The 72,089-nt window shown below is 38.3% G+C and overlaps 2 protein-coding genes across 3 annotated transcripts in view; both read right to left on the minus strand.

The window, feature by feature from the left end:
• LOC133594607 (uncharacterized) overlaps positions 1-17,060 on the minus strand; it is a 21,733-nt gene extending 4,673 nt beyond the window's left edge. The window contains exons 1-3 of one of the 2 annotated variants that reach the window (XM_061947445.2): positions 16,420-17,060; positions 16,092-16,349; positions 6,411-6,674 (exon numbers count right to left, since the gene is read on the minus strand). In XM_061947445.2, the coding sequence (XP_061803429.1) occupies positions 6,411-6,674; positions 16,092-16,349; positions 16,420-16,474 (577 nt within the window). In that variant the 5' untranslated portion in view covers positions 16,475-17,060. Of the gene's footprint in view, positions 1-6,410; positions 6,675-16,091 lie in introns of both variants that reach the window. The other variant, XM_061947436.2, reaches the window with a different exon arrangement.
• Positions 17,061-27,573: 10,513 nt separating this feature from the next.
• Positions 27,574-56,633, minus strand: LOC133594571 (cell adhesion molecule CEACAM1-like). Its single transcript, XM_061947392.1, has 6 exons — positions 56,450-56,633; positions 50,734-51,069; positions 43,871-44,149; positions 42,550-42,816; positions 42,032-42,304; positions 27,574-28,100 (listed from the first exon to the last, which is right to left on the minus strand). Coding segments are annotated over exons 1-6 (1,212 nt in total). The 5' UTR covers positions 56,505-56,633; the 3' UTR covers positions 27,574-28,098.
• Positions 56,634-72,089: the final 15,456 nt, after the last annotated feature.

The following is a 72,089-nucleotide window of genomic DNA, read 5'->3' on the forward strand; positions in this document are numbered from 1 at the left end:
CGCTAATGTTAGCATGTTAGCAAGCTAAGGTTTGCTTGTGTCACATACCAAGTTATATGACTCGAAGGCGTATGGCTGGGGAAGTAGAGTAAAAGTGTAAAATGAGCTTAAAAAGCTAGCACTTTAATGTTAGCATGCTAACAGTTTGCAAGTGTCACATACCAAGTTATATGACTGTAGGGTGGACGGTAGCAAAATTAGCTCAAAAAGGTAGCATGCTAATATAAACATGCTAACGGTTAGCATGTGTCACATACTAAATGATATGACTGTAAGGAATTGTACACATACTGGAAACTAGATGAGGCAATTCCTGAATGTGAATGCTCCAATGCTGAAGTTGAACTGAAATCCTGGAATTTTTTTTTAATTGTTGAAGTAGAGCACACAATTCCCAAACTGGGTGAATATTTTGAAGTTGGAACAGACTGAATCAGATGAAAAATGTGGGAATTGTGGAACTTTGATGAATGTCCCATTGATTTCAATGGGAATTTCCAAAAATGTTGGAATTTCAGGAAAAGCTGGATTTTTGGGGATTGTAAAATTGTAAAAAAACAAAACTTGAATGGTCTAAATGAGTTGAAATGGTTGGTGTTGGAATTTTTCAAATCGGTCGAGAAATGTTGAAGTAGTGACATGTTGAATTGAGAAATGGTATTACGGAATTCCTGGAATTTCCAGTTCAAAAAAACAACTTTGTTTTTTGTCCTGATTGTGAGGAATGTTTTGACGGTGGAACGGTTGAAATGTGTTGAAAAATGTGGAAGGAGTAGTCGCTAGAAAAAAGGGTGGAAATAGGGCTTTGGAAAACCAGGAATTCTGGAAAATCCTGGAATTGTTTTAAACTTGGAATAAAGGTAGTTTAAATTTCCAAGATGGTGAAATGTGTTGAGGTTGGAACAGTTTGAATCAGATGAAAAATGTGGGAATTGTGGAACTTTTAAGACTGTCCCATTGAATTTCCAAAAAATTTGGGAATTTTGGGAAAAGTGGGATTTTTTTTTTTTAAATGGTAAGAAAAACTTAAACGGTCTGAATGAGTTGAAATGGTTGGTGTTGGAATTTTTCAAATAGGACGAGAAATGTTGAAGTAGTAACACGTTGAATTGAGAAATGGTATTATGGAATTCCTGGAATTTCAGGAAAACCGGGAATTTTTCCACTTAACAAAAAAACCTTAGTTTTTTGTCCTGATTAAGAGGAATGTTTTGACGGTTGAAATGTGTTGAAAAATGTGGAAGGAGGAGTCGCCAGAAAAAAGGGTGGAAATAGGGCTTTGGAGAAGCAGGAATTCTGGAAAATCCTGGAATTCTTTTGAACTTGGAATAAAGATAGTTGAAATTTCCAAGATGGTGGAATGTGTTGAAGTTGGAACGGTTTGAATCAGATGAAAAATGTGGGAATTGTGGAACTTTGAAAAATGTCTCACTGATTTCAATGGGAATTTCCCAAAAATTTGGGAATTTCGGGATTTTTAAAAAACATTTTTTAAATGGTAAGAAAACATTTTACGGTCAGAATGAGTTGAAGGTTGGTGTTGGAATTTTTCAAATCGGTCGAGAAATGTTAAAGTAATAACACGTTCAATTGAGAAATGGTATTACGGAATTCCTGGAATTTCAGGAAAACCGGGAATTTTCCCACTTAAAAAAAACCCTTAGTTTTTTGTCCCGATTAAGAGGAATGTTTTGACGGTTGAAAAATGTGGAAGGAGTAGCCGCCAGAAAAAAGGGTGGAAATAGGGCTTTGGAAAACCAGGAATTCTGGGAAATCCTGGAATTCTTTTGAACTTGGAATAAAGATAGTTGAAATTTCCAAGATGGTGGAATGTGTTGAAGTTGGAACAGTTTGAATCAGATGAAAAATGTGGGAATTGTGGAACTTTGAAGACGGTTTCATTGATTTCAATGGGAATTTCCGCAAAATTTGGGAATTTCTGGAAAAGCGGGAATTTTTTTTGGGAAAATGGTAAGAAAATCTTGAACGGTCGGAATGAGTTGAAATGGTTGGTGTTGGAATTTTTCAAATCGGTCGTGAAATGTTGAAGTAGTAACACGTTGAATTGAGAAATGGTATTACGGAATTCCTGGAATTTCAGGAAAACCGGGAATTTTTCCACTTAGAAAAAACCCTTAGTTTTTTTGTCCTGATTAAGAGGAATGTTTTGACGGTTGAAATGTGTTGAAAAATGTGGAAGGAGTAGTCGCCACAAAAAAGGGTGGAAATAGGGCTTTGTAAAACCAGGAATTCTGGAAAATCCTGGAATTCCTTTGAACTTGGAATAAAAGAAGTTTAAATTTCCAAGATGGTGGAATGTGTTGAAGTTGGAACGGTTTGAATCAGATGAAAAATGTGGGAATTGTGAAACTTTGAAAAATGTCTCACTGATTTCAATGGGAATTTCCAAAAAATTTAGGAATTTCGGGATTTAAAAAAAACATTTTTTAAATGGGAAGAAAACATTTTACGGTCAGAATGAGTTGAAGGTTGGTGTTGGAATTTTTCAAATCGGTCGAGAAATGTTAAAGTAGTAACACGTTCAATTGAGAAATGGTATTACGGAATTCCTAGAATTTCAGGAAAACCGGGAATTTTTCCACTTAAAAAAAACCCTTAGTTTTTTGTCCCGATTAAGAGGAATGTTTTGACGGTTGAAAAATGTGGAAGGAGTAGCCGCCAGAAAAAAGGGTGGAAATAGGGCTTTGGAAAACCAGGAATTCTGGGAAATCCTGGAATTCTTTTGAACTTGGAATAAAGATAGTTGAAATTTCCAAGATGGTGGAATGTGTTGAAGTAGGAACAGTTTGAATCAGATGAAAAATGTGGGAATTGTGGAACTTTGAAGACGATTTCATTGATTTCAATAGGAATTTCCGCAAAATTTGGGAATTTCTGGAAAAGCGGGAATTTTTTTTTTGAAAATGGTAAGAAAAACTTGAACGGTCGGAATGAGTTGAAATGGTTGGTGTTGAAATTTTTCAAATCGGTCGAGAAATGTTGAAGTAGTAACACGTTGAATTGAGAAATGGTATTACGGAATTCCTGGAATTTCAGGAAAACCGGGAATTTTTCCACTTAGAAAAAACCCTTAGTTTTTTTGTCCTGATTAAGAGGAATGTTTTGACGGTTGAAATGTGTTGAAAAATGTGGAAGGAGTAGTCGCCACAAAAAAGGGTGGAAATAGGGCTTTGTAAAACCAGGAATTCTGGAAAATCCTGGAATTCCTTTGAACTTGGAATAAAAGAAGTTTAAATTTCCAAGATGGTGGAATGTGTTGAAGTTGGAACGGTTTGAATCAGATGAAAAATGTGGGAATTGTGGAACTTTGAAAAATGTCTCACTGATTTCAATGGGAATTTCCCAAAAATTTGGGAATTTCGGGATTTTTAAAAAACATTTTTTAAATGGTAAGAAAAAATTTTACGGTCAGAATGAGTTGAAGGTTGGTGTTGGAATTTTTCAAATCGGTCGAGAAATGTTAAAGTAGTAACACGTTCAATTGAGAAATGGTATTACGGAATTCCTGGAATTTCAGGAAAACCGGGAATTTTTCCACTTAAAAAAAACCCTTAGTTTTTTGTCCCGATTAAGAGGAATGTTTTGACGGTTGAAAAATGTGGAAGGAGTAGCCGCCAGAAAAAAGTGTGGAAATAGGGCTTTGGAGAAGCAGGAATTCTGGAAAATCCTGGAATTCTTTTGAACTTGGAATAAAGATAGTTTAAATTTCCAAGATGGTGGAATGTGTTGAAGTAGGAACAGTTTGAATCAGATGAAAAAGGTGGGAATTGTGGAACTTTAAAGACTGTCCCATTGATTTCAATGGGAATTTCCCCCAAAAATTGGGAATTTCGGGAGAAGCGGGATTTTTTTTTTTTTTTTTAAATGGTGAGAAAAACTTGAACGGTCGGAATGAGTTGAAATGGTTGGTGTTGGAATTTTTCAAATCGGTCGAGAAATGTTGAAGTAGTAACACGTTAAATTGAGAAATGGTATTACGGAATTCCTGGAATTTCAGGAAAACCGGGAATTTTTCCAATGAAACAAAAACCTTAGTTATTTGTCCTGATTAAGAGGTGTTAAGAAATGTGTTGAAAAATGTGGAAGGAGTAGTCGCCAAAAAAAAAGGGTGGAAATAGGGCTTTGGAGAAGCAGGAATTCTGGAAAATCCTGGAATTCTTTTGAACTTGGAATAAAGATAGTTGAAATTTCCAAGATGGTGGAATGTGTTGAAGTTGGAACAGTTTGAATCAGATGAAAAATGTGGGAATTGTGGAACTTTGAAGACTGCTTCATTGATTTCAATGGGAATTTCCGCAAAATTTGGGAATTTCTGGAAAAGCGGGATTTTTTTTTTTGAAAATGGTAAGAAAATCTTGAACGGTCGGAATGAGTTGAAATGGTTGGTGTTGGAATTTTTCAAATCGGCCGAGAAATGTTGAAGTAGTAACACGTTGAATTGAGAAATGGTATTACGGAATTCCTGGAATTTCGGGAAAACCTGGAATTTTTCCACTTAGAAAAAACCCTTAGTTTTTTTGTCCTGATTAAGAGGAATGTTTTGACGGTTGAAATGTGTTGAAAAATGTGGAAGGAGTAGTCGCCACAAAAAAGGGTGGAAATAGGGCTTTGTAAAACCAGGAATTCTGGAAAATCCTAGAATTCCTTTGAACTTGGAATAAAAGAAGTTTAAATTTCCAAGATGGTGGAATGTGTTGAAGTTGGAACGGTTTGAATGTGGGAATTGTGGAACTTTGAAAAATGTCTCACTGATTTCAATGGGAATTTCCAAAAAATTTGGGAATTTCGGGATTTTTAAAAAACATTTTTTAAATGGTAAGAAAAAAATTTACGGTCAGAATGAGTTGAAGGTTGGTGTTGGAATTTTTCAAATCGGTCGAGAAATGTTGAAGTAGTAACACGTTCAATTGAGAAATGGTATTACGGAATTCCTGGAATTTCAGGAAAACCGGGAATTTTTCCACTTTAAAAAAAACCCTTAGTTTTTTGTCCCGATTAAGAGGAATGTTTTGACGGTTGAAAAATGTGGAAGGAGTAGCCGCCAGAAAAAAGGGTGGAAATAGGGCTTTGGAAAACCAGGAATTCTGGGAAATCCTGGAATTCTTTTGAACTTGGAATAAAGATAGTTGAAATTTCCAAGATGGTGGAATGTGTTGAAGTAGGAACAGTTTGAATCAGATGAAAAAGGTGGGAATTGTGGAACTTTAAAGACTGTCCCATTGATTTCAATGGGAATTTCCCCCAAAAATTGGGAATTTCGGGAGAAGCGGGATTTTTTTTTTTTTTTTTAAATGGTGAGAAAAACTTGAACGGTCGGAATGAGTTGAAATGGTTGGTGTTGGAATTTTTCAAATCGGTCGAGAAATGTTGAAGTAGTAACACGTTCAATTGAGAAATGGTATTACGGAATTCCTGGAATTTCAGGAAAACCGGGAATTTTTCCAATGAAACAAAAACCTTATTTATTTGTCCTGATTAAGAGGTGTTAAGAAATGTGTTGAAAAATGTGGAAGGAGTAGTCGCCAAAAAAAAAGTGTGGAAATAGGGCTTTGGAGAAGCAGGAATTCTGGAAAATCCTGGAATTCTTTTGAACTTGGAATAAAGGTAGTTTAAATGTCCAAGATGGTGGAATGTGTTGAAGTAGGAACAGTTTGAATCAGATGAAAAATGTGGGAATTGTGGAACTTTGAAGACTGCTTCATTGATTGAAAATTTGGGAATTGTGGAACTTTAAAGACTGTCCCATTGATTTCAATGGGAATTTCCCCCAAAAATTGGAAATTTCTGGAAAAGCGGGTATTTTTTTTGGAAAATGGTAAGAAAAACTTGAACGGTTGGAATGAGTTGAAATGGTTGGTGAAATTTCAACTCGGTCGAGAAATGTTGAAGTAGTAACACGTTGAATTGAGAAATGGTATTACGGAATTCCTGGAATTTCGGGAAATTTTCCAGTTCAAAAAACAACTTCATTTTTTTGTCCTAATTGAGAGGAATGTTTTGACGGTTGGAATGTGTTGAAAAATGTGGAAGGAGTAGTCGCCAGAAAAAAGGGTGGAAATAGGGCTTTTGGAAAACCAGGAATTCTGGAAAATCCTGGTATTTTTTTGAACTTGGAAAAAAGATAGTTTAAATTTCCACAATGGTGGAATATGTTGAAGGTGGAATGGTTTGAATCGGTTGAAAAATGTGGAAATGGTGGAACTTTCAAAAACGGCCAATTAATTTTGAATGGGAAAAATGTCCCGGAAAACCTGGAATTCTGGGAAATCTGGGAATTTTTGGAATTTGTCAAGGGAAAGCCCGCAATCCATTTGTGTGAATGCTTTGGAGCATTCACACAATGATGGTCATTATTGTTTTAAACAGCTCCTACAACCTCATTTACTTACAGTTTAGCAGGTAACCCAGACTGAGAACTCGAGTCTGGGTCAGGGCTTTGTCACACTGGTAGAAACCGCCATCAGATAGCAGCAGTGAGTCAAAATGAAGCACATTCTCCCCTGAAGCCACCCTCTGGCCGTCCTTGTACCAGGTGACCATGTTCTCCTCAGGCAAGGTGGGAGATGAACGTGCAGCAACATGGCAAAGCAGATCCAGAGGACTCTCCAGAGATGGGACGGCACCGGGTGGGCTGATTTGTACCGACACTGGATCTGGAAATTCACATTATTAGCGCCAAGCAAAAATAAACGTCGTATTGTCATCAATGATTTAAATAAATATATTTGACTCTTAAAATGGCTTTAATGTACATATTTTGTAGACAATTTATTTAACATTATTTTGTAGATAAAAAAGATAAATAAAGTTGAAAAGTGAAAGTACCAATGATTGTCACACACACACAAGGTGTGGCGAAATTATTCTTTGCATTTGACCCATCACCCTTGATCACCCCCTGGGAGGTGAGGGGAGCAGTGAGCAGCAGCGATGGCCACGCCCGGGAATCATTTTTGGTGATTTAACCCCCAATTCCAACCCTTGATGCAAATAAATAAATAACTACAGTATAATAAAAAAAACAAGTAAAATAAACACTGGATTCTAGTTCAGATTTGAATATATAACTAATATATTTTTTTTTGTATCACTTTATTTTTTTTTAATTTTCTGAAATAAACTAAAAATCTAATTTTAAACAAAACTAATATATATTTTGCTTTTCTTTTATTGTATTTAATTTTTTAACATCTTTGGAAATATTGATTTAAAAATACAATCAAAATATAAACACAAAACATGTAACATTTTTAAACATTATTAAAATATGTTGTAAATTTAGCCTACCTTTTTTGGTACATCTAAAAAAAATAATAAATGCAAATAGAATACATAAAACATATCTAATATACAATTCTATTTTATTTAAATTTAAATGTTTCCTCATCTAATAGATAAAACATGCATAAGGAGCATAAAATATCTATAATGAAATAAAATAAAATAATTTGAGCACGTAAATATATTATTTGCATTTATTCCATTACATTTTTGTCCATATTTTGAATACATACAAGAGTAAAAATATAAACACAAAACATATACATTTTTTAAACATTATTAAAATATGTTGTAAATTTATCCTACCTTTTTTGGTACATCTAAAAAAATAATAAATGCAAATAGAATACATAAAACATATCTAATATACAATTCTATTTTATTTAAATTTAAATTTTTCCTCATCTAATAGATAAAACATGCATAAGGAGTATAAAATATCTATAATGAAATCAAATAAAAATAATTTGAGCACATAAATATATTATTTGCATTTATTCCATTACATTTTTGTCCATATTTTGAATACATAGAAGAGTAAAAATATAAACACAAAACATGTACATTTTTTAAACATTATTAAAATATGTTGTAAATTTATACTACCTTTTTTGGTACATCTAAAAAAATATTAAATGCAAATAGAATACATAAAACATATCTAATATACAATTCTATTTTATTTAAATTTAAATTTTTCCTCATCTAATAGATAAAACATGCATAAGGAGTATAAAATATCTATAATGAAATAAAATAAAATAATTTGAGCACATAAATATATTATTTGCATTTATTCCATTATATTTTTGTCCATATTTTGAATACATAGAAGAGTAAAAATATAAACACAAAACATGTAACATTTTTAAACATTATTAAAATATGTTGTAAATTTATACTACCTTTTTTGGTACATCTAAAAATAATAATAAATGCAAATAGAATACATAAAACATATCTAATATACAATTCTATTTTATTTAAATTTAAATTTTTTCTCATCTAATAGATAAAACATGCATAAGGAGTATAAAATATCTATAATGAAATAAAATAAAATAATTTGAGCACATAAATATATTATTTGCATTTATTCCATTACATTTTTGTCCATATTTTGAATACATAGAAGAGTAAAAATATAAACACAAAACATGTACATTTTTTAAACATTATTAAAATATGTTGTAAATTTATCCTACCTTTTTTTGGTACATCTAAAAAAATAATAAATGCAAATAGAATACATAAAACATATCTAATATACAATTCTATTTTATTTAAATTTAAATTGTTTCTCATCTAATAGATAAAACATGCATAAGGAGTATAAAATATCTATAATGAAATAAAATAAAATAATTTGAGCACATAAAAATATTATTTGCATTTATTCCATTACATTTTTGTACATATTTTGAATACATAGAAGAGTAAAAATATAAACACAAAACATGTACATTTTTTAAACATTATTAAAATATGTTGTACATTTATACTACCTTTTTTGGTACATCTAAAAAAAATAATAAATGCAAATAGAATACATAAAACATATCTAATATACAATTCTATTTTATTTAAATTTAAATTTTTTCTCATCTAATAGATAAAACATGCATAAGGAGTATAAAATATCTATAATGAAATAAAATAAAATAATTTGAGCACATAAATATATTATTTGCATTTATTCCATTACATTTTTGTCCATATTTTGAATACATAGAAGAGTAAAAATATAAACACAAAACATGTACATTTTTTAAACATTATTAAAATATGTTGTAAATTTATACTACCTTTTTTGGTACATCTAAAAAAATAATAAATGCAAATAGAATACATAAAACATATCTAATATACAATTCTATTTTATTTAAATTTAAATGTTTCCTCATCTAATAGATAAAACATGCATAAGGAGTATAAAATATCTATAATGAAATCAAATTAAATAATTTGAGCACATAAACATATTATTTGCATTTATTCCATTACATTTTTGTCCATATTTTGAATACATAGAAGAGTAAAAATATAAACACAAAACATGTACATTTTTTAAACATTATTAAAATATGTTGTAAATTTATACTACCTTTTTTGGTACATCTAAAAAAATATTAAATGCAAATAGAATACATAAAACATATCTAATATACAATTCTATTTTATTTAAATTTAAATGTTTCCTCATCTAATAGATAAAACATGCATAAGGAGTATAAAATATCTATAATGAAATAAAATTAAATAATTTGAGCACATAAACATATTATTTGCATTTATTCCATTACATTTTTGTACATATTTTGAATACATAGAAGAGTAAAAATATAAACACAAAACATGTACATTTTTTTAACATTATTAAAATATGTTGTAAATTTATACTACCTTTTTTGGTACATCTAAAAAAATATTAAATGCAAATAGAATACATAAAACATATCTAATATACAATTCTATTTTATTTAAATTTAAATTTTTTCTCATCTAATAGATAAAACATGCATAAGGAGTATAAAATATCTATAATGAAATAAAATTAAATAATTTGAGCACATAAACATATTATATGCATTTATTCCATTACATTTTTGTACATATTTTGAATACATAGAAGAGTAAAAATATAAACACAAAACATGTACATTTTTTTAACATTATTAAAATATGTTGTAAATTTATACTACCTTTTTTGGTACATCTAAAAAAATATTAAATGCAAATAGAATACATAAAACATATCTAATATACAATTCTATTTTATTTAAATTTAAATTTTTTCTCATCTAATAGATAAAACATGCATAAGGAGTATAAAATATCTATAATGAAATAAAATTAAATAATTTGAGCACATAAACATATTATTTGCATTTATTCCATTACATTTTTGTCCATATTTTGAATACATCGAAGAGTAAAAATATAAACACAAAACATGTACATTTTTTAAACATTATTAAAATATGTTGTAAATTTATACTACCTTTTTTGGTACATCTAAAAAAATATTAAATGCAAATAGAATACATAAAACATATCTAATATACAATCCTATTCTATTTAAATTTAAATTTTTCCTCATCTAATAGATAAAACATGCATAAGGAGTATAAAATATCTATAATGAAATAAAATAAAATAATTTGAGCACATAAAAATATTATTTGCATTTATTCCATTACATTTTTGTCCATATTTTGAATACATCGAAGAGTAAAAATATTAACACAAAACATGTACATTTTTTAAACATTATTAAAATATGTTGTAAATTTATCCTACCTTTTTTGGTACATCTAAAAAAATAATAAATGCAAATAGAATACATAAAACATCTAATATACAATTCTATTTTATTTAAATTTAAATGTTTCCTCATCTAATAGATAAAACATGCATAAGGAGTATAAAATATCTATAATGAAATAAAATTAAATAATTTGAGCACATAAACATATTATTTGCATTTATTCCATTACATTTTTGTCCATATTTTGAATACATAGAAGAGTAAAAATATAAACACAAAACATGTAAATTTTTTAAACATTATTAAAATATGTTGTAAATTTATACTACCTTTTTTGGTACATCTAAAAAAATAATAAATGCAAATAGAATACATAAAACATATCTAATATACAATTCTATTTTATTTAAATAAAAAAAAAAATCTCATCTAATAGATAAAACATGCATAAGGAGTATAAAATATCTATAATGAAATCAAATCAAATAATTTGAGCACATAAATATATTATTTGCATTTATTCCATTACATTTTTGTCCATATTTTGAATACATAGAAGAGTAAAAATATAAACACAAAACATGTACATTTTTTAAACATTATTAAAATATGTTGTAAATTTATACTACCTTTTTCGGTACATCTAAAAAAATATTAAATGCAAATAGAATACATAAAACATATCTAATATACAATCCTATTTTATTTAAATTTAAATTTTTCCTCATCTAATAGATAAAACATGCATAAGGAGTATAAAATATCTATAATGAAATCAAATTAAATAATTTGAGCACATAAACATATTATTTGCATTTATTCCATTACATTTTTGTCCATATTTTGAATACATAGAAGAGTAAAAATATAAACACAAAACATGTACATTTTTTAAACATTATTAAAATATGTTGTAAATTTATACTACCTTTTTTGGTACATCTAAAAAAATATTAAATGCAAATAGAATACATAAAACATATCTAATATACAATTCTATTTTATTTAAATTTAAATGTTTCCTCATCTAATAGATAAAACATGCATAAGGAGTATAAAATATCTATAATGAAATCAAATTAAATAATTTGAGCACATAAACATATTATTTGCATTTATTCCATTACATTTTTGTACATATTTTGAATACATAGAAGAGTAAAAATATAAACACAAAACATGTACATTTTTTAAACATTATTAAAATATGTTGTAAATTTATACTACCTTTTTTGGTACATCTAAAAAAATATTAAATGCAAATAGAATACATAAAACATATCTAATATACAATTCTATTTTATTTAAATTTAAATTTTTCCTCATCTAATAGATAAAACATGCATAAGGAGTATAAAATATCTATAATGAAATAAAATTAAATAATTTGAGCACATAAACATATTATTTGCATTTATTCCATTACATTTTTGTCCATATTTTGAATACATAGAAGAGTAAAAATATAAACACAAAACATGTACATTTTTTAAACATTATTAAAATATGTTGTAAATTTATACTACCTTTTTTGGTACATCTGAAAAAATATTAAATGCAAATAGAATACATAAAACATATCTAATATACAATTCTATTTTATTTAAATTTAAATTGTTTCTCATCTAATAGATAAAACATGCATAAGGAGTATAAAATATCTATAATGAAATAAAATAAAATAATTTGAGCACATAAATATATTATTTGCATTTATTCCATTACATTTTTGTCCATATTTTGAATACATCGAAGAGTAAAAATATAAACACAAAACATGTACATTTTTTAAACATTATTAAAATATGTTGTAAATTTATACTACCTTTTTTGGTACATCTAAAAAAATATTAAATGCAAATAGAATACATAAAACATATCTAATATACAATTCTATTTTATTTAAATTTAAATGTTTCCTCATCTAATAGATAAAACATGCATAAGGAGTATAAAATATCTATAATGAAATAAAATAAAATAATTTGAGCACATAAAAATATTATTTGCATTTATTCCATTACATTTTTGTCCATATTTTGAATACATAGAAGAGTAAAAATATAAACACAAAACATGTACATTTTTTAAACATTATTAAAATATGTTGTAAATTCATACTACCTTTTTTGGTACATCTAAAAAAATATTAAATGCAAATAGAATACATAAAACATATCTAATATACAATTCTATTTTATTTAAATTTAAATTTTTTCTCATCTAATAGATAAAACATGCATAAGGAGTATAAAATATCTATAATGAAATAAAATAAAATAATTTGAGCACATAAAAATATTATTTGCATTTATTCCATTACATTTTTGTCCATATTTTGAATATATAGAAGAGTAAAAATATAAACACAAAACATGTACATTTTTTTAAACATTATTAAAATATGTTGTAAATTTATACTACCTTTTTTGGTACATCTAAAAAAATATTAAATGCAAATAGAATACATAAAACATATCTAATATACAATTCTATTTTATTTAAATTTAAATTTTTCCTCATCTAATAGATAAAACATGCATAAGGAGTATAACATATCTATAATGAAATAAAATAAAATAATTTGAGCACATAAATATATTATTTGCATTTATTCCATTACATTTTTGTCCATATTTTGAATACATAGAAGAGTAAAAATATAATCACAAAACATGTACATTTTTTAAACATTATTAAAATATGTTGTAAATTTATACTACCTTTTTTGGTACATCTAAAAAAATAATAAATGCAAATAGAATACATAAAACATATCTAATATACAATTCTATTTTATTTAAATTTAAATTTTTTCTCATCTAATAGATAAAACATGCATAAGGAGTATAAAATATCTATAATGAAATAAAATAAAATAATTTGAGCACATAAACATATTATTTGCATTTATTCCATTACATTTTTGTCCATATTTTGAATACATACAAGAGTAAAAATAAATGAATACAAACAAATATTAACGATCAAATAAAGTAAACTTTTAGCATTAACTTTCAAAAGGGGACCCATTGCCTCCCTGCTTGGCACTCAGCATCAAGGGTTGGAATTGGGGGTTAAATCACCAAAACTGATTCCCGGGCGCGGCCGCCGCTGCTGCTCACTGCTCCCCTCACCTCCCAGGGGGTGATCAAGGGTGATGGGTCAAATGCAGAGAATAATGTCGAGTGTGTGGGTGACAATAATTGGTATTTTAACTTTAAAGATCATTGTATTTTTTTTTTATTTTACAATTTTTTAATAATACAATTAGTTCAGCGAAACATGACTTAATAAGACGTTTTTTTGTTTTTTTTGGATATTTTTTAAATAAATATTTAGATAGAGTTAAAATGTGAAAATATATTTTGTGTGTATATTGTAACTATATTTCATTGTAATTATATTACAGAAATAATTATTGGGTTAGGGTTAGGGTTAGGGTTAGGGTTAGAGGGTTAGGGTTAGGGTTAGGGTTAGGGTTAGGGTTAGGGTTAGGGTTAGGGGTAACCCTAACCCTAACCCTCTAACCCTAACCCTAACCCTAACCCTAACCCTAACCCAATAATTATTTCTGTACATTGAGATGTTCAAAGAATTGCATTCAAATCAGTTAAAGTACATGACAAAAAACATCAAGGCATTAGGGTTAGGGTTAGGGTTAGGGGTAACCCTAACCCTAACCCTCTAACCCTAACCCTAACCCTAACCCTAACCCAATAATTATTTCTGTACATTGAGATGTTCAAAGAATTGCATTCAAATCAGTTAAAGTACATGACAAAAAACATCAAGGCATTAGGGTTAGGGTTAGGGTTAGGGTTAGAGGGTTAGGGTTAGGGTTAGGGTTAGGGGTAAACCTAACCCTAACCCCCTAACCCTAACCCTAACCCTAACCCTAACCCTAACCCAATAATTATTTCTGTACATTGAGATGTTCAAAGAATTGCATTCAAATCAGTTAAAGTACATGACAAAAAACATCAAGGCATTAGGGTTAGGGTTAGGGTTAGGGTTAGGGTTAGGGTTAGGGGTAACCCTAACCCTAACCCTCTAACCCTAACCCTAACCCTAACCCTAACCCTAACCCTAACCCTAACCCTAACCCAATAATTATTTCTGTCCATTGAGATGTTCAAAGAATTGCATTCAAATCAGTTAAAGTACATGACAAAAAACATCAAGGCATTAGGGTTAGGGTTAGGGTTAGGGTTAGAGGGTTAGGGTTAGGGTTTGGGTTAGGGGTAAACCTAACCCTAACCCCCTAACCCTAACCCTAACCCTAACCCTAACCCTAACCCTAACCCAATAATTATTTCTGTCCATTGAGATGTTCAAAGAATTGCATTCAAATCAGTTAAAGTACATGACAAAAAACATCAAGGCATTAGGGTTAGGGTTAGGGTTAGGGTTAGAGGGTTAGGGTTAGGGTTAGGGTTAGGGGTAAACCTAACCCTAACCCCCTAACCCTAACCCTAACCCTAACCCAATAATTATTTCTGTCCATTGAGATGTTCAAAGAATTGCATTCAAATCAGTTAAAGTACATGACAAAAAACATCAAGGCATTAGGGTTAGGGTTAGGGTTAGGGTTAGAGGGTTAGGGTTAGGGTTTGGGTTAGGGGTAAACCTAACCCTAACCCCCTAACCCTAACCCTAACCCTAACCCTAACCCAATAATTATTTCTGTACATTGAGATGTTCAAAGAATTGCATTCAAATCAGTTAAAGTACATGACAAAAAACATCAAGGCATTAGGGTTAGGGTTAGGGTTAGGGTTAGAGGGTTAGGGTTAGGGTTAGGGTTAGGGGTAAACCTAACCCTAACCCCCTAACCCTAACCCTAACCCAATAATTATTTCTGTACATTGAGATGTTCAAAGAATTGCATTCAAATCAGTTAAAGTACATGACAAAAAACATCAAGGCATTAGGGTTAGGGTTAGGGTTAGGGTTAGGGTTAGGGTTAGGGGTAACCCTAACCCTAACCCTCTAACCCTAACCCTAACCCTAACCCTAACCCTAACCCTAACCCAATAATTATTTCTGTCCATTGAGATGTTCAAAGAATTGCATTCAAATCAGTTAAAGTACATGACAAAAAACATCAAGGCATTAGGGTTAGGGTTAGGGTTAGGGTTAGAGGGTTAGGGTTAGGGTTTGGGTTAGGGGTAAACCTAACCCTAACCCCCTAACCCTAACCCTAACCCTAACCCTAACCCTAACCCTAACCCAATAATTATTTCTGTACATTGAGATGTTCAAAGAATTGCATTCAAATCAGTTAAAGTACATGAAAAAAAACATCAAGGCATTAGGGTTAGGGTTAGGGTTAGGGGTAACGCTAACCCTAACCCTAACCCTAACCCTAACCCTAACCCTAACCCTAACCCTAACCCTAACCCTAACCCCAATGCCTTGATGTTTTTTGCCATGTACTTTAACTGATTTGAATGCAATTCTTTGAACATCTCAATGTATTAAAGACAAGGCGGCATCACCAACCTTGTACAATACTTACTTCTAATGTCCACAATGGAGGTCACGGTGCTGGAGGCCCCTGTTTTGTGACTGAGAACGGTGCACTGCAGGTCCACCGAGTAGTCCCGTCCATCCGGCGCCCAGACGAGCGTGCTCCCGTTGACCCTTCGACCCTTGAAGGACCAAGAGTAGGAGCAGTTTTGAAAGCAGTTAGACGAGCAGGTGAACGTGTTGCTGGACCCAGCTGTCACTCGACCAGGCCAGGTTATCTGCATGCTGAAGGCGAGCCCCGCTGCACCTGCACGAGACCGTAGTGATGAAGATGATGTCATCATATCCATCAATATGACATACTGTGTCTCTCTTACCATTCAGTGCCACCAGCATAACAATGCAAATCTTCCTCTTCCAGTCTGCACTCATCGTGTTGTTGTGTGTCTTGACTTTGAGCACATTGTGTCCTTTATTTCCCAAGCCAACCTATTCATGTTCTTGGCCACGCCTTAATTTCACAAGAGGTTAGGACCTTGGGCAATATAATGCACATTACAAGTGGAATTTACCGCCAGCTGTGACGGGAAACCTCGTCATTTGGTGTGTTGTAATAGCTGTAGTAAAAGGATGTCCGGGCCCCGAAACACCAGAGGGCGCTGTTTCTCACATATGGGTTGTTTCAGTAAATTAAAAACCACTTGTTATATGTGTTTATTGTAGAAATCAGTGACACTAAGCCCATAAGGGACATCTACTACATTTATGGTCCGTCTACCCATAGACATCTTATAAGTAGACGCAGCAACAATTTTGAACAATTTCCCTTGTGGATCATTAAAGTTTGTCTAAGTCTAAGTCCAGAGGTGGGTAGAGTAGCCAGACATTGTACTCAAGTAAGAGTACTGTTACTTTAGAGATTTATTACTCAAGTAAAAGTAAGGAGTAGTCACCCAAATATTTACTTGAGTAAAAGTAAAAAGTATGTTGTGAAAAAACTACTCAAGTACTGAGTAACTGATGAGTAACGTACACACACACACATATATATACATATATATATATACACATATACATATATATATATATACATACATACATATACATTGATATATACAGTATATAATTTATATGTATTTATTTTGCTGTTTTTGTTTACATGTTAAAGATGTTTTAATGAATATACATGCATGTTTAACACATATAGATTCCTTTCTTTCATGAAGACAAGAATATAAGTTGGTGTATTACCTGATTCTGATGACTTGCATTGATTGGAATCAGACAGTAGTGATGATAACGTCCACGTTTTCAAATGGAGGAGAAAAAAAGTTCCTCCTTTCTGTCTAATACCACATGAAAGTGGTTGGTTTTTGGCATCTTATTTGTCCAGCTTCCATATTCGTTTTTATACACTTTACAAGAAATATATTGGCGTCAAACTCCTTAGCTTGCTAGCTTGTTTGCGCTGGCTTTCGGAGACTCTTGTTTTGAAAGCGCAGGCGCGATGGAGCGGCACTTTTATTGTGAAGACAGGAACTGTGCAGTCAGTCTTTAGGCTTTTGACGGGATGTACGGTTGAAATATATCTTTTTTCCTTCACACTTTTGATTGATTGATTGGAACTTTTATTAGTAGATTGCACAGTACAGTACATATTCCGTACAATTGACCACTAAATGGTAACACCCCAATAAGTTTTTCAACTTCTTTAAGTCAGGTCATGTGACCACCTGGCTCTGTTTGATTGGTCCAACGTCACCAGTGACTGCATCTGATTGGTAGAACGAAGTGAAACGTCACCAGTAAGGCAGGCACTTTGAAGGTCTGTCTGACAGACCAAAACAAACAAAGCGTGCATTAACAGATCGATAAAAATTAGTAGCGAGTAGCGAGCTGAATGTAGATAAAAGTAGCGGAGTAAAAGTAGCGTTCCTTCTCTATAAATATACTTAAGTAAAAGTAAAAGTAAGTTGCATTAAAACTACTCTTAGAAGTACAATTTATCCCAAAAGTTACTCAAGTAGATGTAACAGAGTAAATGTAGCGCGTTAATACCCACCTCTGTCTAAGTCTAAATCTAACACTGCTGACACGGGAGAAATTTGGCCACCATCTTGAAGTGGTGATGAGGAGCCGGCGAGCAGCCTTAACTGACAGTTGACAGGTAGAAAACAAAGACTGTTAAAAATAGGAATCGGGGGATTACTTTTCACAAGTAAGATTTAACATTAACATTGTATTTTGTGAAAATAATATTACCACAGAGTTGAGAAGGAGCAAAGATCTTCATTAGTACTGAAACTGTAGCCGCTAGCAAACAAGAGTATGACCACAATAGAATTGCTTGTCAATGAAATTAATTACATTTAAAGGGGAACATTATCACAATTTCAGAATGGTTAAAACCATTAAAAATCAGTTCCCAGTGGCTTATTATATTTTTCTAAGTTTTTTTCAAAATTTTACTATCCCTAAAAAAAGCTTCAAAGTGCCTGATTTTAACCATCGTTACAAACACCCGTCCATTTTCCTGTGACGTCACATAGTGAAAGCCAACACAAACAAACATGGCGGAAAGAACAGCAAGCTATAGCGACATTAGCTCGGATTCAGACTCGGATTTCAGCGGCTTAAGCGATTCAACAGATTACGCATGTATTGAAACGGACGGTTGTAGTGTGGAGGCAGGTAGCGAAAACCAAATTGAAGAAGAAACTGAAGCTATTGAGCCATATCGGTTTGAACCGTATGCAAGCGGAACCGACGAAAAACGACACGACAGCCAGCGACACGGGAGAAAGCGAGGACGAATTCGGCGATCGCCTTCTAACCAACGATTGGTATGTGTTTGTTTGGCATTAAAGGAAACTAGCAACTATGAACTAGGTTTACAGCATATGAAATACATTTGGCAACAACATGCACTTTGAGAGTGCAGACAGCCCAATTTTCATCAATTAATATATTCTGTAGACATACCCTCATCCGCGCTCTTTTCCTGAAAGCTGATCTGTCCAGTTTTGGAGTTGATGTCAGCAGGCCAGGGAAGCTAGGGTCGATAGCTCGCTCGTCCGCGGGAACAAACTGCCGCCATTGCTTGCCGTGCTACCGAGGTCCTTTGTCCCTGAATTGCTCACACACTCCGGCAGATTCAATGGGGGTCTGGCGGCAGATTTCTTTGACTTTATGGTTGGAAATGCATCTGCTTTGAGTGTCGCAGGATATCCACACATTCTTGCCATCTCTGTCGTAGCATAGCTTTCGTGGGTAAAGTGTGCGGAACAAACGTCCAGTTTCTTGCCACTTTGGCATCTTTGGGCCACTGGTGCAACTTGAATCCGTCCCTGTTGGTGTTGTTACACCCTCCGATAACACACCGACAAGGCATGATGTCTCCAAGGTACGGAAAACAGTAGAAAAAAACGGAAAATAACAGAGCTGATTTGACTCGGTGTTTGAGAAAATGGCGGATTGCTTCCGAGAGCGAATATTAGAAAGGCGTTTAATTCGCCAAAATTCACCCATTTAGAGTTCGGAAATCGGTTAAAAAAAATATGGTCTTTTTTCTGCAACATCGAGGTATATATTGACGCTTACATAGGTCTGGTGATAATGTTCCCCTTTAAAAATGTCATACTTGAATAACAATATTCTGAATCCAGTGAAACAGATTGGTGGTTTTAGCTGATATAAAGACTTTCAGGTGTTTATATACAGGTAAAAGCCAGTAAATTAGAATATTTTGAAAAACTTGATTTATTTCAGTAATTGCATTCAAAAGGTGTAACTTGTACATTATATTTATTCATTGCACACAGACTGATGCATTCAAATGTTTATTTCATTTAATTTTGATGATTTGAAGTGGCGGGCTTCACGGTGGCAGAGGGGTTAGTGCATCTGCCTCACAATACCAAGGTCCTGAGTAGTCTTGGGTTCAATCCCGGGCTCGGGATCTTTCTGTGTGGAGTTTGCATGTTCTCCCCGTGACTGCGTGGGTTCCCTCCGGGTACTCCGGCTTCCTCCCACCTCCAAAGACATGCACCTGGGGATAAGTTGATTGGCAACACTAAATGGTCCCTAGTGTGTGGATGTGAGTGTGAATGTTGTCTGTCTATCTGTGTTGGCCCTGTGATGAGGTGGCGACTTGTCCAGGGTGTACCCCGCCTTCCGCCCGATTGTAGCTGAGATAGGCTCCAGCGCCCCCCGCGACCCCAAAAGGGAATAAGCGGTAGAAAATGGATGGATGGATGGATTTGAAGTGGCAACAAATGAAAATCCAAAATTCCGTGTGTCACAAAATTAGAATATTACTTAAGGCTAATACAAAAAAGGGATTTTTAGAAATGTTGGCCAACTGAAAAGTATGAAAATGAAAAATATGAGCATGTACAATACTCAATACTTGGTTGGAGCTCCTTTTGCCTCAATTACTGCGTTAATGCGGCGTGGCATGGAGTCGATGAGTTTCTGGCACTGCTCAGGTGTTATGAGAGCCCAGGTTGCTCTGATAGTGGCCTTCAACTCTTCTGCGTTTTTGGGTCTGGCATTCTGCATCTTCCTTTTCACAATACCCCACAGATTTTCTATGGGGCTAAGGTCAGGGGAGTTGGCGGGCCAATTTAGAACAGAAATACCATGGTCCGTAAACCAGGCACGGGTAGATTTTGCGCTGTGTGCAGGCGCCAAGTCCTGTTGGAACTTGAAATCTCCATCTCCATAGAGCAGGTCAGCAGCAGGAAGCATGAAGTGCTCTAAAACTTGCTGGTAGATGGCTGCGTTGACCCTGGATCTCAGGAAACAGAGTGGACCGACACCAGCAGATGACATGGCACCCCAAACCATCACCCAACCATGCAAATTTTGCATTTCCTTTGGAAATCGAGGTCCCAGAGTCTGGAGGAAGACAGGAGAGGCACAGGATCCACGTTGCCTGAAGTCTAGTGTAAAGTTTCCACCATCAGTGATGGTTTGCTCATATTTTTCATTTTCATACTTTTCAGTTGGCCAACATTTCTAAAAATCCCTTTTTTGTATTAGCCTTAAGTAATATTCTAATTTTGTGACACACGGAATTTTGGATTTTCATTTGTTGCCACTTCAAATCATCAAAATTAAATGAAATAAACATTTGAATGCATCAGTCTGTGTGCAATGAATAAATATAATGTACAAGTTACACCTTTTGAATGCAATTACTGAAATAAATCAAGTTTTTCAAAATATTCTAATTTACTGGCTTTTACCTGTATGTTTATGTTTAAGTATTTGGCAGACGCTTTTATCCAAAGCGACATACATAAAAAATACATATAAAACAATCACTGTAAACATGATCATTTAAGGGAAGAATGTAATACAAAATATCAATACAAAGTGTCAAGACAGAATAAACTATCTGCTGCTGCGGCAACAGAGATACAGTCTATAGGTCCCTAATGTATTCATACAGTTTATGTAGGATATACGCATGTATATATAAACTAATCATATGGTCAGAGCCATTTACTCTTTCTGTCCGTCACTAAAGGGGTTGGCTCAAGGCCAAGTGCCAGTCTACTTAGGGCGGGGCTGGGATCTTGCTCAGGTGTTGCTGAGTAGAGACGCAACAGTTTTTGACTGTGCCAGGCTATGATTTGTTTGCTCCCGTTTATTTTCCGTTTTTGTTACAAAGTGAGTTTTGGTTTACGTGACTGTATGTTAATAAATATTTGTGTTAAACATGGACACAATTCTGGACATCAGTTATTAGCCAGCTGCACACGTCTGAACTATCAATCAATCAATGTTTATTTATATAGCCCTAAATCACAAGTGTCTCAAAGGGCTGCACAAGCCACAACGACATCCTCGGTACAGAGCCCACATAAGGGCAAGGAAAAACTCACCCCATTGGGACATCGATGTGAATGACTATGAGAAACTTTGGAGAGGACCGCATATGTGGGTAACCCCCGCCCTCTAGGGGAGACCGAATGCAATGGATGTCGAGTGGGTCTGACATAATATTGTGAGAGTCCAGTCCATAGCGGATCCAACATAATAGTAAGAGTCTATTATAACTAGCTTCAGTTATATTCGGCAACCAGTAGCAGAAAGAGTATAGGACTTTACCGCTACATTATGTATAGTGGATAGTATCTCCGCCTGTCACGCGGAAGACCAGGGTTTGATTCCCTGACGGGGAGCCATAAAGTTTGATCATATTACGCCTATACTGGCTCACCTGCACTGGCTTCCTGTGCACTTAAGATGCGACTTTAAGGTTTTACTACTTACGTATAAAATACTACACGGTCTAGCTCCAGCCTATCTTGCCGATTGTATTGTACCATATGTCCCGGCAAGAAATCTGCGTTCAAAGAACTCTGGCTTATTAGTGATTCCCAGAGCCCAAAAAAAGTCTGCGGGCTATAGAGCGTTTTCTATTGGGGCTCCAGTACTATGGAATGCCCTCCCAGTAACAGTTAGAGATGCTACCTCGGTAGAAGCATTTAAGTCCCATCTTAAAACTCATTTGTATACTCTAGCCTTTGAATCATACTTGCCAACCTTGAGACCTCCGATTTCAGGACGTGGGGGCGTGTTCGGGGGTGGGCGGGGGCGTGGTTAAGAGGGGAGGAGTATATTGACAGCTAGAATTCACCAAGTCAAGTATTTCATACATATTACATACAGTGGGGCAAAAAAGTATTTAGTCAGCCACCAATTGTGCAAGTTCTCCCACTTAAAATGATGACAGAGGTCTGTAATTTTCATCATAGGTACACTTCAACTGTGAGAGACAGAATGTGAAAAAAAATCCAGGAATTCACATTGTAGGATTTTTTAAGAATTTATTTGTAAATTATGGTGGAAAATAAGTATTTGGTCAATAACAAAAATTCAACTCAATGCTTTGTAATATAACCTTTGTTGGCAATAACAGAGGTCAAACGATTACTATAGGTCTTTACCAGGTTTGCACACACAGTAGCTGGTATTTTGGCCCATTCCTCCATGCAGATCTTCTCGAGAGCAGTGATGTTTTGGGGCTGTTGCCGAGCAACACAGACTTTCAACTCCCTCCACAGATTGTCTATGGGGTTGAGGTCTGGAGACTGGCTAGGCCACTCCAGGACTTTCAAATGCTTCTTACAGAGCCACTCCTTCGTTGCCCGGGCGGTGTGTTTGGGATCATTGTCATGCTGGAAGACCCAGCCACCTTTCATCTTCAAAGCTCTCACTGATGGAAGGAGGTTTTGGCTCAAAATCTCACGATACATGGCCCCATTCATTCTTTCCTTAACACGGATCAGTCGGCCTGTCCCCTTAGCAGAAAAACAGCCCCAAAGCATGATGTTTCCACCCCCATGCTTCACAGTAGGTATGGTGTTCTTGGGATGCAACTCAGTATTCTTCTTCCTCCAAACAGGACGAGTTGAGTTTATACCAAAAAGTTCTATTTTGGTTTCATCTGACCACATGACATTCTCCCAATCATCCATGTGCTCTCTGGCAAACTTCAGACGGGCCTGGACATGCACTGGCTTAAGCAGGGGGACACGTCTGACACTGCAGGATTTGATTCCCTGTCGGCGTAGTGTGTTACTGATGGTAACCTTTGTTACTTTGGTCCCAGCTCTCTGCAGGTCATTCACCAGGTCCCCCCGTGTGGTTCTGGGATTTTTGCTCACCGTTCTCATGATCATTTTGACCCCACGGGATGAGATCTTGCGTGGAGCCCCAGATCGAGGGAGATTATCAGTGGTCTTGTATGTCTTCCATTTTCTGATAATTGCTCCCACAGTTGATTTTTTCACACCAAGCTGCTTGCCTATTGTAGATTCACTCTTCACAGTCTGGTGCAGGTCTACAATTATTTTCCTGGTGTCCTTCGACAGCTCTTTGGTCTTGGCCATAGTGGAGTTTGGAGTCTGACTGTTTGAGGTTGTGGACAGGTGTCTTTTATACAGATAACCAGTTCAAACAGGTTTATTAATTAATACAGGTAACGAGTGGGGGACAGAAGAGCTTCTTAAAGAAAAAGTTACAGGTCTGTGAGAGCCAGAGATCTTCCTTGTTTGAAGTGACCAAATACTTATTTTCCACCATAATTTACAAATAAATTCTTTAAAATTCCTAGAATGTGAATTCCTGTATTTTTTTTTCACATTCTGTCTCTCACAGTTGAAGTGTACCTATGATGAAAATTACAGACCTCTGTCATCATTTTAAGTGGGAGAACTTGCACAATCGGTGGCTGACTAAATACTTTTTTGCCCCACTGTTTATATATATATATATATATATATATATATATATATATATATATATATATATATATATTTATATATATATATATATATATATATATGTATGTAGATATCTACATCCTGAAAATATGCAAACAAAACTGTGTTTAGATAATTGATACTTCAAACTTGCATAAATAAATATTAAGGAATATAACATAACTTGGCTTCTGAGAGTTTCAAAATGTAATGAATAAAATGCTAAAGTTGTTGATAAACAAGCAATTATTTTAATAATTAAATATGGTCATTTTAAATGAATTATTATGATAATTTAAAATCAATTATTTGAAACATGTTTATTTTAGTGTATAATTCTATGGCTGGATGTAATAAGGAGTCACGAAAAAATACAAATAAAAATACAATTAATTTTGATGTTTTTAGCAAAATATAGTAAAAATGCATTTTTTTATTTTTTTAAATTAATAAATATATTTATTTTTAGGTAAAATAAACATAATAATACAATTTATCTCTAGTCTGGATGATTTAGTTCTTGTCACCCTGTTGTCCTCCCGTCACGAAAAAAGGCTGTCCTCACTCAGGTCCGCATGGAGCTGGAGGGGGCGTGGCTTCCAGCTCCGGCTGAAAATCGGGAGATTTTCGGGAGAATATTTGTCCCGGGAGTTTTTCGGGTGAGGCGCTGAATTTCGGGAGTCTCCCGGAAAATTCGGGAGGGTTGGCAAGTATGCTTTGAATAGCCCCCCTTTTTTAGACCAGTTGATCTGCCGTTTCTTTTCTTTTCTCCTCTGCTCCCCCCTATCCCTTGTGGAGGGGGAGATACACAGGTCCGGTGGCCATGGATGGGGTGCTGGCTGTCCGGGGTCAGGACCCGGGGTGGACCGCTGGCCTGTGTATCGGTTGGGAACATCTCTGCGCTGCTGGGATGGTTTCCTGCTGACCCCACTGTGGATTGGACTCTTACTGTTATGTTGGATCCACTATGGACTGGACTCTCACAATATTATGTCAGACCCACTCGACATCCATTGCATTCGGTCTCCTCTAGAGGGGCGGGGGGGTTACCCACATATGCGGTCCTCTCCAAGGTTTCTCATAGTCATTCACATCGACGTCCCACTGGGGTGAGTTTTTCCTTGCCCTTATGTGGGCTTTGTACCGAGGATGTCGTTGTGGAATGTGCAGCCCTTTGAGACACTTGTGATTTAGGGCTATATAAATAAACATTGATTGATTGATTGATAATGTAGCCCCTGACTGCACGTCACTGTATTATAGATATTGCTTTGATTAAAAAACAAAAACAAAAAAAACCGCACTGGCTCTGTCAGACATTGCCTAATATGTTGCTGTAACTTCAGATTTCCTTCCGGCTGGGAAAAAAACTACTACCGTAATCTAGAGAACACTGAACAAATTAAGCCATAAACAGACGTTTCCTGCATTGTAAATGATGACACAATTTACAACCTGTGTACAGCAACAAGAAGAGGAACTAATTAAAGTGAAAATAATTTGTTTCTATCTAGAAAAAAATATTCCCAAATAAAAAAAAAAAAAAAACCTTTTCAGGGTCAAACTTTCGCCATCGTAGAACATTTAAATTATTTTAGGTAGCATTTCATTAAATTTTAACTGCCATAAAATTAAGTAAACCACTGACTACATTAATTAATTAATTTTAAAATATTATTAATGACTTGTCTACAAAGACATATTGTTCTGAGTAGCAAGGGTTAGGTTACATTTATATGGTTTTGGGGCGGCATCACATTTTCCTACCGTTTTATGGAGGCATCACAGAGGGGAAAAAAAGGCATACAAGAAGCAAAACACTCGCGGAATAAATTATTTTGATACTCATTGAGCTGAAATCTTATTAGATTTGCAAAAGTGCTGATTTGGCGTATTATGTAAGGCTGAAACGACGCGTCGACGTCATCGGTTACGTAAATACGTCGACGCCGTTTTTGTGCGTCGGCGCGTCGCATATTTACGTCACACTACTGTCATGGCGGAGCGCAAAGCAGACGATGCGAGCGAGGGGAAAAAAGCACGCCAAAAGTCGTCAAAAGTGTGGGAGTATTTCAATAAACGGCCTAATAATGTTGTATGCACACTGTGTCGAGCGGAAATGGCCTATCATAGCAGCACAACGGCTATGAACGAACATTTGAAAAGAAAACCCCCGACAGCGTTCTTGCCATCACCATCAACAAGTCAATCGTCCGCGTGCGTATACGTTGTCATTATTACACAAAAACATGAATGTGTCATTTGTATCTGCGTTGTAAATTCATAAACTAAAGCACCGTTTGCTCTGAGAGGCGCGTTTGGCGTGCCTGTTCAGTGTTTACAAAGACGCGCTCCTCTTTAACGCTGTGGAGAGGCGGCGGCGGCGAGCGAGCGGCGAGGCGGGGCGCGCCGGGAGCGACGCCGCAAGAGACAGTGGACGACGAGCGAGCGAGGAAGAGGAGCTGAAAAGCGAGGAAAGAAAGAGAAAAGAGTTGGAAGAGAAAAGACTTTGTGTAAAATTAAAAGATTGTAAACCTGGCAAAGCCGTCTGGCGTTCAGTCTGTCGGTCCTGAAAGAACCCCACGGCACAAGACGTGTCACAAACGCTAACGTTAATTAGTTGTGCAAATACCTTTTACAACATTAACAGTTACATATACTATGTACAAACCAACAATTAACTTTCACTTTAATCATACTATCATTGTTGTGTTATTAAGCAAAATAAGCAATACTTTTACTTTTGTTGAAATGTTTACACTGTACACTTTTTTGTATTGGATGTTTAGCTTTATTTTTGCACATTTTAGCAAATAAGCAATACTTTTACTTTTGTTGAAATGTTTACACTTGTTACAGAATATTTCCGTTTTGCACTTTTTTGTATTGGATGTTTATCTTTATTTTTGCACATTTTAAAGCAAAATAAGCAATACTTTTACTTTTTAAATGCTTATACTATTCCAGAATATTAAGATTTGCACTGGATGTTTACTTTTATATTTGCACATTAAAAAGCAAATAAGCTACTTTTAATTTTGTTAAATGTTAACAGTTTTAAATGTTTACATTGTTACAGAATATTTTGTCATGTTGTTGTCAATGTTGACTGAGTGGCCATACTTTTTTTTTTGTAAATAAAAGCCATGCCTTTTGAAAAAACTGGACTACATTTATTTTGTTCCTCTTCATTTTAAATAAAAAAAATAATCGGTAAAAGGAAAAATAATCTATAGATTAATCGAAAAAAAATAATCTATAGATTAACCGATTAAGCGAAAAAAATAATCTATAGATTAATCGATAGAAAAATAATCGTTAGCTGCAGCCCTCGTATTATGTAAACATGGTTAAACCTTCTTGTGTGATTGTTGAGGCATAATTATCCTAAACAAATTGTTTTTTTTAAATTGTCCTACTACGTTAGAAGGTGTGCACAAATCATGTGAGTCCGCCACAATCAAAAAGACGAATGATTAACTAATGCTGATGTTGACTATGCAAACACAAGCCTTTAGCGCGCCATTAAGGTACTACACGTTCACTGTTGACCAGTTTGAGCACGATTGAACCCGATGTTAGATTTGGATTTCTTCATTCGTATCAAATGGCTGAGGAGCTCGCCTCTTTCTCCGCTGCATGTGGATGTCGTAGGTAGGAAGGGAGGACGCCGCAGGAGTCTTGTTGTTCACTCAGATCTCTGCGTATTCTGAAGTGTCGTTCTGGTATACAAACTGGGCCGTCCCGCAGTCCTCCTTTGTCATGTTCACATAGACCATCTCCTGCCCCACAAATAGAAAGGATTAATAAATAAATAGCTATGGACTTGGACGACTCGTGCTGTAACTAGACAACCACAAAGCTCTGCTGGCTGCACACTTCCTTCCTTGTTCAAAGTCCAACATACCACCGGCAAAGAGACTAGACACTATCAGTCATTAAACAAGGTTGCAAAGTGCTGAATTGTGTATTAAATCTTCTTGCAACCTTACAATTCCTCTCATTTGTTTAAATAGCTGTGAAAATCACCATCATTTATTTGTTGCTGTAGAAATGCAGTATTTTCCATATAATCAAGGAGTTACACACACGTTTTAAAAAGGTGTTTGTCCATCAATTTGTTAGTTAGCAAGCTACTTCCTGGTTCCTGAAGGATGATGATGTGAAAGTAGATACCTGCCAACTTTTGAAATCAGAAAAACCTAGTAGCCAGGGTCCAAGGGCCGCAGGCCCCGGTAGGTCCAGGACAAAGTCCTGGTGGTGGGTTCAGTGGGGCTTCGCCCCCCGACGCAAAATGATTATTAGCATTCAGACAGGTTAAAATGTTGCTAAAACCATCACTTTTCTATCAGTCACAGTGACTTTTCAAAACAAAAATATTACAGCAAAAATCATATGGGTTGATTGACATGTTTATTCTGTAAGCTAACTTCAATAGTTTGAAATTATTTTGACAGTTAATGCCAGTTATCCTGTCAACCTTTCACAAGACTTCAATTTGTTCATTGAAAGTATAAACAGTATAAACACTTTTTACAGTAAACAAATGGTAAAACAGTACTAAACAATTCCAATAAAAAAAAAATTGGTGTCATTATTAACTTTCTGTCCAAGCTTGTATAATCTACTGCCTTGTTCAATTGTAAAAAATATTCTGTGCCTAAAATTCACATTTCTATCACAATTATCATACTGTAAACATGGTAAGCTAACTTCATTAAAATTAATAGTCCTGTCAATAGCATGGAATTACAATTCAAATGTCATTTTTTTGTAAGCCTTGCAAAAGAATTCAAAATATGAAAAATTAATGAAAATGAATTTAAGCCATCAGACACTTGAAAAGTGGCACATCACATCTCTAATGTAATCATTTGAACTTTTCAACAGAAATAGCACTGCAAAAATATTAAGGACATACTTCTGTATTTTGGTAGTTATGCTGTCAACATTTAACAAGATTTCTTCAACTTGGACTTGAAAGTATAAATAGTATAAACACTTTTAACAGTATAACAGTACTAAACAATTCCAATAGATAACATTGGTGTCATTACCTTTTTGTGGCTAAAATCCAAATTTATTCTATCAGATTGCTCATACTGCAAAAATGATATGGTAACTTTATGATAAGTTTACTTGAAGTGGCATAAAACACTGAAAGTGATTGGTCCTATAACCCCTTTGTTTCAAATGTTTGTTCCACTTGTGGCAGTCGGGCACCAGCATACCGTCTTTGACAACTTGAAGTGGCATAAAACACTGAAAGTGATTGTTCCTATAACCCCTTTGTTTTAAATGTTTTATGCCACTTCAAGTTGTCAAAGACGTGCTGTGAAATACAGCCGACAGGATTGCGCACCAAACACGAAGCAAGGCCAAAGTGCATGCATGGTGCAGGAGAACAAAGGACTTCTTTCATTTAAGGTTTGTGATAAACCATCAAACTCATTCGTTAAAAGGACTCTATAGTAATATAAAGTGAGTTTTTCTGGACATTATCATGCAAGAAAAGTTTATTTTTGGGACCGCGATCACCGCGTAATGATTTTTAAAGGTTGCATTACAAACATTTAACTGTCCCATGTGATCAGCCAGTGCGATTGGAAGTCCATGCTCAATTATTGCCTCCGTAAATAAAACTTTGGCATTTATCACATCCAAAGAATCTGTTTGGGCGACGAAAAACGTTGAAAGTTTTCCACTTGTATCGCTAGCAACGGCATTAGACTTGTGTTTTGTGGTCCCAACGTGGTCTTTTACATCGCTAATTCCTCCGTGTCCGATCGAAAAATCTTGTCTGCACAAGGTGCAATTCGCGTAGTTTTCACCCTTTTTTTTTTTTAATTAATGAAAAACCGTATTTTTTATCACTGCAACCTTAACCCGGAATAGGTTGATGAAAACCGTACTGATTACGGGAAAACCGGAGTAGTTGGCAGGTATGATACCGTATTTTTCGGAGCATAAGTCGCTTTCCGGAGTATAAGTCGCATCGGCCAAAAATGCATAATAAAGAAGGAAAAAACATATATAAGTCGCACTAGTCCAGTGGTTCTTAACCTTGTTGGAGGTACCGAACCCCACCAGTTTCATATTTGCATTCACCGAACCCTTCTTTAGTGAAAAATAAAATGTTGTATTTTTTCAAATTCAAGACAACGTTATATATTTTTGGTAACACTTTAGTATGGGGAACATATTCTAAGTAATAAAGAATTAATTTAGAGTTATTTAAACACTAGGGCAGGGGTCGGCAACCCAAAATGTTGAAAGAGCCATATTGGACCAAAAATACAAAAACAAATTTGTCTGGAGCCTCAAAAAATTAAAAGCCATATTACATACAGACAGAGGTGGGTAGAGTAGCCAGAAATTGTACTCAAGTAAGAGTACTGTTACTTTAGAGATTTATTACTCAAGTAAAAGTAAGGAGTAGTCACCCAAATATTTACTTGAGTAAAAGTAAAAAGTATGTTGTGAAAAAACTACTCAAGTACTGAGTAACTGATGAGTAACATACACACTCATATCATATATATATATACATACATACATACATATACATTGATATATACAGTATATAATTTATATGTATTTATTTTGCTGTTTTTGTTTACATGTTAAAGGTGTTTTAATGAATATACATGCATGTTTAACATATAGATTCCTTTCTTTCATGAAGACAAGAATATAAGTTGGTGTATTACCTGATTCTGATGACTTGCATTGATTGTAATCAGACAGTAGTGATGATAACGTCCACGTTTTCAAATGGAGGAGAAGAAAAGTTCCTCCTTTCTGTCTAATACCACATGAAAGTGGTTGGTTTTGGGCTTCTTATTTGTCCAGCTTCCATATTCGTTTTTATACACTTTACAAGAAATATATTGGCGTCAAACTCCGTAGCTTGCTCGCTTGTTTGCGCTGGCTTTCGGAGACTCTTGTTTTGAAAGCGCAGGCGCGATGGAGCGGCACTTTTATTGTGAAGACAGGAACGTCCTCATGTGCGGTCAGTCTTTAGGCTTTTGACGGGATGTACGGTTGAAATAAAAAAGTATCTTTTTTCCTTCACACTTTTGATTGATTGATTGGAACTTTTATTATTAGATTGCACAGTACAGTACACATTCCGTACAATTGACCACTAAATGGTAACACCCCAATAAGTTTTTCAACTTGTTTAAGTCAGGTCATGTGACCGCCTGGCTCTGTTTGATTGGTCCAACGTCACCAGTGACTGCATCTGATTGGTGGAACGGAGTGAAACGTCACCAGTAAGGCAGGCACTATGAAGGTCTGTCTGACAGACCAAAACAAACAAAGCGTGCATTAACAGATCGATAAAAATTAGTAGCGAGTAGCGAGCTGAATGTAGATAAAAGTAGCGGAGTAAAAGTAGCATTCCTTCTCTATAAATATACTTAAGTAAAAGTAAAAGTATGTTGCATTAAAACTACTCTTAGAAGTACAATTTATCCCAAAAGTTACTCAAGTAGATGTAACGGAGTAAATGTAGCGCGTTACTACCCACCTCTGCATACAGATAGTGTGTCATGAGATATAAATTGAATTAATATGACTTAAAGGAAACTAAATGAGCTCAAATATAGCTACAAATGAGGCATAATGATGCAATATGTACATATAGCTAGCCTAAATAGCATGTTAGCATCGATTAGCTTGCAGTCATGCAGTGACCAAATATGTCTGATTAGCACTCCACACAAGTCAATAACATCAACAAAACTCACCTTTGTGCATTCACGCACAACGTTTAAAGTTTGGTGGACAAAATAGACAGAAAAAGAAATGGCATAAAACACGTCCTAGAAAGTTGGAGAACGTTATACATGTAAACATACTACGGTGAGTTCAAGGACCGCCAAAATTAGTAGGACAAAACGGTGCTCGCCAAATACTCAAATCAGTGAAGCATGTATATATATATATATATATATATATATATATACACATATACATATATATATATATATATATATATATATATATATATATATATATATATATATATATATATATATATATACACACATATACATATATATAAAAATATATATATATACACACACACACACACACACATATATATATATATATACATATATATATATATATATATATATACACACACACATATATATATATATATACACACACACATATATATATATACATACACACATACATACACACACATACATATATATATATATATATATACATACACACACACACATATATATATACATACATTGATATATACAGTATATAATTTATATTTATTTATTTTGCTGTTTTTGTTTACATGTTAAATGTGTTTTAATGAATATACATGCATGTTTAACACATATAGATTCATTTCATTCATGAAGACTAGAATATAAGTTGGTGTATTACCTGATTCTGATGACTTGCATTGATTGTAATCAGACAGTAGTGATGATAGCGTCCACGTTTTCAAATGGAGGAGAAAAAAAGTTCCTCCTTTCTGTCTAATACCACATGAAAGTGGTTGGTTTTTGGCATCTTATTTGTCCAGCTTCCATATTCGTTTTTATACACTTTACAAGAAATACATTGGCGGCAAACTCCGTAGCTTGCTAGCTTGTTTGCGCTGGCTTTCGGAGACTCTTATTTTGAAAGCGCAGGCGCGATGTAGCGGCACTTTTATTGTGAAGACAGGAACGTCCTCATGTGCGGTCAGTCTTTAGGCTTTTGACGGGATGTACGGTTGAAATAAAAAAGTATCTTTTTTCCTTCACACTTTTGATTGATTGATTGGAACTTTTATTATTAGATTGCACAGTACAGTACACATTCCGTACAATTGACCACTAAATGGTAACACCCCAATAAGTTTTTCAACTTGTTTAAGTCAGGTCATGTGACCGCCTGGCTCTGTTTGATTGGTCCAACGTCACCAGTGACTGCATCTGATTGGTGGAACCGAGTGAACGTCACCAGTGACTGTATTTGTTGAAACGCAGGCACTATGAAGGTCTGTCTGACAGACCAAAACAAACAAAGCGTGCATTAACAGATCGATAAAAATTAGTAGCGAGTAGCGAGCTGAATGTAGATAAAAGTAGCGGAGTAAAAGTAGCGTTTCTTCTCTATAAATATACTCAAGTAAAAGTAAAAGTATGTTGCATTAAAACTACTCTTAGAAGTACAATTTATCCCAAATGTTACTCAAGTAGATGTAACGGAGTAAATGTAGCGCGTTACTACCCACCTCTGGTTATTTATGCCTCATATAACGTACACTTATTCAGCCTGTTGTTCACTATTCTTATTTATTTGAAATTGTCTTTCAAATGTCTATTCTTGGTGTTGGGTTTTATCAAATAAATTTCCCCCAAAAATGTGACTTATACTCCAGTGCGACTTATACAAGTTTTTTCTCTTCTTTATTATGCATTTCCGGCCGGTGCGACTTATACTCCGGAGCGACTTATACTCCGAAAAATACGGTAGTCATGAAAATACACAAAACGCATTGAATGAGAAGGTGTGTCCAAACTTTTGGCCTGTACTGTACATCAACGTGTAGCTTATTTATAGGTGCTACTTTCCCTGCATAAATGCAAACATTTACCTCATTATTTGTGTCTGCTTTGTTCTCCTGGCCTTCACGCCCTACAAATCACAATAAAATAACTGTTAGTTCCTAAAAAAAACCCAACACAAATTATAAGCGACGAAAAATATACATAAATATAAATATAAATATACATAATACAGTATACCGTGCATCTGGAAAGTATTCACAGCGCTTCACTTTTTCCACATTTTGTTATGTTACAGTCTTATTCCAAAGTGAAATTAAAAAATGTGGTCCTCAAAATTCTACAGACATTACCCCATAATGATAAGGTAAAATGTTTTGTTTTTTATTCTTTAAAATATCACATAAACATAGGTATTCACAGCCTTTGCTGAATACTTTGTTGATGTACCTTTGGCAGCAATTACAACTGGGCACACCTATCTTTGGACAGTTTTGCCCATTTCTCTTAGCAGCACCTCTCAAACTCCATCAGGTTGGATGGGAAGCGTCGGTTTTCATCCCGGATGTCTCTATTATACTTTCCGGATGCACTGTATGCCTTCACATAGCTCATTATATGTCGAAGGAGTTGAGATTCAAAGAACATAAAAGATCAAGTTTTTGGGTGTTATGATTGATGAAAATTTGTCATGGAAATCCCATATTAATGATACAAAGGCTAAAGTATCTAAAACGATTTCTATTTTACACAAAGTGAAGGAATTGCTAAATCAAAAAGCATTGTATATTTTGTATAACTCGCTGATTGTTCCATATCTAACATACTGTATTGAAGTGTGGGGTCGTGCCTGTAAAACATATTTAATTTAATAATAATAATAATAAACGAAGCATAAGAATCCTACGTGGAAATGCATACAGGGAACCCACAAACCCAAAATTCAAACAGTTAAATATATTAAACTTTAATGAACTGGTAAGAGTATAACATCCTAAAAATCATGTACAGAGCACATGCAACAATTTTACCAAACAATATTCAAAACAGATTTGTAAAAAAAAGAGAAAGTAATTATAATCTGAAAGGAACTAAGACCATTAATAAGTCTAGATTTAGTACAGTCTAGGGCTGCAGCTAACGATTATTTTTCTATCGATTAATCTATAGATTATTTTTTCGATTAATCGGTTAATCTATAGATTATTTTTTCGATTAATCTATAGATTATTTTTCCTTTTACCGATTTTTTTTTAAATTTAAAATGAAGAGGAAAAAATAAATGTAGGCCAGTTTTTTCAAAAGGCATGGCTTTTATTTACAAAAAAAAAAGTATGGCCACTAGTCAGTCAACATTGACAACAACATGACAAAATATTCTGTAACAATGTAAACATTTAAAACTTTTAACATTTAACAAAATTAAAAGTAGCTTATTTGCTTTTTAATGTGCAAATATAAAAGTAAACATCCAGTGCAAATCTTAATATTCTGGAATAGTATTAGCATTTAAAAAGTAAAAGTATTGCTTATTTTGCTTTAAAATGTGCAAAAATAAAGATAAACATCCAATACAAAAAAGTGCAAAACGGAAATATTCTGTAACAAGTGTAAACATTTGAACAAAAGTAAAAGTATTGCTTATTTGCTAAAATGTGCAAAAATAAAGCTAAACATCCAATACAAAAAAGTGTACAGTGTAAACATTTCAACAAAAGTAAAAGTATTGCTTATTTTGCTTAATAACACAACAATGATAGTATGATTAAAGTGAAAGTTAATTGTTGGTTTGTACATAGTATATGTAACTGTTAATGTTGTAAAAGGTATTTGCACAACTAATTAACGTTAGCGTTTGTGACACGTCTTGTGCCGTGGGGTTCTTTCAGGACCGACAGACTGAACGCCAGACGGCTTTGCCAGGTTTACAATCTTTTAATTTTACACAAAGTCTTTTCTCTTCCAACTGCGCGGATCGCGCACCTGGGCACGATTGCGGCGTCGCTCCCGGCGCGCCCCGCCTCGCCGCTCGCTCGCCGCCGCCGCCTCTCCACAGCGTTAAAGAGGAGCGCGTCTTTGTAAACACTGAACAGGCACGCCAAACGCGCCTCTCAGAGCGAAACGGTGCTTTAGTTTATGAATTTACAACGCAGATACAAATGACACATTCATGTTTTTGTGTAATAATGACAACGTATACGCACGCGGACGATTGACTTGTTGATGGTGATGGCAAGAACGCTGTCGGGGGTTTTCTTTTCAAATGTTCGTTCATAGCCGTTGTGCTGCTATGATAGGCCATTTCCGCTCGACACAGTGTGCATACAACAACATTATTAGGCCGTTTATTGAAATACTCCCACACTTTTGACGACTTTTGGCGTGCTTTTTTCCCCTCGCTCGCATCGTCTGCTTTGCGCTCCGCCATGACAGTAAAGTAGTGTGACGTAAATATGCGACGCGCCGACGCACAAAAACGGCGTCGACGTATTTACGTAACCGATGACGTCGACGCGTCGTTTCAGCCTTAGTACAGTCACAATGGAAAGAAGTATTTCCATCAGAGGTGTTAGTTTATGGAACAAACTAGTGGAATAAAACAATGTAAATCTTTTTCTGTATTAAAACAAAATGTAAAATCATGACGATGAAAAGATACGACTGAGTAAAATTATTTCTTCATTGTTGGTTTAACTGTGGTAAAATGAAAATATGGCTTTGTACAAACCCCGTTTCCATATGAGTTGGGAAATTGTGTTAGATGTAAATATAAACGGAATACAATGATTTGCAAATCACTTTCAACCCATATTCAGTTGAATATGCTACAAAGACAACATATTTGATGTTCAAACTGATAAACATTTTTTTTTTTGCAAATAATCATTAACTTTAGAATTTGATGCCAGCAACACGTGACAAAGAAGTTGGGAAAGGTGGCAATAAATACTGATAAAGTTGAGGAATGCTCATCAAACACTTATTTGGAACATCCCACAGGTGAACAGGCAAATTGGGAACAGGTGGGTGCCATGATTGGGTATAAAAGTAGATTCCATGAAATGCTCAGTCATTCACAAACAAGGATGGGGCGAGGGTCACCACTGTGTCAACAAATGCGTGAGCAAATTGTTGAACAGTTTAAGAAAAACCTTTCTCAAGCAGCTATTGCACGGAATTTAGGGATTTCACCATCTACGCTCCGTAATATCATCAAAGGGTTCAGAGAATCTGGAGAAATCACTGCACGTAAGCAGCTAAGCCCGTGACCTTCGATCCTTCAGGCTGTACTGCATCAACAAGCGACATCAGTGTGTAAAGGATATCACCACATGTGGTCAGGAACACTTCAGAAACCCACTGTCAGTAAGTACAGTTGGTCGCTACATCTGTAAGTGCAAGTTAAAACTCTCCTATGCAAGGCGAAAACTGTTTATCAACAACACCCAGAAACGCCGTCGGCTTTGCTGGGCCTGAGCTCATCTAAGATGGACTGATACAAAGTGGAAAAGTGTTCTGTGGTCTGACGAGTCCACATTTCAAATTGTTTTTGGAAACTGTGGATGTCGTGTCCTCCGGACCAAAGAGGAAAAGAACCATCCGGATTGTTATAGGCGCAAAGTGTAAAAGCCAGCATCTGTGATGGTATGGGGGTGTATTAGTGCCCAAGACATGGGTAACTTACACATCTGTGAAGGCGCCATTAATGCTGAAAGGTACATACAGGTTTTGGAGCAACATATATTGCCATCCAAGCAACGTTACCATGGACGCCCCTGCTTATTTCAGCAAGACAATGCCAAGCCACGTGTTACATCAACGTGGCTTCATAGTAAAAGAGTGCGGGTACTAGACTGGCCTGCCTGCAGTCCAGACCTGTCTCCCATTGAAAATGTGTGGCGCATTATGAAGCCTAAAATAGCACAACGGAGACCCCCGGACTGTTGAACAACTTAAGCTGTACATCAAGCAAGAATGGGAAAGAATTCCACCTGAGAAGCTTCAAAAATGTGTCTCCTCAGTTCCCAAACATTTACTGAGTGTTGTTAAAAGGAAAGGCCATGTAACACAGTGGTGAACATGCCCTTTCCCAACTACTTTGGCACGTGTTGCAGCCATGAAATTCTAAGTTAATTATTATTTGCAAAAAAAAATCAAGTTTATGAGTTTGAACATCAAATATGTTGTCTTTGTAGTGCATTCAATTGAATATGGGTTGAAAAGGATTTGCAAATCATTGTATTCCGTTTATATTTACATCTAACACAATTTCCCAACTCATATGGAAACGGGGTTTGTAGTTGCCAACATTGAAAGTCAATTGTTGCATTTGTGAAAATAAGGGGCAGATGTTATACGTTTTTAACTTCTTTCTGCTCCTCTTCATTCATAATTTACTTAAATGTTATGTTGTTTTATTTTTATTCTTGTTTGTTCATGAATGAAACAAATATATGAAATAAACAGATGAACTGGACTTAACGGAACATAGAAAATACATTTTGTCTTGTCCTAAAAATGGATATCAGACTTACCTGTTCTGGTGGAGGTGTTTCTGCTGGTGCGATTCTTTGACCGTTTCCTGTTTAAAAAATGATCGCAACATTTGTGATTGTTGTAGAAATCTTGCGTTCATCTAAAGCAGTTGCTTTGTAACGTAGATACCATAAAAAACATAGTAATTTTATTCACAATAATAATGACCCTGTAATCATGTTTATTTTCTTATATATAGGCCATTGTCTCTCTTTTTAGACATTTTTTAAACGACACCTTTGCTTGACATGATGTGATACTTACGGTTTATTGTAAATGTAGTATCCTCCACCAGCAGCTGCTCCACAGATGACCAAACTTGCAAGTACGATTCCGGCTATACAATCAGCCCCGCACGGAGATGTACTCTCCTCTGTTCGGGTACAATGACAGCAAATTAATCATCTCTCTTGCCATGTGGTTGAATCTGTTGGCTCCTTCAGTAACCTTCTTACCTATTACAGCCAGCATATGTTCAGCAGATGCATTGTTTCCAGTTATAATATTTGATGCAGTGCAGAAATAGCTTCTACTGTCAGAAAAGTCAACGTTGCTTTTGACAAATGTGGAGCTGTTGTGTATCTCTGATTGATTGTGAGAAATCCAGGTGTAGGTGGCAGATGGAACAGACGTAGCAGAGCAAATTAACGTCAAAGTCTGCTCCACGTATATCTCCGTCGGTCCCCATATTTTGACAGACTCTGGCCCATCTGAATCAGAGAGTAATGTTAAGTTCTAGCAATGACAGCTGTTACACTGTTTGGATGTACTGTACTCTGCTCAGGAGGAGCAGCACCGACCCTGCCCCCCTCTACATCAACGGCGAGCGTGTAGAGGGGGTCCACACCTTCAGGTACCTTGGAGTCCACATCTCTAATGACTTCTCCTGGACAGTCAACACCACATCAATCATCAAGAAGGCTCAGCAGCGGCTACACTTCCTTAGAGTCCTCGGGAAGTACAACCTGAAGCCTGACCTGCTGCTGACCTTCTACCGCTCGTCCATCGAGAGCCTGCTGACCTACTGTATTACGGTATGGTACGGCAGCTGCACTGCAGCAGACAGGGAGAGGCTGCAAAGAGTGGTCAAGACGGCTCAGAAGATCATCGGCCGCCCTCTCCCCTCTCTGACGGACATCTATACCTCCCGCTGCCTCAACAGAGCCAGTGCCATCATCAAGGACAGCACCCACCCTGGCTCTGACCTGTTCCACCTGCTGCCCTCTGGGAAGCGCTACAGGTGCATTAAAACCAAAACAAACAGGCTAAAGAACAGCTTCTTCCCCAGGGCCATAACCATCCTGAACGGACTGCCCCATTGTCCCTCATAACTGCCTTCTCTTCGGTGCAATAACCCATTCCACCAACCACCCTGTTTTTTTTTTTGTTTTTTTTTCATGTATATATTCATTTCACACCATATTCATTGCACTTCTACATTTTTTATATTTTTATATATTTGCACATTGTTTTTCTAGCATGCACACATCGCACTGTATGGAATGGCCTCAATCTCGTTACCTTGCGTTATGACAATAAAGCTGATTCTGATTCTGATTCTGATTCTATAAAGCAGGCCTGGGCAATTATTTTGCCTTGGGGGGGGGGGGGCCAACTTTAGAGAAAAAAATGTGTCTGGGGGCTAGTAAATCTATTTTTAGGAACACTAATACAAAACCTCACAAAAAACGTTATGACCGCCTTAAAAAACAGATTGTAATTTTAATTTTTTACTGAATGAACATGAAAATAAAGGATGTGAGATTTATAATTATATATTTTATATAATAGGGGCAGCACGGTGAAACAGGGGTTAGTGCATGTGCTGAGCAGTCCTGGGTTCAATCCCGGGCTCGGGATCTTTCTGTGTGGAGTTTGCATGTTCTCCCCGTGACTGCGTGGGTTCCCTCCGGGTACTTCGGCTTCCTCCCACCTCCAAAGACATGCACCTGGGTATAAGTTGAATGGCAACACTAAATTGGCCCTAGTGTGTGAATGTTGTCTGTCTATCTGTGTTGGCCCTGTGATGAGGTGGTGACTTGTCCAGGGTGTACCCCGCCTTCCGCCTGAATGCAGCTGAGATAGGCTCCAGCACATTATTAACTTTCTGTCCAAGCTTGTATAATCTACTGCCTTGTTCAATTGTAAAAAATATTCTGTGCCTAAAATTCACATTTCTATCACAATTATCATACTGTAAACATGGTAAGCTAACTTCATTAAAATTAATAGTCCTGTCAATAGCATGGAATTACAATTCAAATGTAGTTTTTTTGTAAGCCTTTCAAAAGAATTCAAAATGTGAAAAATTCATGAAAATTAATTTAAGCCATCAGACACTTGAAAAGTGGCACATCACATCTCTAATGTAATCATTTGAACTTTCCAACAGAAACAGCACTGCAAAAATATTAAGGACATACTTCTGTATTTTGGTAGTTATGCTGTCAACATTTAACAAGATTTCTTCAACTTGGACTTGAAAGCATAAATAGTATAAACACTTTTAACAGTATAACAGTACTAAACAATTCCAATAGATAACATTGATGTCATTACCTTTTTGTGGCTAAAATCCGAAAAACGTTGAAAGTTTTCCACTTGTATCGCTAGCAACGGCATTAGACTTGTGTTTTTTTGTCCCAACGTGGTCTTTTACATCGCTAATTCCTCCGTGTCCGATCGAAAAATCTTGTCCGCACAAGGTGCAATTCGCGTAGTTTTCACCCTTTTTGGAACGGATAATTATTCCCGGATAGGGTTTTGAATATTCTTCACGGAATGACTGCAGTTTTCTTTTCGGTTTAAGACTCGTTTGCGATTTTTCTCCGGCTGATTCCATGATCGTTCGCCCGTTTGGAAACAATGGCAACAGGTGCCTCGTGCTTGGCAGCGGTGCATGGCATTCGGAATGGCTCGATAGGAAGTTACGGGAAGCAGTGTCGATTGTCATTGTTGTTACGCAATTTCGTGAATAAAACTTAAAAAAAAATAAAAAAAATTTAATGAATGAAAAACCATATTTTTTATCACTGCAACCGTAACCCGGAATAGGTTGATGAAAACCGTACTAATTACGGGAAAACCGGAGTAGTTGGCAGGTATGCATTACTAAGCTTTAGAACTTTGTTGTAAAAATCTCCTTCTGGGTCTGTCCCTGCCACCTGCATTTCAGGTTGGACACTCTGTGGAAACGCTCCCCACCCACACTGCTTGGTGCCTCATCTGAGCTGCTGTGACTTAGATTACCATAGTACCCGGTAACTAATTCGATTACCATTGTAACTAATTAGATTACCATAGTAACTAGTATATCATGCAAAAGCGCAGATTCCAACCATTGAAATACTTTGTATAGTTCAAGACTTATGGCCATTTGAAAACATCACTGCACATCATAATGGCAGCTACAGTTTCCATCTTAAAGATCTAAAAAAAATATTTGGGAATACCCGGCGGGCCAGATTGAAAAGCTTAACGGCCACATGTGGCCCCCGGGCCTTAATTTGCCCAGGTCTGCTATAGAGGAATCTCTGAGGTCGCATGCAATCACACTTAGTTCATGCTTACTAGAAAATAGTATTATTGCATTCATGTACTGTGTTGTATGTCACAAAACAACAGTTGCATTAGCAGTTACCTACAGTTAACGACCATGTCGTATGTGACGTCATCCATGCTGATGGGGTTGCTTATTATACAAGAATACGGGCCGCTGTCGGTTCTCCTCACAGCGTGGAAGGACAAGACTCTGCCGTTTTCGTGCAGCGCCATGTGGTCATCCAGGACCAGGGCTGAGTCGCTCTTCATCCACTCTCTGGTGAAGACTGAGCCAGCTGCATCACAGGTAAGATTCACCGCCATCCCCTCAATCGGCTGACTTGTTGTCACCACGATTGATGCGTCCAAGATGTTCTCTGGATGAATATATTCATGCAATATTACATTTGCCAAGTTTGGATTTTATATTGACCTGTGATTGATGCTTTTGAATTTTGCCGAGCAACAAGGGCTAATCAGAACTATTCTGTTGCTCTATATTACAAGTCAAAAGTTTGAGCCACTTTTTAATAAGAAAGTGTCTCCAAACTTAATAGTTAAATGTATTCAACTGAAGTTTTCCTGGTATGTACAGTAATTTACCTAAGTCTGTAAGACTTACTTAGCACATTTATAGACAGGGGCTGCGATGCTTTGTGTCTTAATGTTCTGCTGTTCGAAGCCAAACAGCTGTAATTTCCACTCTGGTTCTCCTGAATGTTTATCAACAATAGGTTTGGTTCGATGTGCGATAGCTGCACTCCATTAAGAGCCCAGGAAAAGCCAGCAGCTGGTCTGGATTCAGCAGAGCAGGAAAGGATGATGTTTGATCCTTCGGCAAAGTATTGTTCCGGTGAAGGTCCTTTAAGATGTACATCATCCGGACCAACTGAAAGATGAGATAGCACATTTGAAACATTACCATGTCCTCAATTACTCAAGGTACCGTATTTTCCGCACTATTAGCCGCACCTAAAAACCACAAATTTACTCAAAAGCTGACAGTGCGGCTTTTAACCCGGTGCGCTTTATATATGGATTAATATTACGATTCATTTTCATAAAGTTTCGATCTCGCAACTTCGGTAAACAGCCGCCATCTTTTTTCCCGGTAGAACAGGAAGCGCTTCTTCTTCTACGCAAGCAACCGCCAAGGTAAGCACCCGCCCCCATAGAACAGGAAGCGCTTCTTCTTCTACTGTAAGCAACCACCCGCCCGCGTAGAAGAAGAAAAAGCGTGCGGATATACCGTACGTTTCATTTCCTTTGTGTGTTTACATCTGTAAAGACCACAAAATGGCTCCTACTAAGCGTCAGGGATCCGGTTCATGAAAAGACGCAATCTCTCCATCCGCACACGGATTACTATTTCACAGCAACTGATATTCCTGTGAACCGCACTGGATACAACGGGAGCACGTAGGGTGAATATTCGCACCACAGGGAATGAGAAGTCATCCTTCACTGTGGTTCTAGTTTGCCATGCTAATGGCCAGAAACTTCCACCCATGGTGATATTCAAAAGGAAGACCTTGCCAAAAGAGACCTTTCCAGCCGGCGTCATCATAAAAGCTAACTCGAAGGGATGGATGAAGAAAAGATGAGCGAGTGGTTAAGGTAAGTTTAAGTTTACGCGAAGAGGCCGGGTGGCTTTTTTCACGCAGCTCTGTCCATGTTGATATACGTATGTTTGTGATTGCACATTTGCGTACATTTTGGGAGTGAACAGAGTTGTTAGAACGCTGGTTTTTAATATATTATTAAAGTTTGACTGACCTATCTGACTGTTTTTTTGACATTCCTTTAGCGCAGTTAGATGCGGCTTACAACACGGGGCGGCTTATAGGTGGACAAAGTTTTGAAATATGCCGTTCATTGAAGGCGCGGCTTTTAACCCAGGGCGCCTTATGGTGCGGAAAATACGGTATATATTACTTCCTCACAGCTGACAAAAAGATTCTGTGGATCACTGGTGCCTTCGCTGAGAGCATTGGACGCCCGACACGCGAACGCCGCCTGGTCATAACGGGTTACGCCAGCAATGGTGAGAGTGGCGTTTTGGTCAGTGAAATGAACTCTGTCGCTGGCCATGACCTCGGAGCTGCTGTTCAGCCAGACGAAAGAGATGGACGATCCAGACGAAGAGCAGGACAGACGGACCGTGCTGTTAAACTCCACCAGGTCGGTGTCGTCGACCAATAACATTACATTAGAGACTGGATCTGTGGGTGCAGAAAAAAAAAGGAAAAATGCTTAAAAAGGGGAACATTATCACAATTTCAGAAGGGTTAAAACCATTAAAAATCAGTTCCCAGTGGCTTATTTTATTTTTCGAAGTTTTTTTCAAAATTTTACCCATCACGCAATATCCCTAAAAAAAGCTTCAAAGTGCCTGATTTTAACCATCGTTATATACACTCGTTCATTTTCCTGTGACGTCAAACAGTGATGCCAACACAAACAAACAGCAAGGTATAGCGACATTAGCTCGGATTCAGACTCGGATTTCAGCGGCTTAACACTGTCTGATAAGATAATTACTAACAACTATGAACTAGGTTTACAGCATATGAAATACATTTGGCAACAACATGCACTTTGAGAGTGCAGACAGCCCATTTCAGGCGCGCTAAGAACATATATTTTTCCACGATTTCAGCACTCAGGTTAACCATACCTAAATAGCAGAGGTGGGACCAAGTCATTGTTTTGCAAGTCACAAGTAAGTCTCAAGTCTTTGCCCTCAAGTCCGAGTCAAGTCCCGAGTCAAGACAGGCAAGCCCCGAGTCAAGTCCAAAGTCAAGACTGGAAAGTCTCAAGTCAAGTCCTAAGTCCTGCATTTTGAGTTTCGAGTCCTTTCAAGTCCTTTTAACCACAGACTAATATATTAACACAGATTGTGTATGCTTTTCAAACGCTGTATTTATTTATTAAAACAAGTGCATTTTAAATTGCAGGAAAGAAAATTGTGCTGACATTGCACTTTATAATAGCACTATTAACCAGTCATTTTAAACATTAACTCATTCCTTTACAGAACAAACACATTGAAAAATAAAGTGCAAATGTACTTATTTGTACAAAAGTGTTAACATTGAAAAAACATGACATATACGTGAACATAACAAAAAAGTTGTACTTTTTATATGTCAGGGCCCTATGCTGCATTGCATTTGCAAAAGACCAAATTAGCCAAGAGTCTGTCAGTCATTTGTGCACGATGGGGGTGTAGTATGATGCCACCATGGCTGAAAACTCGCTCCACTGGAGCACTGGAGGCAGGCACTGCCAAGACTCTCATGGCCACTCGGAACAGTGAAGGAAGAGTCTTCATGTTCAATGCCCAGAACAAAAGGGGGAGAGAGTTGTTTTGGGTTGGTGCACTACTTGTAAGTGTATCTTGTGTTTTTTATGTTGATTTAATTAAAAAAAGAAAAAAATATTTCTTGTGCGGCCCGATACCAATCGATCCACGGACCAGTACCGGGCCGCGGCCCGGTGGTTGGGGACCACTGAGGTAAACAACCAACAGTATGTCAGAAAGCTAGCTAAAACGGTACACATATTCATAATATAGTATACATTTTAACTGACCTTTATTTGACTATTTTTGTCTTTTTTTAGATGGCTAAAATACGCGGTGCTGCTGACCGCCGTCTAACGTTACGTGTGATATATTGACTAACGTAACCCTGCTTAAAAAAAATCACTGAACAAAAAGATGAATAAGGTAGTGAACTGCAACAGATTCCCGTGTTTGCAATAACGTTATAACGTTAGCAGTGAGTTTACAGCCTCACTGATTTAACTACACAGCAAATAAAAGTCACGTTACTTAGCCAATAAACGTTATCTTACATTCAAAACTTACCGTTCTTTGTGCAACTTCAAATGCCGGACGAAGTTGGAAGTTGTTGCCTCTCCATCAGTCATTTTGGAACCGCATGTGTTGCATACTGCAAACCGTTTTGTGTTGACCACCTCGTAATTTTTATACCCAAACAAAATTATTTTAGGTATCATTTTTTGTTCACTGGCGTGTGGTTTGGACATGTCTTCTTCGTTGGTTGTCCTGCAATTTGATTGGATGAATGCTGTGTGATGAAAACAAAGTAGATCTAATTTGATTGGCTGTTGTACTGAGAGCACACCAGCTGACACACGCAACGCTGATAGACAAGTACACAATGAAAAATACGGAGCGCTCCCGAATAACTTTTTCATCTTTGGGTTTTGGGGAAAGTAGCAAGTCATGTCAAGTCATGTCAATTCAAAAGGCTCAAGTCCAAGTGAAGTCACAAGTCATTGATGTTAAAGTCTAAGTCGAGTTGCAAGTCTTTTTACATTTTGTCAAGTCGAGTCTAAAGTCATCAAATTCATGACTCGAGTCTGACTCGAGTCCAAGTCATGTGACTCGAGTCCACACCTCTGCTAAATAGACACAAAATATTGCATTACACAAGACTACCCGAATGTACTCGAATGATTGAAAAGAATTAATGTTTTTAAGCTAAATTATTGGTAAACACAGTTTATGTATAATAATTTACGTAAAACCGCGAGTAATGAATAAAGTTTTCATCAATTAATATATTCTGTAGACATACCCTCATCCTCTCTCTTTTCCTGAAAGCTGATCTGTCCAGTTTTGGAGTTGATGTCAGCAGGCCAGGGAAGCTAGGGTCGATATTCTTCTCTTGATCATCTTCGGTGGCATAAGGGACGGTGTGAGCCAAGACATCCAGGGGGTTTAGCTCGCTCGTCTGCGGGAACAAACTGCCGCCATTGCTTGCCGTGCTACCGAGCTCCTTTGTCCCTGAATAGCTCACACACTCCGGCAGATTCAATGGGGGTCTGGCGGCAGATTTCTTTGACTTTATGGTTGGAAATGCATCTGAGTGTCACAGGATATCCACACATTCTTGCCATCTCTGTCGTAGCATAGCTTTCATCGGTAAAGTGTGCGGAACAAACGACTGACCATTTCGTCGGCTTTCCCCACACCCTCGTATTTTGAACAAATTTCGTCCAATTTCTTGCCACTTTGGCATCTTTGGGCCACTGGTGCAACTTGAATCCGTCCCTGTTCGTGTTGTTACACCCTCCGACAACACACCGACGAAAGTGAGAAAATGGCGGATTGCTTCTCGATGTGACGTTGTGAAGTCATCGCTCCGAGAGCGAATAATAGAAAGGCGTTTAATTCGCCAAAAATTCACCCAATTAGAGTTCGGAAATCGGTTAAAAAAATATATGGTCTTTTTTCTGCAACATCAAGGTATATATTGACGCTTACATAGGTCTGGTGATAATGTTCCCCTTTAAAGGGAACTGCACTTTTTTTTGGAATTTTGCCTAGTGTTCACAACCATGAGAGACAAGACCACACGTCTTTTTTTTTTTCTTTTTTTCGAATTTTAAAGATACAAAACGCTTAAAGGATGCGGCCAATGGGAGTCACCATTGAACCCTTTAATGCCCTCCAGCAGCGTTTTAAATAGACACTGCAAGTATATACAGTCGTGGGAAAAGGTTTACATACTAGAGATGCGCGGTTTGCGGGCACAACCGCGGAGTCCGCGGATTATCCGCGGACTCCGCGGATGAAATAAAAAAAAATTAGATTTTATCCGCGGGTCGGGTCGGGTCGGGTCGGGCGATTGAAATAAAAAAAAATTAGATTTTAAATAGATTCAGGCGGGTGGCAGTTAAACCAATTGGGAAATATATATACATAGTTAAATGTTGTTACCCACATACGAAAAACGAGCAGGCACCTGCAGCATATGCCACAACAGAAGAAGAAAAAAAAAAGAGATGGACACTTTTACGGAGCGGAGAAGGGACGCCTCGCCGGGGTCCGGGACCGAGGCCCCTTCCCCCGAGAGGGCCCCACCGGGAGCCGTAGCTGAGGCGATCCGCGAGAAGGGCCCGACGCACGTCCAGGGTCACCACCGCGCCCACCGCACCGACACCCCGCCTCGTCCGCCTTCGCCGCGGCCGGCGTCACGCGCAGCAGGTAAGCAGCTTACCTGCCCGCCAACCCCGTGGCCGGGGGCTCGTAACATGGGTCACTCCGCGCGCTCCGCCCGCGCAGCTTACCTGCCCGCCACCCCTGTTGCCGGGGGCGCGTAACAGGGGTCACTCCGCGCGCAGTGCGCTCACGAAAGGGGTGGGGCTCACCCTGGTTGATATAGACAGCAGGACGGTGGCCATGGAAGTCGGAACCCGCTAAGGAGTGTGTAACAACCCACCTGCCGAATCAACTAGCCCTGAAAATGGATGGCGCTGGAGCGTCGGGCACATACCTGGCCGTCGCCGGCAGCGAGACGCGCTTGGAGGTGCGCTCAGCGCGGCTCCCATATGATTGCGCACTGGTGTGCGTCTGGGTCGTGACAGCGTGGCACGCGAATGTCTGTGCTGCATTGGATCAGTCTCCTTTCTTTAACAGGCAAAAGCTTTATAACCTCACCATACCTGCCAACTTTTGAAATCAGAAAAACCTAGTAGCCAGGGAATATTTCGGTGTCATAAATAGATGATATCTTCAACATAGAGGTAACTTGTTTTTTTTTTTCTTGGTACTTGAATGTTTAACGTCCTCATCATTACAAGTGCTAAACATCGTATGAAGTCTGCGGTTCTTAAATCCAATGTTTTCCTTTTTTAGAGTATTGATAAAATCGATCGATACCTATCTTCCAGAAGGCAAACTTGCCAAGCACCGATGGATACAATTGAAATTTAGGAATATAAATTGATCTATCCATATATCGATTAATAGTTATATATTATATTAATAGTCAAAGAGCCATTTTGACCAGTTTCACAAATCAAAGAAATCAATGGGAGCCACAAAAATCTTATGAAATTTAAAATGAAATGACACTGCATACAAAGTTTTTTTTTTTGCTTTGTGCTATGTATAAACCAAGGGTCTCGAGTTTTCTATGAATGGCGCTTGACAGTGTCATACTTGTCAACCCTCCCGATTTTTCCAGCATACTACGAATTTCAGGGCGACTATTCTCTTGAACGTGCCGTGATGGTACAGCATTTAGCGCCCATTACATCCGGCGTGCCGGCCTAGCCACACGTGGTATGGGACTTCTGCTTGCTCACGTAAATGACAGCAAGGCATACTTGGTCAACAACCACACAGGTTACACTGACGGTGGCGGTATAAACTTTAACACTCTTACTAATATGCTCCACACTGTGAACCCACATCAAAACAAGAATGACAGACACATTTCGGGAGAACATCTGCACCGTAACACAACATAAACACAACAGAACAAATACCCAGAATCCCATGCAGCCCTGACTCTTCCGGGCTACACTATACACCCCTGCTACCAAACCCCGCCCACCTCAACCGACGCACGGGGTGGGGGGAACTGCGGTTCATTGAGGGCCCTGGGGGGCTGTATGAATTGCAACATGTAACAATCATACTTGATTTTATGATAAAATACACACATTTGTGAAAACAAAAGCCCCCACATAATAGGGCGCCCTTTGCAGTTAAGTAAATGCTCCAGGGCACTATATAAGGATTGCAGTATGCAGTATACTTTTAACACATTCATGTATATAATTCCTCACCACAGGGTGCAGTCAAAATGTCATTTGAAATAATCCTGCAGACTTTAATAATATGACAAAGTACAGTATGTTTTAAGTATTTCACCTTTACTACAGCATTCACTCAAGTGTATTAAAAATGCATTTGGTTTATACCAGGGGTCCCAAACTACTTCCATAACGTAAATGACCGCCAACACCAGGGGGAGCTCCACTAACCACGTTAAACCCAGATTACGATCTAACAAAGGTCTTAACTCATTCTCCTTCTATGCCACATCAATATGGAATGCACTCCCAACAGGTGTAAAAGAAAGGGCATCCCTATCCTCCTTCAAAACCGCACTAAAAGAACACCTCCAGGCAACTTCAACCCTAAACTAACACCCTCCCCCTTCCACATCCAACCTCCCCGGATTGTAAATGATTAAATGTAGATAATCAAATGTAGATACTTATTCTTATGCTTTCTGACCCCTCTCTCTCTCTCTCTATGTCCACTACTTGCTGTACATATCCTACCAAGTCACTCCTACACTGTTTCAATGTCCATTTCTCTGATGATGCAATTGTTGATGACTGAAGTGTTGATATCAACCAAACCTAACCCCCCCCCCCCTCCACATCCCACACCCCGGATTGTAAATAATGTAAATAATTCATTGTATATACTCTGATGATTATCTTGTGTGACGACTGTATTATGATGATAGTATATATCTGTACCATGACCCCAACTTAAACAAGTTGAAAAACGTATTGGGGTGTTACCATTTAGTGGTCAATTGTACGGAATATGTACTGTACTGTGCAATCTACTAATAAAAGTTCCAATCAATCAATCAATCAAAAACTCAAATTAACTTGGGGCCGCTGGAGGTAAAGCCCGATTGACACTGTGCTCCACAAAGTATTCTTCAGAATCAGATTTTGACTAAGCTATAGTGACCTTACGTCATTATAAATGTAAAATTGAATGTGAAAATCTTATATTTTGATACTGTTGAGTTCACAAAGAGGAACCTCAGCTTGCTTAAAGGAAGTTGCTCTTTGTGTTGCCCAATGTCTGTTTGTTGTATGATAATATTTGTGTTTGCATCTTTATGGGACTCCTTTTATGCTACTTTTGTGTTCGCCAGCCACAATAATGTGAATTTCACCTTATACCTTTGACATTTCAAACCATCCCAATTATTACTGACAAGAAACATTTGCTCACCAAGTGTCTGCAGTGTGGTGGATCCAGTGATTTGGTCCCCGACACCTGTTATGATGCTAACTTTGTATTCTCCACTATCATTCAGAGCCAGGTTCCTGAGCTCGAGAGACCCCGTCTCGATGAAGAGGGTGATCCTGCCTTCATACGCCGGTCCAGTTTTGTTTATGGTAGTGGATGTTATTATGGGTTTATCCACCTTATCAACAGTAAAGGTCCAGGTCACGGACGTCCATGGTGGTGCTACTGTGGGAGACAGTATGGTATCGAAACGCACTTTCTTTCCCACATCTGCGACCAGAGACTCATTTGGCAACACGCCGGATCCATCGGTTAAACCTGGGGAGAGACATTCTTGGAATCACAATGCATGACTATGGGAGTAAAATATCATATTAGCCAAGTTGAAAGTTTAAAATCATTGCTTAATGAGTGAATGTTTGTCCAAATACGCCTGCGTCCCATCCATAACTTTATGGTGCGCCTATAGGATTTATAGTTGAAGTTTATTTCGAACATGCATCCAATTACAATATAATAATTTATATTTTCTTAATTTTCTCATCACATGTTTGAAAAGGAGTAGGAAGAAGCAGAGCTTATTTGAGCATATGTCATGTCTGTGTAATCATGTTTTGTTTAGTTTCTGGCTTTTTACTCCCTTGTCTTGTTTGCATGATTACCCATTAGTTTCACCTGTTCCACGTTTGGACTCATTGTGCACTCTTGTTTGTCACCATAGCAACCATTAGTTTTCACCTGTCACGTCACGCACCTGTTTCACGTTTGGAGTCACGCACCTGCTTTCACTAATCATGTCCATAGTATTTAAGTTCATTCATTTTCTGTTGTTCGTCCTGACGACCTCAACACATTTATGCTCTGTTCATGCCTGATACTTCTGTCCATGTCAATTACTCAAGCAACTATTTTTGTCCAAGCCAAGTAAGTTTTTGTTCCATATTTATAGTCTTTTTGGTTTCATAGTTTGTTCTCCGCCATTGTGCGTGTTTTTTGTTTGTACTTTTTTCCTATAGTCTTTTGGTTTCATAGTTTATTCTCCGCCACTGTGCGCGCTTTCATTTATTCCTTTTTTTGATAATAATAAATCATGTACCTTCATTCCCGTCTCGCACGAGCCAACTTTCCGTTGCATCCTGGAAAAGCACACACCCCGGACCAAGTCATGACAGCATACCTCTTTTCCATTTCATAGCAATTACTAACACATTTGTTCACTTCCTGTTCCCCATTTATACACAACTTATTCCGCAGATAATACATAATAAAGTTCTCATAAATAATCAAATAGGTTGAAAATCAAATAATGAGATGAATAAGATCCTTATTTTACAATAGTTTTAAAATGTTTTTCAGAATTTTTCTTCTTTGTTCTTTGGTAAGCACTTTGAGTTTGAACAGTTTCTTAAAATGGATCATTTTAGTACATTGTTTGACTTCTTTTCTTAATCCATTTCATAATTTAGTTCCACATCTTCATATACTAAAGGTTTTAAGTGCTGCACATGCATACAGATGTTTTAAATTAGATTTTTCTCTAAGGTAATATTTATCTTATGTTGAGAAGAATTTCTGTACCTTGTTGGGGAGCAGGTTCTCGTTTGCTTTGTACATAAACGTAGCTGTTTGAAATTGTTTGACTCAATAAATGAAGTGTGATTGTTCTTGATAACCAACAGTATGTATTATTCTAACTGATCTCTTTTGTAACACGATGAGTGAATTAAGTGTACTATTGTAGTTATTTCCCCATATTTCTCCACAATAATTTCGATATGGTAACACTAGCGAGGGGTAGGGTATATGGAGTGATTTTTGGTCTACAACATCAATCCATCCATTTTCTACACATACTTTGCTTTATTCATTATTGAGTTATTTCTTGACACCTTATGTTCTATATTCTTATGATTTCCAGTTCATTTTTATCATCAATTATTATTATTACAAATTTGGTTTCTTTTACCCTTTTAATGACTACCCCGTCTATTTGTATTTGACTTTTTCTTCTGTTGTTACCGCATAGCATTATTTTAGTTGTACTGAGATTCAAAGATACCGTATTTTTCGGACTATAAGTCGCAGTTTTTTTTCATAGTTTGGCCGGGGGTGCGACTCAGGGCCGGCCCGTTGCATAGGCCGTATAGGCAAATGCTAAGGGCGCCGTCCATCAGGGGGCGCCACGCAAGTGCCACAAATGTTGGAGAGAAAAAAAAAAAAAAAGAGAAAAAAAGTTGGTACTATTATTTCTAAATACAAAAAATAATCCCACGTTAATTAAAATGCAAAGTAAAGCCTATTTAATAGAAATATTATTTGTTACAACATTCCCCCAACCTATTTATTGCTAATCAATAAATAGCTAGTTCTGTTTTAACGTCGGGTTAATATTGTGGAGGGGGCTAAATTGTTATGGAAAATAATAATGTAACGTTAGGTAATTACAGTACTCCCACCTTACATTCCTCAGGGACATTTGTATTAGATCTTTTAAGCAGGTGTTTTTTGTTTACATTGTTATTGCCTTCTGGTTAGCTAATGTTTGCCCTGCAGGTAATAGTCACTTTTCCACCCCTTTATATATTAGGTATAGTTGTAAGTAATAAAAAAAGGTCAAAGACAAAGCTATTCGGTTTCTTGTGAGTATATACACTTCACTGCGGATGTGGGGGGGCGCCACCTAAAATCTTGCCTAGGGCGCCAGATTGGTTAGGGCCGGGCCTGGTGCGACTTATACTCAGGAGCGACTTATGTGTGAAATGTTTAACACATTACCGTAAAATATCAAATAATATTATTTAGCTCATTCACGTAAGAGACTAGACGTATAAGATTTCATGGGATTTAGCGATTAGGAGTGACAGATTGTTTGGTAAACGTATAGCATGTTCTATATGTTATAGTTATTTGAATGACTCTTACCATAATATGTTACGTTAACATACCAGTTGGTTATTTATGCCTCATATAACGTACACTTATTCAGCCTGTTGTTCACTATTCTTTATTTATTTTAAATTGCCTTTCAAATGTCTATTCTTGGTGTTGGCTTTTATCAAATAAATTTCCCCCAAAAATGCGACTTATATATGTTTTTTTCCTTCTTTATTATGCATTGTCAGCTGGTGCAACTTATACTCCGGTGTGACTTATACTCCGAAAAATACGGTAGTCTGAATTTGTCAAACCATCTTTTTAATTTGTTATTTGCATTAGTTTCTGTGTTTTCTCTCCTGAAAAAAACACAGTTGTGTCATCTGCAAATAATACTAACTTTAAGTCTTTTGTAACTTTACAAATGTCGTTGAAATAGAGATTAAACAATTTGGTCCCAGTATTGATCCCTGGGGTATGCCACAAGATACAGTATATTAAGCATTGTAGACGTATGTTCGCCTAGCTTCACATATTGCTTTCTGCTGGGTAAGTGCCTTCTTACCCAGTAAAAGACCAGCCCTCTGATGTCACACTGTTCTAGGTTGTTAATTAATATATGACTACTTGTGTCAAATGCTTTTGTTGTTTACCATCTATTGCGTTCGTAATCTCTTCTGTTATTTCAATTTAGTTTATTATTCTTCGGTCAATGGTCAACAAAATAAACAAACAGTTGTACATTCATAGATTGAAAATGAAAATGTTGCAGACCGAAAGGGTTTAGGTTGAAGTTGAACACTTATAGCGCCTAACCCTATAAACAATGTCAAGTACAAGATGAACTTCCGAAAATTATGAAATGTCTTTTGTACAACAAATTATAAATACACATTATACACAATATGAACACTGTTAATTATATACACAGTAAAGGCATGTGAAATATCCTTATACGCGTGTTAAACCTTTGTACCAATTTATATACTATATACAAACAATTATACTTCCATTATTATTTATATCCCACATTTAGTATTTTAATTAACATTGATCATAGTATTAACTACTGTGTTGATTCAAGAGTGATATATTTTTCCAAGACATTGGTCTTAAAGTGTTTTTTAAATGTGTGAATGGACCTGGAACATTTTAAGGAATCATCCAAGCTGTTCCACAGTTGAACCCCCCTGACAGAAACACATCTACTTTTTAAGCTCGTTCTTATCTTAGCTTTCTGGAAGACAGCTGAACCTCTGAGGTCATAGGGACTCTCTCTGGGTTTGAACCTCTCCTGTAGACACCCAGGCAGCATGTGGTTATGAGCTTTGTACGTCACAATAGCAGTGTTGAGGTCAACAAGATCATGCAGTTTTAATGTTTTTAATTTAATAAACAGAGCATTGGTTTGGTCATGATAATCTGCATAATTTACAATTCTAATCGCTTTCTTTTGAAGTAAGAATATAGAGTTGATGTTTGTTTTGTAATTGTTACCCCAGATTTCAACACAATAATTAAGATAAGGGAGTACGAAAGAATTATATAACATATTAAGAGCCTTCTGATTTACGGAGTTTTTGATTTTATGTAACATAGCAATATTTTTTGCCATCTTTGTCTTAAGTATATTTATGTACAGTTTCCAATTTAATTTATCATCTATATAGATTCCCAAAAAATGTTGTTGAATACACCCTTTCTATCTCCATATCATCAATTCTTATATGACACTGTATGTTATTTTTCCTATTTCCAAAAATTATACATTTTGTTTTATTTAGGTTGATTGACAGTTTATTGGCATAAAACCATTGCTTTAGTATGTGGAGTTCGCTCTCTACAGTCTCTAAGAGTTGGTCAAGGTCTTGCCCAGAACAGTACAGACTTGTATCGTCAGCAAAGAGAATACAATTGAGTTTTTTAAAGATTTTGCAGATATCATTAATATACAATAAAAACAATTTTGGTCCCAGTACAGAACCTTGGGGCACTCCATGTGTTATAATCTTTTTATCTGAATCTACATTGTTCATATGCACATACTGTTCTCTACCACCAAGATAACTTGTCAACCAATCACGAGCAAGACCTCTAAAACCATACCTCTGCATTTTGTTTAAAAGTAATGTGTGATCGATGGTGTCAAAGACCTTGCTCCGGTCAATAAAAAGGCCAACAACAAACTCCCTCTTATCAATTGCAGTGGTTACCTCCTCAACTAGTTCCATCACTGCCATGGAAGTGGACCTGTTTGGTCGAAAACCGTATTGGTGTTCACTTAGCAAGTGATGCTTATCAATAAAACTGTCTAATCTTGACACAGATAATTTTTCAAGGACTTTTGAAAATTGTGAGAGTAGAGAAATAGGCCTATAGTTGGTGAACTGATGCTTATCTCCACTTTTGAAGATGGGAATAACTTTTTCCGTTTTCATTTTCTTTGGGAAAACTCAACAATTAATGCCATCGATGTTAAGATGTTGGCTTTGTATCCGTATTGGTTTTCCATGAGTGTTCCACTTGTATTTATGAATGTGTCCAATCTGTTAAATAGGTTTTCAATAATTTTAGAACATTGTGGAATTCAGGAACCAGGTCTATGGTTTGTAAACTGAGTCTTTGCACATTGACAGTGAGTTTTAAATGTGATAGCTTGCTCTGTAAGAAAATAATTGAATACAAGTCAGACAGTAAGCGTAGAATCAAGTTAATGTGTCACAGCCTATTCCAATATCATGAAATCACTATGTTATAAAGTGTGATGATTATTATGTTTAGTGTAAGCATAATAGACCAGAGCTTAAATATTGAGCATCCTTACCTGTACAAACTACGGAGACAATGCAAAACACTGCTAATACGTCCATAGACTCCATACGTAATCTTCCTGAAAACTATGAAGCTAAATTTTAATCTCTCATGCTTCAGGTATCCTGATGAATGTCCTGAACTAACAGCTGTTACTGAGCATGGTCATGTCCAGGAAGCAGAAGAAGACTCCCTACCTGTGCGTTGTGCCACAATATATCTGTTTCTGGCATGGCAATGACGGACGTTGCAGGAAATATCTTTGTGACAAATGCTGCAGAGCAACGCCCTCTTGTGTTTGTCTTCATCCAAAGATACTGATAGGGATCATGTATGTCTTGAGTAAGTCTTTTTTGGTTGTTTTCCATCTATCGATTTTCTACTACTTGTACCTGCCTGGGTCGTGTGGAGGCTTCGAGCTTATCCCGGCTGCACTCGGGCGGAAGGCAGGCTACACCCTGGACCAGAGGCCACCTCAACGCAGGGCCTCAGCTGTACGTTGTTTCTGATTGGTTTAAGTTGCGTGGTGCCGTCCGTGGTTGGTTAAATGTATGCAAACCTCAGATACGCACACGTCCTGTTACACCCTCACAAATCTGGATGAACTCGCTCAAATCTTCCATCCATCCATCCATCTTCTTCCGCTTATCCGAGGTTGGGTCGCGGGGGCAGCAGCCTAAGCAGGGAAGCCCAGACTTCCCTCTCCCCAGCCACTTTGTCCAGCTCCTCCCGGGGGATCCCGAGGCGTTCCCAGGCCAGCCGGGAGAGATAGTCTTCCCAACGTGTCCTGGGTCTTCCCCGTGGCCTCCTACCGGTCGGACGTGCCCGAAACACCTCCCTAGGGAGGCGTTCGGGTGGCATCCTGACCAGATGCCCGAACCACCTCATCTGGCTCCTCTCGATGTGGAGGAGCAGCGGCTTTACTTTGAGCTCCTCCCGGATGACAGAGCTTCTCACCCTATCTCTAAGGGAGAGCCCCGCCACCCGGCGGAGGAAACTCATTTCGGCCGCTTGTACCCGTGATCTTGTCCTTTCGGTCATAACCCAAAGCTCATGACCATAGGTGAGGATGGGAACATAGATCGACCGGTAAATCGAGAGCTTTGCCTTCCGGCTCAGCTCCTTCTTTACCACAAGGGATCGATAAAGCGTCCGCATTACTGAAGACGCCGCACCAATCCGTCTGTCGATCTCACGATCCACTCTTCCCTCACTCGTGAACAAGACTCCGAGGTACTTGAACTCCTCCACTTGGGGCAAGATCTCCTCCCCACCCTTTTCCGGGCGAGAACCATGGACTCGGACTTGGAGGTGCTGATTCCCATCCCAGTCGCTTCACACTCGGCTGCGAACCGATCCAGTGAGAGCTGAAGATCTTGGCCAGATGAAGCCATCAGGACCACATCATCTGCAAATAGCAGAGACCTAATACTTCAGCCACCAAACCAGATCCCCTCAACGCCCTGACTGCGCCTAGAAATTCTGTCCATAAAAGTTATGAACAGAATGGGTGACAAAGGGCAGCCTTGGCGGAGTCCAACCCTCACTGGAAACGGGTCCGACTTACTGCCGGCAATGCGGACCAAGCTCTGACACTGATCGTACAGGGAGCGAACCGCTCAAATCTTACACGACAGAAATGTCGCAAAAGTCACGTATAAGTAGATGAGCTAGAGATGGGAATATTTGGGCACCGCATGATTCGATGATGATTCAGGAGCTGCTATTCGATTAAAAATCGATTACTAATGCATCTTTAATTTATGCATATTGATGCAGTTTTACATTTATTTTTGTTTCACTGAGTTCTTAGAGTGCATATCCTGTATTAAAAACTGGTTGTCCTCAAATTTCTTCCAGATAAATTCAAAACAAAAAGAGTGTGCAAAAAAGTAATCAGAGCAAAGGGTGGTTATTTTGAAGAAACTGCAGCCGAGTGTGAAGCGACCGGAATGAGAATCAGCACCTCCAAGTCCGAGTCCATGGTTCTCGCCCGGAAAAGGGTGGAGTGCCATCCCTGGGTTGGAGAGGAGACCCTGCCCTAAGTGAAGGAGTTCAAGTACCTAGGAGTCTTGTTCACGAGTGGGGGAAGAGTGGATCGTGAGATTGACAGGCGGATCTGTGCGGCGTCTTCAGTAATGCAGACGCTGTATCGATCCGTTGTGGTGAAGAAGGAGCTGAGCCGGAAGGCAAAGCTCTCAATTTACCGGTCGATCTACGTTCCCATCCTCACCTATGGTCATGAGCTTTGGGTTATGACCGAAAGGACAAGATCACGGGTACAAGCGGCCGAAATGGGCTTCCTCCGCCGGGTGGCGGGGCTCTCCCTTAGAGATAGGGTGAGAAGCTCTGTCATCCGGGAGGAACTCAGAGTAAAGCCGCTGCTCCTCCACATGGAGAGGAGCCAGATGAGGTGGTTCGGGCATCTGGTCAGGATGCCACCCGAACGCCTCCCTAGGGAGGTGTTTAGGGCACGTCCAACCGGTAGGAGACCCAGGACACGTTGGGAAGACTATGTCTCACGACTGGCCTGGGAACGCCTCAAGATCCCCCGGGAAGAGCTGGACGAAGTGGCTGGGGAGAGGAAAGTCTGGGTTTCCCTGCTTAGGCTGCTGCCCCCGCGACCCGACCTCAGATAAGCGGAAGAAGATGGATGGATAGAATATAAAACATGTTTTCAGTTATTTTCCAATCATTTTGGAACTTGCAAGGATACTTCTTCTTCTTACTCGTCGTCGCCATGTCTCGTCTTCTGCTTCGTATTCTTCTTCTTCTGTTCTGATTGCCGCGCTTGACTTCGAGGTGTAACCGTTATTATTGTTCGGCCGGCAACGGCGCCCAGTGAAGGATAGTGTAGCACAGCGTTTCTCAAAGTGTGGGGCGCGCCCCACTGGTGGGAAATAGAGACATGACAGGTGGGGCGCGAGGAACGGGAGGAAATTTCACTTTAAATTTTTTTTTAAATTATTATATTTTTAGATTATTTTTTTTACTATGCTTTCATTTTCTATACACACTGTAAATCACTTTGTGATTCTGTCTGTGAAATCCGCTATATAAATAAATGGAAATTACCGGTACTTATTTTTACTGTAGGCTTTATATTTCTCGGTAGGAGCGAAAGTTTGACAGACATAGCAACAGTAACTAATGGGGGCGGGGCTAAGTGGAACAAACTTTCGAGCGGATGGGTAGCAGGCTAATGTGTGGATCACAATTACACAAATATATACATTTGTGACTCGCACCTCAAAGGTCGTCGAGCCAGAGCCAGCGCCTGCAGAGAAACAAAAATGTGACGGGCACGCACTGTGTCATTCACCGGGAAGCACTAGCGTCAAGGCAGCTCAGCCCCCGAACTCAATGAGGTTTTAACAGATGTTGTGAGCGCGGTAAATTTGATCAAAACACGACCACTGAAAGCGCGACTGTTCTCTGCACTGTGTGAGGAAATGGGAGCTGGTCATACAGCCGTGCTGTTTCACAGTGAAGCAAGGTGGCTCTCCTGGGGGAAAGTGCTGTCACTTGCCCTGTCTTGCCAAATGCATAGCTCCTCCTTTTTTTTGTTGCAAAGATTGCAAAGTGGCACTTTTATTGTATTTATTATTGAACTTGATGCAAGTTATTTGATTTATTATTGAACTTGATGCAAGTTATAACACTTTTTTTGATTTATTATTGAACTTGATGCAAGTTATAACACTTTTGTTTTATTTATTATTGAACTTGATGCAAGTTATAACACTTTTGTTTTATTTATTATTGAACGTGATGCAAGTTATAACACTTTTGTTTTATTTATTATTGAACTTGATGCAAGTTATAACACTTTTTTTGATTTATTAAGTTAAAGTTAAAGTACCAATGATTGTCACACACACACTAGGTGTGGCGAGATTATTCTCTGCATTTGACCCATCACCCTTGATCACCCCCTGGGAGGTGAGGGGAGCAGTGGGCAGCAGCGGTGGCCGCGCCCGGGAATCATTTTGGTGATTTAACCCCCAATTCCAACCCTTGATGCTGAGTGCCAAGCAGGGAGGTAATGGGTCCCATTTTTATAGTCTTTGGTATGACTCGGTCGGGATTTGAACTCACAACCTACCGATCTCAGGGCGGACACTCTAACCACTAGGCCACTGAGTAGGTATTATTGAACTTGATGCAAGTTATAACACTTTTTTTGATTTATTATTGAACTTGATGCAAGTTATTGGATGTATTATTGAACTTGATGCAAGTTATAACACTTTTATTTGATTTATTATTGAACTTGATGCAAGTTATAACACTTTTTTTTAATTATTGAACTTGATGCAAGTTATAACACTTTTGTTTTATTTATTATTGAACTTGATGCAAGTTATAACACTTTTTTGGATTTATTATTGAACTTGATGCAAGTTATTTGATTTATTATTGAACTTGATGCAAGTTATAACACTTTTTTTGATTTATTATTGAACTTGATGCAAGTTATAACACTTTTTTTTATTTATTATTGAACTTGATGCAAGTTATAACACTTTTATTTGATTTATTATTGAACTTGATGCAAGTTATAACACTTTTTTGATTTATTATTGAACGTGATGCAAGTTATAACACTTTTTTTGATTTATTATTGAACTTGATGCAAGTTATAACAGTTTTTTTTATTTATTATTGAACATGATGCAAGTTATAACACTTTTTTTGATTTATTATTGAACTTGATGCAAGTTATAACACTTTTGTTTTATTTATTATTGAACTTGATGGACGTTATTTTATTTATTATTGAACTTGATGCAAGTTATACCACAGCTGCACATTTATTTTATTTATTATTGAACTTAATGTTATTTTATGTTATTGAGTTCGAATGTATACAACTTGATGTTCAATAAATTTGAAAATGTTAAAGCTTGGCATTAGCGCTCTGTTGGGGCGATGGGGGCAGGTGGGGCTTGAAAACTCCCCCTGGTCCAAAGTGGGGGATGACAAAAAAAGTTTGAGAACCACTGGTGTAGCAGTATTGTTGTCCGGGTGGAAATTGGAAGAAATTCGTGAGAATGGTGGCCCCGGGAGATTTTCGGGAAGGGCACTGAAATTCGAGACTCTCCCGGGAAAATCGGGAGGGTTGGCAAGTATGTACAATACCCCATAATGTGTGTAAAATTTTGAGGACAAAAATTAATGTATTCCATTTTGGAAAAAGGCTTTAACATAACAAAATGTGGAAAAAGTGAAGCGCTGTGAATACTTCCCGGATGCACTGTACATCATGGTGTCACAGGTTTTTCAGGGCAACCTTCTTTATGTTACTATCATCGGGTACAACTGACATTTTTATTGCCCCCCTCATTTTTACTCGTCATTTATGGGAAGCAAGCATTTTTGTTACACTTTCAAGTGACAGTTAACGTGCAGGAAACCATACTGGTTAACCATCGTACGTTTCTTTCCTGCATCACTGTGGCTGTCTGGTCACGTGATTCATAGTCGCGGAAATGTTTGTAAACCCGCCATGAGACGACGACAAACTAAATGTAGGAAAGCAGTAGTCACAGTACAGAGTTCAACACATTTATAGGGACTTATAGGCTTCTTAAGAAATCGCGAGTTTAAACAGAAGACGGGAAAGTACAAAAACGACGAAGATATGTCAAATCTTACCTGAACACAACGCCGCCATATTTGGTCCAGCATGATCGGTAGGAAGATTGACCCGATTAGTTAAACTTAAAGTGAGCCAGTGACTTACTTGTACGACGACTACTGATATCATTTGTGTTACAAATCAACAATGACTTTATAAGACTTCACTTTGGGACAGGTAACAACATACTTGCCAACCTTGAGACCTCCGATTTCGGGTGGTGGGGGTTGGGGTTGGGGGGGCGTGGTCGGGGTGGGGCGGGGGCGTGGTTGGGGTGGGGCGGGGGCGTGGAAAGGTGTAACTTGTACATTATATTTATTCATTGCACACAGACTGATGCATTCAAATGTTTATTTCATTTAATTTTGATGATTTGAAGTGGCAACAAATGAAAATCCAAAATTCCGTGTGTCACAAAATTAGAATATTACTTAAGGCTAATACAAAAAAGGGATTTTTTAGAAATGTTGGCCAACTGAAAAGTATGAAAATGAAAAATATGAGCATGTACAATACTCAATACTTGGTTGGAGCTCCTTTTGCCTCAATTACTGCGTTAATGCGGCGTGGCATGGAGTCGATGAGTTTCTGGCACTGCTCAGGTGTTATGAGAGCCCAGGTTGCTCTGATAGTGGCCTTCAACTCTTCTGCGTTTTTGGGTCTGGCATTCTGCATCTTCCTTTTCACAATACCCCACAGATTTTCTATGGGGCTAAGGTCAGGGGAGTTGGCGGGCCAATTTAGAACAGAAATACCATTGTCCGTAAACCAGGCACGGGTAGATTTTGCGCTGTGTGCAGGCGCCAAGTCCTGTTGGAACTTGAAATCTCCATCTCCATAGAGCAGGTCAGCAGCAGGAAGCATGAAGTGCTCTAAAACTTGCTGGTAGACGGCTGCGTTGACCCTGGATCTCAGGAAACAGAGTGGACCGACACCAGCAGATGACATGGCACCCCAAACCATCACCCAACCATGCAAATTTTGCATTTCCTTTGGAAATCCAGGTCCCAGAGTCTGGAGGAAGACAGGAGAGGCACAGGATCCACGTTGCCTGAAGTCTAGTGTAAAGTTTCCACCATCAGTGATGGTTTGGGGTGCCATGTCATCTGCTGGTGTCGGTCCACTCTGTTTCCTGAGATCCAGGGTCAACGCAGCCGTCTACCAGCAAGTTTTAGAGCACTTCATGCTTCCTGCTGCTGACCTGCTCTATGGAGATGGAGATTTCAAGTTCCAACAGGACTTGGCGCCTGCACACAGCGCAAAATCTACCCGTGCCTGGTTTACGGACCATGGTATTTCTGTTCTAAATTGGCCCGCCAACTCCCCTGACCTTAGCCCCATAGAAAATCTGTGGGGTATTGTGAAAAGGAAGATGCAGAATGCCAGACCCAAAAACGCAGAAGAGTTGAAGGCCACTATCAGAGCAACCTGGGCTCTCATAACACCTGAGCAGTGCCAGAAACTCATCGACTCCATGCCACGCCGCATTAACGCAGTAATTGAGGCAAAAGGAGCTCCAACCAAGTATTGAGTATTGTACATGCTCATATTTTTCATTTTCATACTTTTCAGTTGGCCAACATTTCTAAAAATCCCTTTTTTGTATTAGCCTTAAGTAATATTCTAATTTTGTGACACACGGAATTTTGGATTTTCATTTGTTGCCACTTCAAATCATCAAAATTAAATGAAATAAACATTTGAATGCATCAGTCTGTGTGCAATGAATAAATATAATGTACAAGTTACACCTTTTGAATGCAATTACTGAAATAAATCAGGTTTTTCAAAATATTCTAATTTACTGGCTTTTACCTGTATATATCAATCTATCTATCAAGAGGGACAGAGACAGCGCACAGTGCATGTGGATCACATGTTACCATGGCGAGAAAACATGGAGAGACTGCCAGTTATCTAGTCTCCACCAGTTGCAGAAAATGTGCCATCAGTACAACTGGACAGTGCTGTTTCAGTTCCATCACCAGGACCATCAGTGAGTCAGACACAAACTAGTCTCATCATTGAACCAGATTCAAGGGTTGCTGAGTTGCCATCATCAGAACCCAGATCACCCACAACAAAAACCCCACCAGTGATCCGCAGGTACCCAGAAAGGTTTCGAGTACCACCAAAAAAACGGAATCTCTGAAGATAGTATGAAAATCTGTGTTAAAGATGTACAATACTGTTTGTATAATAAACATGTTATTGTTTACAAATGAGGGTTAAGAGTTCAGTACTAAAAAAAAAAAAAAAGAATGTGGCTTAAGTACAGTTTTTTAATTGAACTGCTGCATTTTTTGGTTGGGTTGTTTATTTCTTTTGAGTAAATTCTACAATTCTAAAAGGGGAGGAATGTAATAGAGTGATCTATGTTTGTCTGTTGCCATCTCCTGGTGAATGTTGGCTATAGCGTATTGGGGTTACTTTTTGGTTGGCCAACGATGTACGTGGTGTTGCGCACCTGACGTCAAGTGTGTGAGTCTGTTCTGAAGTCTACAGTAAAGAGACGTACTTCATCACCTCGCCTGTTTATTGCCTCCAACTCAATATATTACAACAACATTACTCCATGCAATGTTGGCCACATGATTAAATCCTATTTCATGTTTTTATGAATTGACAGTCACCTGATGCGGGGGTTAGGGGGGTGTCATGGTCACTGCCTGCAGATGTTAAAAAAAAAAAAAAAAGGATTCTTACCAGACGCCAGCTTTAGACTCTCACTCCCTTCATCCTCCCTCCTTTCCTAACATTCAACATTCATGTGGCCTCCAGGTCCGCCTGAATTTCGGGAGATTTTCGGGAGAAAATTTGTCCCGGGAGGTTTTCGGGAGAGGCGCTGAATTTCGGGAGTCTCCCGGAAAATCCGGGAGGGTTGGCAAGTATGAGGTAACACAACACGCAACCAAGAAACACGTAACTACCGCGACAATTGTTAAGGGCTTTTATTTTGAAATTCCACTTTTGATCGTTATTAAATCTCCGGAGAGATGTTCCTAAATCCTCTTCTGTTTTGATTAGTACACGGTAATCTTTTGTCAGATAAAAACAACATTTCAAAATATCCTCTGTGTCAGACACACTAATGTTGTTCCATATTATATATATATATATATATATATGTATGTGTGGGGAAAAAAATCACAAGACTATTTCATCTCTACAGGCCTGTTTCATGAGGGGGGGTTCCCTCAATCATCAGGAGATTTTAATGGGAGCATTCACATACCATGGATTATATAGGGCACAGAGTGGGTGGGTACAGGCTGGCGTAGGGGCGTGGTGATTGGCTCATGTGTTACCTAGGAGGTGTTTCCGTCTGTGGCGGCATGCTGTTACAATTTCGCTGCGCTTGTTGAGGGATGACAGGTCTGGACGGTAAATAATAAACAGTTTTTCTTTCAAGCATAGGTTGCATCTTTTATTACCACTATTGTAAGGTGTGCTGGATGCAAGAATTTGCCATGTTATTGAATATTCAACATTATTGTCTTTGAGGTCCCAAATGTGTTTGCTGAGTTCTGTGGTATTCCGCAGGTTTTGGTTCCTGAAAGAAGCCTTGTGATTGTTCCATCTGGTTTTGAACTCTCCTTCAGTTAATCCTACATATGTGTCGGATGTGTTAATGTCCTTGTCTACCTTAGATTGGTAGACAACTGATGCTTGTAAGCACCCCCCGTTGAGAGGGCAATCAGGTTTCTTTCGACAGTTACAGTCTTTGTTGGTTTTGGAGTCGCTCTGTCTGGGGGCCGACGGCTCATTTGCAATTGTTTTGTTGTGGTTTGAGATGATTTGTCGTATATTGTTCATACAGCTGTAGCTCAATTTAATGTTGTTCTTGTTGAATACTTTTCTTAGGGTGTTGTCTTTGGGAAAGTGTTTGTCAATCAGATTGAGGAATTTGTGTCCAATGTTAGTTGAGACGTTTTTGCTGTATGGGGGGTTGTACCAGATGATGTCGTTTCGTTTTCTGTTCTTTTTCGGTTGGTTTCCTGGCGTGGGTTCATAGGTGAGGGTGAAATTGTATCCGCTTTCATCAAGGGCTTTTTGGTACGGGGGGGTTGCTTGGTCAAATTCAGCTTTGCTAGATGACAGCATCGATAGCCTTTTATTAATTCCGGTAGGTATTCTTTTCGTGGTGGTGGGTGGGTATATATATATATATATATATATATATATATATATATATATATATATATATATATATATATATATATATATATACACACATACAGTACAGGACACACCTTCTCATTTCAATGCATTTTCTTTATTTTCATGACTATTGACATTGTAGATTGTCACTGAAGGCATCAAAACCAGGGGCGCCGCTAGGGATTTTGGGCCCTATGAAAATAATCTTTACAGGGCCCCCAACACAGTGTCATTATTTTTTCTGTATTATAATTTCATCATCATTAGGGGACTCTCTGGGCCCCCCTCCATCATGGGCCCCTAGAATCCGTCTCCTTTACCCCCCCCCCCCTTTTCGGCGCCCCTGATCAAAACTATGACACCAGTGAAGTGAAAACCATTTCAGTTGACTACATCTTGAAGCTCATTGAGAGAATGCCAAGAGTGTGCAAAGCAGTAATCAGAGCAAAGGGTGGCTATTTTGAAGAAACTGGAATATAAAACATGTTTTCAGTTATTTCACCTTTTTTTGTTAAGTACATAACTCCACATGTGTTCATTCATAGTTTTGATGCCTTCAGTGACAATCTACAATGTAAATAGTCATGACAATAAAGAAAATGCATTGAAATGAGAAGGTGTGTCCAAACTTTTGGCCTGTACTGTCTGACACAGAGGACATTGTAAAAAGTTGTTTTTTGATATCTTAAAAAATAATGTTAATTACCAAAACCATTTTAAGCTACTGACTGAACACTTTTGCGGAAATAAAACACAAATTGTATACCTTTAAAAACAATACCTGGATGAATGCAGTATTTCACATAATAGGTTTTTAAAAAACACAAACAAATTCCATTCATCCATCTTCTTCCGCTTATCCGAGGTCGGGTCGCGGGGGCAGCAGCCTAAGCAGGGAAGCCCAGACTTCCCTCTCCCCAGCCACTTCGTCCAGCTCTTCCTGTGGGACCCCGAGGCGTTCCCAGGCCAGCCGGGAGACATAGTCTTCCCAACGTGTCCTGGGTCTTCCCCGCGGCCTCCTACCGGTCGGACGTGCCCTAAACACCTCCCTAGGGAGGCGTTCGGGTGGCATCCTGACCAGATGCCCGAACCACCTCATCTGGCTCCTCTCCATGTGGAGGAGCAGCGGCTTTACTTTGAGCTCCTCCCGGATGACAGAGCTTCTCACCCTATCTCTAAGGGAGAGCCCCGCCACCCGGCGGAGAAAACTCATTTCGGCCGCTTGTACCCGTGATCTTGTCCTTTCGGTCATAACCCAAAGCTCATGACCATAGGTGAGGATGGGAACGTAGATCGACCGGTAAATTGAGAGCTTTGCCTTCCGGCTCAGCTCCTTCTTCACCACAACGGATCGATACAGCGTCCGCATTACTGAAGACGCCGCACCGATCCGCCTGTCGATCTCACCATCCACTCTTCCCTCACTCGTGAACAAGACTCCGAGGTACTTGAACTCCTCCACTTGGGGCAAGATCTCCTCCCCAACCCGGAGATGGCACTCCACCCTTTTCCGGGCGAGAACCATGGACTCAGACTTGGAGGTGCTGATTCTCATCCCAGTCGCTTCACACTCAGCTGCGAACCGATCCAGTGAGAGCTGAAGATCCTGGACAGATGAAGCCATCAGGACCACATCATCTGCAAAAAGCAGAGACCTAATCCTGCAGCCACCAAACAAGATCCCCTCAACGCCATGACTGCGCCTAGAAATTCTGTCCATAAAAGTTATGAACAGAATCGGTGACAAAGGGCAGCCTTGGCGGAGTCCAACCCTCACTGGAAACGTGTCCGACTTACTACCGGCAATGCGGACCAAGCTCTGGCACTGATCATACAGGGAGCGGACTGCCACAATCAGACAGTCCGATACCCCGTACTCTCTGAGCACTCCCCACAGGACTTCCCGAGGGACACGGTCGAATGCCTTCTCCAAGTCCACAAAACACATGTAGACTGGTTGGGCAAACTCCCATGCACCCTCAAGGACCCTGCCGAGAGTATAGAGCTGGTCCACAGTTCCACGACCAGGACGAAAACCACACTGTTCCTCCTGAATCCGAGGTTCGACTATCCGGCGTAGCCTCCTCTCCAGTACACCTGAATAGACCTTACCGGGAAGGCTGAGGAGTGTGATCCCATGATAGTTAGAACACACCCTCCGGTTCCCCTTCTTAAAGAGAGGAACCACCACCCCGGTCTGCCAATCCAGTGGTACCGCCCCCGATGTCCACGCGATGCTGAAGAGTCTTGTCAACCAAGACAGCCCCACAGCATCCAGAGCCTTAAGGAACTCCGGGCGGATCTCATCTACCCCCGGGGCCTTGCCACCGAGGAGCTTTTTAACTACCTCAGCAACCTCAGCCCCAGAAATAGGAGAGCCCACCACAGACTCCCCAGGCACTGCTTCCTCATAGGAAGACGTGTTGGTGGGATTGAGGAGGTCTTCGAAGTATTCCCTCCACCGATCCACAACATCCGCAGTCGAGGTCAGCAGAACACCATCCTCGCCATACACGGTGTTGATAGTGCACTGCTTTCCCTTCCTGAGGCGGCGGATGGTGGTCCAGAATTGCTTCGAAGCCGTCCGGAAGTCGTTTTCCATGGCCTCACCGAACTCCTCCCATGTCCGAGTTTTTGCCTCTGCGACAAACAAATTGATAAATAATATTCTACACAACCCAAAAAAATCAGTACATAAATAGTTATGAAGATACCAGATATTGCACTGAAAAGAAACAACGCAGGCTCTGTCAGACATAGCCTAATATGTTAGTTGTAACTTCAGTTTTCCTTTCAGGCTGGGAAAGGGAAAAATTACTAGCGTAATCTGGAGTAGACTAAACATATTAAGACAGAAACAGACAGTTCCTGCTTTGTAGATGAAGACACAAGTTATAACAAGAGGAAGAAGCAATTCAATTGAAAATAAGTGGTTAGCACTCGTGTCTGACAGCGAGAAGGTCTTGCATTCAATCCTGGGGCTCGGGGTCTTTCTGTGTGGAGTTTGCATGTTCTCCCCGTGACTGTCCTGGGTTCTCTCCGGGTATTCTGGTGTCCTTCCACTTCCAAAGACATGCACCTGGGGATAGGCTGATTGGCAACACTAATTCGGCCCTCGTGCGTGAATGTGAGTGCGGATGTTGTCTGTCCATTTGTGTTGGCCCTGCGATGAGGTGGCAACTTGTCCAGGGTGTACCCTGCCTTCCGCCAGACTGCCGCTGGGATAGGCTGCAGCCCCGCAACCCCAAAGGGCACAAGGGGTAGAAAATGGATGGATGGATGGATCTTCCCAATTAGAAATAAACCATTTCAGGGTCAAAACTTTGCCATCATAGAACCTTTAAAGGCCTACTGAAAGCCACTACTAGCGACCACGCAGTCTGATAGTTTATATATCAATGATGAAATCTTAACATTGCAACACATGCCAATACGGCCCGGTTAGCTTACTAAAGTGCAATTTTAAATTTTGCGCGTAATATCCTGATGAAAACGTCTCGGTTGTAGCGGACATTTTGGGACAGCATAGTGGCCAGCCATTAAGTCGTCTGTTTGAATCGCAAAATTCCACAGTATTCTGGACATCTGTGTTGGTGAATCTTTTGCAATTTGTTCAATGAACAATGGAGACAGCAAAGAAGAAAGCTGTAGGTGGGAAGCGGTGTGTTGCGGCAGGTGTTGTGCCGGATAACGCACCCCCGCCGTAGAATGCACCCCCTGACTGTTTTGCCGGATAACACAGCCGGTGTTTCATTGTTTACATTTCCGAAAGATGACAGTCAAGCTTTACCATTAGCCTTGTGGAGAACTGGGACAACAGAGACTCTTACCAGGAGGACTTTGAGTTGGATACGCAGACACGGTGCTGTGAGTACGCATGCAGCTGTGGCTTCCAAACATTTGATCGCTTGCCCATACGTGCGTGCCGCTATGTGCATGCCACGTACGTAACTTTGGGGACTTTGGGGAAATATATGTGCTGTATGAACTTTGGGGAGGTGAACGGTATTTTTGGCTGTGGGATTGAGTGTTTGAGTTGTATTGGCGGGTTATATGGACGGGAGGGGGGAGGTGTTTGTTATGCGGGATTAATTTGTGGCATATTAAATATAAGCCTGGTTGTGTTGTGGCTAATAGAGTATATACAGGTAAAAGCCAGTAAATTAGAATATTTTGAAAAACTTGATTTATTTCAGTAATTGCATTCAAAAGGTGTAACTTGTACATTATATTTATTCATTGCACACAGACTGATGCATTCAAATGTTTATTTCATTCAATTTTGATGATTTGAAGTGGCAACAAATGAAAATCCAAAATTCCGTGTGTCACAAAATTAGAATATTACTTAAGGCTAATACAAAAAAGGGATTTTTAGAAATGTTGGCGAACTGAAAAGTATGAAAATGAAAAATATGAGCATGTACAATACTCAATACTTGGTTGGAGCTCCTTTTGCCTCAATTACTGCGTTAATGCGGCGTGGCATGGAGTCGATGAGTTTCTGGCACTGCTCAGGTGTTATGAGAGCCCAGGTTGCTCTGATAGTGGCCTTCAACTCTTCTGCGTTTTTGGGTCTGGCATTCTGCATCTTCCTTTTCACAATACCCCACAGATTTTCTATGGGGCTAAGGTCAGGGGAGTTGGCGGGCCAATTTAGAACAGAAATACCATGGTCCGTAAACCAGGCACGGGTAGATTTTGCGCTGTGTGCAGGCGCCAAGTCCTGTTGGAACTTGAAATCTCCATCTCCATAGAGCAGGTCAGCAGCAGGAAGCATGAAGTGCTCTAAAACTTGCTGGTAGACGGCTGCGTTGACCCTGGATCTCAGGAAACAGAGTGGACCGACACCAGCAGATGACATGGCACCCCAAACCATCACTGATGGTGGAAACTTTACACTAGACTTCAGGCAACGTGGATCCTGTGCCTCTCCTGTCTTCCTCCAGACTCTGGTACCTCGATTTCCAAAGGAAATGCAAAATTTGCATGGTTGGGTGATGGTTTGGGGTGCCATGTCATCTGCTGGTGTCGGTCCACTCTGTTTCCTGAGATCCAGGGTCAACGCAGCCGTCTACCAGCAAGTTTTAGAGCACTTCATGCTTCCTGCTGCTGACCTGCTCTATGGAGATGGAGATTTCAAGTTCCAACAGGACTTGGCGCCTGCACACAGCGCAAAATCTACCCGTGCCTGGTTTACGGACCATGGTATTTCTGTTCTAAATTGGCCCGCCAACTCCCCTGACCTTAGCCCCATAGAAAATCTGTGGGGTATTGTGAAAAGGAAGATGCAGAATGCCAGACCCAAAAACGCAGAAGAGTTGAAGGCCACTATCAGAGCAACCTGGGCTCTCATAACACCTGAGCAGTGCCAGAAACTCATCGACTCCATGCCACGCCGCATTAACGCAGTAATTGAGGCAAAAGGAGCTCCAACCAAGTATTGAGTATTGTACATGCTCATATTTTTCATTTTCATACTTTTCAGTTGGCCAACATTTCTAAAAATCCCTTTTTTGTATTAGCCTTAAGTAATATTCTAATTTTGTGACACACGGAATTTTGGATTTTCATTTGTTGCCACTTCAAATCATCAAAATTAAATGAAATAAACATTTGAATGCATCAGTCTGTGTGCAATGAATAAATATAATGTACAAGTTACACCTTTTGAATGCAATTACTGAAATAAATCAAGTTTTTCAAAATATTCTAAGTTACTGGCTTTTACCTGTATATATGTCTTGTGTTTATTTACTGTTTTAGTATCAGGTCCCACCCGCCTCTCACAGCATCTTCCCTATCTGAATCGCTCCCACTGCCCTCTAGTCCTTCACTCTCACTTTTCCTC

Source organism: Nerophis lumbriciformis, linkage group LG04 (assembly GCF_033978685.3).
Source record: "Nerophis lumbriciformis linkage group LG04, RoL_Nlum_v2.1, whole genome shotgun sequence".
Lineage (NCBI taxonomy): Eukaryota > Metazoa > Chordata > Actinopteri > Syngnathiformes > Syngnathidae > Nerophis > Nerophis lumbriciformis.

Coding starts and splice junctions, on each gene's coding strand:
- LOC133594571 (XM_061947392.1), bottom strand. CDS start 56,504: ATGGAGTCTATGGACGTATTAGCAGTGTTTTGCATTGTCTCCGTAGTT. Junction 44,150..50,733: donor CACCACACTGCAGACACTTG/GTGAGCAAATGT, acceptor CTGCACCCACAG/ATCCAGTCTCTAATGTAATG. Junction 42,817..43,870: donor ACAGAATCTTTTTGTCAGCT/GTGAGGAAGTAA, acceptor CTCATCTTTCAG/TTGGTCCGGATGATGTACAT.